The sequence below is a fragment of the Octopus sinensis genome, unplaced genomic scaffold (assembly GCF_006345805.1).
Source record: "Octopus sinensis unplaced genomic scaffold, ASM634580v1 Contig11052, whole genome shotgun sequence".
NCBI classification, from domain to species: Eukaryota; Metazoa; Mollusca; class Cephalopoda; order Octopoda; family Octopodidae; genus Octopus; species Octopus sinensis.
This window is the reverse complement of record NW_021832242.1, coordinates 1-61,622: the sequence shown is the minus strand read 5'-3', so window position 1 is coordinate 61,622 and position 61,622 is coordinate 1. Positions and strand designations below refer to the sequence as shown.

At 34.8% G+C, this 61,622-nt stretch overlaps 4 protein-coding genes and 2 pseudogenes across 4 annotated transcripts; 3 read left to right on the top strand and 3 right to left on the bottom strand.

The window, feature by feature from the left end:
• Positions 1-909: 909 nt before the first annotated feature.
• Positions 910-2,533, bottom strand: LOC115228834 (the record flags this gene model as incomplete). Its single annotated transcript, XM_029799306.1, has 2 exons — positions 1,909-2,533; positions 910-962 (listed from the first exon to the last, which is right to left on the bottom strand). Coding segments are annotated over exons 1-2 (678 nt in total), but the record flags the coding sequence as incomplete, so codon positions are not given.
• A 2,805-nt stretch (positions 2,534-5,338) lies between these two features.
• On the bottom strand, positions 5,339-7,593 carry LOC115228833 (general transcription factor II-I repeat domain-containing protein 2A-like). Its single transcript, XM_029799304.1, has 3 exons — positions 6,898-7,593; positions 5,994-6,189; positions 5,339-5,445 (listed from the first exon to the last, which is right to left on the bottom strand). The coding sequence occupies exons 1-3, from the start codon at positions 7,591-7,593 to the stop codon at positions 5,339-5,341; spliced, it is 999 nt and encodes a 332-aa protein (XP_029655164.1).
• A 22,378-nt stretch (positions 7,594-29,971) lies between these two features.
• LOC115228832 (squalene monooxygenase-like) lies at positions 29,972-33,305 on the bottom strand. The gene is made up of 4 exons (XM_029799303.1): positions 32,781-33,305; positions 31,205-31,509; positions 30,202-30,633; positions 29,972-30,167 (listed from the first exon to the last, which is right to left on the bottom strand). Exons 1-4 carry the CDS (start codon positions 33,303-33,305, stop codon positions 29,972-29,974), a joined length of 1,458 nt encoding a protein of 485 aa, XP_029655163.1.
• Positions 33,306-34,025: 720 nt separating this feature from the next.
• On the top strand, positions 34,026-34,130 carry LOC115228837 (annotated as a pseudogene).
• A 3,423-nt stretch (positions 34,131-37,553) lies between these two features.
• On the top strand, positions 37,554-37,659 carry LOC115228836 (annotated as a pseudogene).
• Positions 37,660-45,979: 8,320 nt separating this feature from the next.
• LOC115228835 lies at positions 45,980-60,289 on the top strand. The gene is made up of 2 exons (XM_029799307.1): positions 45,980-49,561; positions 60,029-60,289. The coding sequence occupies exons 1-2, from the start codon at positions 45,980-45,982 to the stop codon at positions 60,287-60,289; spliced, it is 3,843 nt and encodes a 1,280-aa protein (XP_029655167.1).
• Positions 60,290-61,622: the final 1,333 nt, after the last annotated feature.

The following is a 61,622-nucleotide window of genomic DNA, read 5'->3' as shown; positions in this document are numbered from 1 at the left end:
AAATAAAATATTTTGCTTATTCAAATTGTTCAACTTATTCAGTGGGATTTGTATTACTGATATGAAAGAATCATCAAGACAATTATCTTTTAGTGATTTAATTACTATAATAAACGACCAAGATGCCGACAGTATACCCCAATAATTGTACACCTAGTTGAAACCCAGAGAGTAAAAGCCGCCCACGAGTTCCACGATTGACAAGGTCAATTTATTATTGCAAAAATGGCCAAAACTAATATTGAAAATAATTGGAAGTCGGAACGCAGAAAACTATACCATACTAAATGAGATTAACACCAAACTAAGTGGAATCAATAAAAAACTAAGTGAGATTAGGTGGCAATTATGAAAAAAAGTTTAACAAAGAGCATGTCGAATTTACAATATCATGCGTCAAACAGGATAAAACAATTATTTTTCATGGAATAAAACGAAAAATTGAATTACATTTTCCACAATTATCAATATCAAATTCAAGTATTGCTTGAAATCTCGATTTACGCTTCTCGTGTTTTTCTTGCGTGTGAGTCACTTTTAGACAAATTCACTGATGACAGCGTCACTCGTCAAACCCGTTTAACATCGTAAAAGGAGCTTTTTAAAAATATCAGACTTTTCATTAGATGAAAAATTGTTTGAGGTAAGCACGGACCAAACATGGTATTCCAGTTAATATTATGTTGGAAAATGCACCAGCTCACAGTGGTATCAAAGTTCTTCGATTGGAAGAATTTAATGATTTTCCAATGCTTAACCCCATCGAAAATGTATGGTCAAAAGTAAAAGCTTATCTGAAAAGCGACATCTTTTCTTTAAAAACCAAATTGTATTCAAAAAAGGAAAAATTTGTCAATTATTGAAGACAATACTTGAAAAAATAATCGTAGATAGAATAAAAACAATTACATTTAAAAATGGTGTAAACTTTATTTCTGGAATACAGGGAAATATTGGTGACACTGTAAATATGGTTAACATTACATTTTAAAGAATTTTTTGGTGTTAATCCCATTTAGTTTGTTGTTAATCCCATATTGTTTGGTATTAATCCCACTTAGTTTTCAATTGATTCCAATTAATTTACTGCTAATCCCATTTTGTTTTCTATTGACTCCACTTAGTTTGGTGTTAATGCCATTTAGTATAAAAAATGGTATAAAATAAGCGAAATTCCAACTTCGAGAAAGCATACAAACTTCTTAGGAGAAATGACGCCAAAGAAGTTAAAATTTCACTCAAAAAGACCAGAAGGAAAATATACATGCTCTGATCATGTCTCAGATACATTCAGGAAGCAACTCAGTAAGGTTCAAGTGGTCTTTCATGTGCTTGCAAAGTCGGTTTAACGTGCTTATAAAAATTAAAGCCAAAGGTTCTAGAATTTTAAACAATCACAATACAAAGACCTTGAAACTTATTACAGCAAATATTTCACACAGCAACAAGACAGGTGTTAATGTTTAGCGTAAAGTGGATTTAAAGATTTTTTTAGTTTGGATATGACTGGTCAGGATATATGACAATTATCATTAACGATCATTACTTTTATTCTCAAACAATCTACTATCTAGTTAGTTAGTTAATGCACGTTCGCGTTGCCAGTAAACAAAGTTTATGGTTTCGCTTGTGCCATGTTTTTAACTATTCTTGTTGTTAGACCCTTCCATCTCTTCCGTCGTCTTGCCCTCTTTCTGATTTCTTCCTAATCGTCTGCATCCTTCAATCAGCCTCCGATCATAGCATATTCCTTCGTAAGTATTTAGACTTATAGGCCCACAGTTAGCTAACCTGTATAATTTATCATTTGATATTTTCTTCGGCCACGAATAGCCAAGGAGTTTTCTCAGTTGACCACTGTGGAAAGAGTCAAGTTGCTCCATGTTTTTCTTTGATGTCCCCAAGTACCTGCGTTGTACATGAGGACAGGTCGGACAAATGCTTTATATAATCGTATGCGCATCTTAGTCGAAATTTGGTTTTTTCTCATCCAGATAGATTGAAGTTTTTTAAGTGCAATTGTTGATAATATTTTTTGTCTGGTAATATCTTCGGAATCGCCAAGAAGAGATCCGAGTTTTCGGACGTTTCGCCACTTCTCATCTATGCGAGTTGGCATACGTTCGACGGTGGTTATTTCGGTTTTCTCTTTATTGACATTGAGTGACCATTTATCGAAAATTGTTCTTGCTTTCTCCATAATAATTTCTATTAATTTCCGATCCTTCGTAATAAAATCAAGATCATCCGCGTATATGAGTTCCACAACTTGGTTGTCCATACATCCAATTTCTACTCTTAGGTCTCTCAGAGCTGCCTCCAGATAGACGATAAATAATATAGGCGATAGTGTGTCCCCTTGTGGGGTTTCAACATTTGTAGGAAATAGTCTAGACTCCTTAGGGCCAATTCTGACAAGAAGTTGAGTTTCCAATAATAGCATATGTATCATGCGTAGACTGTCTTCATCTACAATGTTCTTTAACACGATAAGTAGTTTACTCCTGTTGATGCTATCAAAAGCTTTGCTCATGTCGATTCCCAGGACATGAAAGGATCGTTTATACTTCTGACATATTGCATTGATCCAGCGATGGGTCCAAACAATATTAGCCGTGGATCTTCCAGGTCTGAAGCCACTCTGACTGCAAGAGATAACGATCAACTGATCTTGATATTCGGTTTCGAACAATAGTCGATAGAGTTTTCCTTAGAAAGGTGACTAATACAACCGGTGTCAGGCTTCCACAGGGTCCCCATTGTTTGCCCGGTTTCTGGACGGGTATTATTATTCCTGTCCCGATTGGAAGTGGGCAGTGTTGGGCAAACGCCTTGTTCAGTATCTGTGCGAAAAAGCTCGCTAGACTGTTGGGAGCGTATATGAGTAGTTCCCCTGGGACTCCATCATATCCTGCAGCTCTGTTATTGTTCATACGGTGAAATGCTTCTAGGACCTCCGAGAGTGTTATTTCGTTCAATAAACCTCGCGGATGACCAATTAATGTGGTTGTATAAGTGTCATCTGTTTGGAGTCGTCTCTTGAAGTGGTCGGCGATAAAAACAAAATATAGAAATAACCACAGGTATAAGATGATATGCAAGTAGCTTTGTCCAACATAAAACCAGACATACAACATAGAACCAGAACCAGTAAGTATAATTATTCTGAACAAAAAGATCAGAAATCTCACCGAATTATTGCTAAATTGTCTGTTATGATATTTTTTATGTCTCATCAGTTGCTGAGCCCGGCTCGGCGGCAAAACTCGTAAAGCTCATAAAATCAAAAAAATACTCGTTCCTGACTAGAAATCAAATTTTTGCGCCAATAGCCGCCGAGAAATTAGGGGTAATCGGTCCGGAATCACTTTCTTTTTTTTCGTTGGCTGGGGACGAAGATCGCTAAGAAAAGCAAAAACCACAACGAGACTCTTCATCTTCTCCAAAGAGTCTCAGGAAATTCGAAATCGTGAAAATAAATTTTTTTAATAGTTAAAATTTCATCCAGAATGTTAGAAAAAAAGAAAGTTTGTTTAAGATTACGCAGTTTAGGACGCCCTCCCAACATCACGGATTGCGAAACAGTTGCCGCGGATTATGGCAATGGAGAAGCGTTGAAGAAGCCAAAAGGACTCTCTCAGGTCGTCCCTTCTTTTGGCAATTCTTCTCCCCAAACCACGTAGGAAACAAAGCAAATTGGGGCCAAAAACCCTACTAATTCAAATTAAAAATAAATTGTTTTACGTTTATTATTAAATTTTAACTATACCATTTAATTGCAAAAAAATGCCCCCGATGAGGCCAAAAATTGTGCGCTAGTAGAAAAAAAATTATTTTATTTAAGGTGGTCTTCAGTCTAAAAAAGGTTTGAGAACCGCTGGTCAATTTTTTTATTTTTAGGTAAATTTTTTGAAAATAAATTAGTTTATCCATTTTTTATTTTAATATACGCACCTGGTCCGCTCAAAAACCGGTCACATTTTTTTCAAATAAGAATAAATTAGTTTATCCATTTTTTATTTTAATATACGAACCATTTTCCGCGGAAACTGCCACTCGATACGCAGTGCGGCGACTTTGAGCTGACCTCCAGGCTCTTTATTAATTCGTGTATAACTTATTCCCCATTAATTAGAAAATTAAATAAAAATTTTAATCAAAAAAAAAATATATACGAACCTGGTCCGCTCAAACACCGGTCACATTTTTTAATCGGTCAATTTTTAAATAAAAAATTAAATAATAATATATCATAATTTTAAGCGTCAAAATAAATTTAAAATAATCGGCATCACATTTTTTTTATTTTAAAAGTCTTTTCTAAATTATAAAGATATCCATAAAAATGAGCTTTCTGATCTTATAAAAGCTAAAAATATTCGCGAAAAAGATCCCAAAAAAATTTTTTATTGCACCGAATGTAATGCTTTTTTGTAAACGAACTTATTCGAAAGTGCTGGACATCCATTTCTTTTAAAGTTTACTTGCCGCTATATAGTAGAAATTTTAGCTCAACAAAAGAAAGTTATTTTGAATTATTTAATTGTTAAGGTTTTTTGTTTGTGGACTGTCTAGTTGGAACGTTTGCAAATTTACAAAGATATTATCTAAAAAAATTTTATAACATTTGATTTCTTTCCAAATTCTTCTATTATAGGTCGAAATTGTTAATGACACTATAGGGAAAATTAATTAAAAAAAAGAATTTTTCTCTTCATATCACTGATGCTGCTTCATATATAGTTTTTGCAGGAAGTACTCTAAAATTATTTTATTGTGATCCATACTATATCACATGTTTTGCTCATTTGGTGCATAATTATGCACTTAAATAAAAGTAAATTATCAAGTCAACAAAATTGATTGCTTGTGTCGAAGCACTTTTTGTAAAAAAAATTATCGAAGACAATTGTTTAAAAAATTATCTGCTCCCACGCCGACCAGTCTCAGTTAGCAAGTATTCATCGCGCTTGTCAACTACATTCGGCAGATTGGCTCAATGCGTTACCGATCTCATCAGTCGGTATGTTCCTGAACAATGAATCAATCAGCATCTGTATACGACCTGTATTTTTAGGTCGATTTTTAAACAATTTTTAAAATTTCAAGGTCAATAAAATTGACTTTTTAGAGAAAAATTTTTATTTGTTGTAATTTAATAAAAAGTTTTCTCTGATTACCTCTTTTGTTAAAAAAACCAAATTAATGAGCTCATGAATTGTCCACTCTTATACAGGGAATCATTTTTCTTTATCTTTTGGTTTTCCAGTTATCTGAGTAAAACTTTTTGCAATTGATAATAATATGTGAAATGGCATTTTTGGACAGTTCTGTGTTGTTATTGGATCAGAGCTCTTTTATGCTGCACACCCAAGGCAAATGCCGCACACCCTCTCGGGTCAGAAGTGTCAGCAGGGTTATAAATAGCAGCAAGGTTGTTGACATCTGTTAGTGAGAAAACAAAAAATTAAAAATCTTTAACTAATAATATCACTATAAATTAATTTTTAGGGGACATAATTGAGTCTTTGTGTTGGCAAAAGTATTTAAAAAACTTCTCAGCTAGCGAACCAACCCTATATATGATGAAAGACCAATATTTAATTGTGGATTACAAGGTCGACGACGGTGGACCGCTTACCAACAAGGTGCGGAAAAATGCTAAATGGTCATTAAATACGGAGCCAAAACAAAGATGTCAGGTGTATTCATTTAGACCAGGCCTGGCCAACCCAAATCGCATCGCGGGCCACTTTGTCCAAATGAATCCTTTCCGCGGGCCGCATATACATGTACATACTAAGGATAGATATCAAAACAACACAGATAAGATTTTATTTAGTAAAATAGCATTCAGTCCAATTATACGTATCAATGAGAAATCTGTTTTTCTTTATCTTCATTTAATTTTTTCAAATCAACTTCACAATTACTAGTTGCACATCTTAATTGGTTTTCTAAGTTTTTATCTGTTAAAGAAGATCTATATCTACTTTTACTAAACTTTAATTTCGAAAAGAATGATTCACATACGTAAGTAGATCCAAAGGAGCTTACAACTCTTTGTGCAAAAATTCTTAAGTTGGGATATTTTTCTGCAGTCACATATTTGTTATAAAAGTCAATTTTGGATATAGTAGGATAAACAAGTCTTAGTTCACTGTTGCACTGTAGGTCAATTATTTCCGTCTGCAAAGTATTTGAAACAATAGAAACGTCAACATGAAATGGAGAAGAAAATGTTTCAAACATTTTCTCATATTTTTTTAGTTCCGAGAATCGACTGTCAAATGCTGCAGCAAGATTTTTTATTTCATCAGCGTACTTGAAGAAATTTTTACAATGGCTGATTTTAAATTGATTTAGCGTTGGAAAATGTTGATCATTTCCATTTCTTATTTGACATTCAAACAATGACAATTTCATTCGAAATGCTTTGACTTGATGGCATGCATTAGTAATCAAATTATCCTGTCCTTGTAACTCCTTGTTTAATTGATTAATTTTTTCGGTTATATCTACCAAAAAGCACAGATCTAGCATCCATTCTTCATCATTTAATTCAGTTAATGTCATTTTCTTATGCATCATAAAACTTTTGATTTCTTCTCTCAAGTCGAAAAAACGTTTTAAACATTTTCCGCGACTCAGCCATCTGACATTGGAAAAATACACAAGATCACCATAGTGAGAATATAACTCGTTCAATAATTCTTTAAACTGGCGATGTTGAAGTGCATGAGAACGAATGAAGTTTATAGTTCTTACAACCACACTCATAACATGGTTCATAGACAACACTTGCGCGCACAAATTGAGTTGATGTATCAAGCAGTGTATTACAAATAAATCATTTTTTATGCTTCTTGACTCCATCTCATCCATTATTAGCTTTACAACTCCTTTATTTCTTCCAATCATAGCCGGCGCCCCATCTGTTGTCAATCCAGCAAGGGTCTCTAAATTCGCTCCATTGTCGGATAAACATTTCATAACAGCTTGGAAAATATCTTCGCCCTTTGTAGTATCTTTCAAACTGACAAGGTTAAGCATTTCTTGTTTCACTTGAAAAGATTCGGTAACTCCACGAATATATACTACAAGTTGAGACGTGTCTGATATATCCGTGCATTCGTCAAAGGCCAAAGAATAACTTTTGAAATATTTTATTTGATCACGCAAAGTCACCACAATTTCATTTGAAATGTCATTAACCCTGCGACATATGGTTTGACGTGACAAGCTAATGTTTGAAAACTTTTTAGTTTTATCTGGCAAAATGTCTTTCACGACAGCATCCAAACACTCTTTTACGAATTCTCCATCCGAAAATGATTTCATTCTCTTTGAAATTATCATTGCAACAGAGTAGCTTGCTTTAACAGTATCAGAAGAAGAGTGTATCGATGAATTTAATAGTCTTTGCTGATTTCTCAATTCAGATTTAAGCGAATCCAGTTTCCTTGTTTTCAATTCCTTACTAAATTTCGCGTATTCGGAATGCTTTGTTTCATAATGTCTTCTTACATTGTACTCTTTCACCACCGATACTTTCTCCTTGCAAATTAAACATGTTGGCTTGGAATTATGCATTATAAAAAAGTAATCTTCTTCCCAATGATTGCTGAATTGCCTGTTTTCTTCAAAAATTTTCCTTTTCTTCATATTGATAACAGCTACAAAAATAGATAAACTTTAAAATTTATTAAACTTATAAAATTTATCTTTATTTATTAAACTTAAGAAAAATTATCTTGAATGTATTTATAGGTTAACTACATACAAAATTTCTCTCGCGGGCCGCACCAAACTCCATCGCGGGCCGCATGCGGCCCGCGGGCCTTGGGTTGGCCAGCCCTGATTTAGACCTTGTAAGATAAATGAAATAAAATGTCCAGGAATCTCAAGACTAATTCTGTTCAGTCAGTGGAGACAAACGATCTTGTTGAAATACGAGTAGACACCGTTCTCAGGACAGACTTTGATGTAAAAAACAGCCGACCGGACATATTTGTTATGGACAGGGCACAGGACGTGATATTTCTTATCCAGGTTGGAATAATATCACAGATCTCACTGAATCAAGTGAAAGTGGAGAAGTCCCACGAATACGACCTCCTGGCTTCTGAGTTGGATCTGATCCACGAGGCGACTGTAAAAATGTTCCGCTCGTTCTATCCCGGGACGGAATTGTTTCACGGTAGTACAGACATCACATGAATTCGTTCAAAGTTGAGGTCTCGGTGAGAGTATATATCCGGTCTGTTTCTCTGAAAAAGATCTTGATAGCATGAATTTAAGCACTATGATTGAATTCAACTAGCTGAACATTCACATTTTGGGATCAAAATTCAGGATCGAAAGAACATACAGCCCCACCTACAGGATGACCAGGCACCAAGTGAAGGAGAGCTAAGAGAAGAAATAAATAAGGAACTAATTACAATTAATTTTAATGAAACTTTGCTTTTATTGAAATTATATAAAAAGTACTTTCACAAAGGCAAACCTAAATAACTATACATGTATAATTGATATTTACAAAACTATTTGCCGCATCGTAGGTAATACTGTTTAAGATGATTAACAATAGTCTTTCCAGGTAATTTTAAAACAATTCCTCCTAATTTAGATCTACTCAATGTGGATCAAATGGACTTTAAGGATACGTTTGGGAGTATTTTTACATAATTTTAACTACAAGCAAATCTCTCATCGAATGATAGTGACAATTCTGTTTTTCGACGCCTCAATGAAACCATCAAAATGCTCTCGAAGAAGGATTCAAATATGCCGGTATGACTACGTCATCGCTGTCAGATGGTTTCTGACAAGTCGATTGCGATTTGAGCATTTCAGATAGTAAATATTCTTTTAAAATGCCTGCTGATTTAATAGACAGAACTTAGAATGATTGATACAACTTTGTCGATTTTTTAAGAATAGATTAATCCTCTTAACTACAATTTTTAGAAGTCTTTGGAAAGTGAAAACATGTCTTTTTTGAAAGAAGGTTTTTTTGAACTGCAAAACTGTTCTGACAGTGACGTAAGTGATGAAAATCAAGTACCAGAAAGTTTGCCATTGTAAGATTCATTTTAATTGGAATAAATATTGGAACACTTAGTGATATTTATTTTTAGATATAGCTACATGCATTTGGAATCGTCGATTTACTGCCACATAAACCCAAGAGAACGTAAAAAGTTAAAAAGAAAATTGAACGTATTTAAAATCTCGGAATTTTTATTTTCCGGAAAAGGGAAAATAAATTCGTTGAATAAATCGGTTTCTTGACTTAATCCTTATATACAAGAAATCCAATTTTTATAAAGTTAAAAAGGCAGTAATTTCACCTAAACAGCCAAGAAAAGCTCAAAAAATAGGAAAATGTCGCAAATTTTACGGAATTCATCAGAGGGATTCTTGGTGTAACCAGTGCAAGTGGAAAAAGGCTTGCATTCGATTTGATCCATAAATTATATTTTAAAGAATAAAATTGATATTATTACTTCATTTCATAAATATTGGGGATTTATTAAGCAATGAACATGGAATTAGATTTCCTCTACCTAAATCCGAATGATTCCACACTGACTGAGCCCTTAAAGCACTTGTGAAAGAAGTAGCCTTCGGTGTATGCTTGTTTTGTGCTTCTCTTGCATGTAGACAGCCAGAAAACCAGGAAAGGTGCTCGTCTGAACTAAAGTTTACACACTTCATTTTGGACTCCTTCTGCAAAGGACATGATTTAAGATCGTATCCTTCTCCAAAAATGACACCCCTCTTCTGATTCTTACAGAATCTACACTCCTCGCCAAAAAAAATGATTCAAAATTCATATTTAGTTTTTTTTTGAAAATCTTATAAATATTCTAATTTCAAAAAACTTAGTAGATTAGTTGTAATTATTATGATCTTATTTTAATAAAATATTTGCTAATTACATTAATTTGGAAAAATTAAAAGCACAACACACAATATGTTAGTATATGTCAGTGACAAAAAAAATGATTCAAAATTAAAAACTTTGTAATTAATATCTGGTATTTCCTCCTTTTGCCATAAAAATATCCCAACAACGTTTTTTCATAGATAAAACAAGTTTTTCAATATAATATTTAGGAATACAGTCCGACCCCAAAATGGGGCAGACCCCAGGGGTGGGGCACCCTCGGATTTTGGGGCACCCCCGCAATTTGGGGCACTTTATTCCAAAAGTACATTTTGGCAGAAAAAAAATAAAAATCGATAAAAAATTATGGAATTTTTGGGGCACCATAAAATCATTTATAAGGAATTAAAAATAAAATAAAATTATAATAAATTAATTATTTTTTGTTTTATTTTCAATTTATATTTTTATTGTTGTGGTTATGGATTACGAAACTAAATTGAAGATTGCTAAAGAAATTTTGAAGAAAAATTTATCTGAGAGGCAACTAATGAAAAAGTACAACACAAGTAAAGGAACAATATCAAGAATAAAACGAAATATTGTACCTTTCTTGCAACACGGCAATACTATTTCTGAGGAATATGACACATTTAAAGCCGATAAAGATAAATTTGATGATCAAGTCTTTGAAATATTTCAAAGACTACGCGTAGATAAAATTCCGATTTCAGGCCCTATTTTGAAAAAAATTGCCTTAGTTACAGCTTCAAAAATTGGATTTACTTCTTTTAAAGCTTCCAATGGGTGGCTTGATAGATTTAAATTGCGGCATGAACTTCAATTCAAGTCAATATGTGGTGAAAAAGCTTCATGTGATTTATCTTATGTGAAAAATTATTTTGAAAAATATGACCAGAAAGTATTAAAATATGGACCTGAGAATATATTTAATTGTGATGAAACTGCGCTTTTTATAAAAAGAACTCCTCAAAAATCATTTGTTGAACAAGGCGAACCGTGTTTTGGTTATAAACAAGGGAAAGAAAGACTCACTGTTCTTCTATGCTGCAGTTTAATCGGGGGAAAACTTAATCCATTGATTATTGGAAAATATAAAAAACCTCGGTGTCTAAAAAATTTTGATGTTCAAGATTTTGGGTTATTGTATTCATCTTCTCAAAATGCATGGATGACTGGAAAGACTTTTATGAGTTGGCTTACACTTATAAATGAATCGTTTTGCAAAAACAACAGAAAAATATTATTAATACTTGACAATGCGGGATGCCATAAAACTGCCGAATGTTCGAACATCGAATTTTTATTTTTGCCGAAAAATACAACGCCCTATTTACAACCTTTGGATATGGGAATAATCAAGATTTTTAAAGATTATTATTCCTCTTTCTTATGGAATTTTTATGTTTTCAAGATTTCGAAAACAATTTTACACATTCTATTGGTAAATTAAATTTGCGTCAGGTTATGATGCTAATTTCAAAAGGATGGGAGAAAATAGATGCTAAAAGTATTGTTAATTGTTGGAAGAAAATCGACAGGAACCGTGATTCTTATGCAACAAAAAACTGTCTAACACAGAGGTTTTCAAACACTGCGCCGCGGCACATTTTTGTGCCGCGGGATGATAAAAAATGTGCCGCGTGAAGATCTATATTTACTTATTTTTTGTTTAATTTTTAACTTAAAAATTATTTATAATGAAACAATTATAATAAATTATAATCACGTTGCTATTTGTTATGTCTGTGCATCGGAGTATTCGTCATTACAAATCATCTTTTTTATCTATGGGTTTTGACTGTTGTGGCACTGGAAATAGTTTACCACAGTGCCTGATTTGCATGGAGGTGTTGTCGAATGAATCAATGGTTCCATCTAAACTTCGTAGACATTTTTTATCTAAGCACCCGGAATATAAAGATTATTCAATTGATTATTTTAAAGAATTAAGCAAAAAACATAGGTAGTGTTAATAATTATATATATACATATTTAGAGTAAGTAAAAAATCATTTTCAAAATCATTTGGAAAATCAGAAGATGCAGTAAAGTGCTCTTATCTAGTATCGGAATTGATTGCCAAGAAAATGAAACCTCATACAATTGCCGAAAATCTTATCCTTCCAGCATGCAAATTAATAGTCCGAACAATGTTTGGCGTGGAATTTGAAAAAAAATTATTGAAAATTCCCTTTTCTGACAATACTATTTGTCGAAGAATTAGTACAATGTCGTTTGATATTGAAGAAAAAGTGGTATCTATAATGAAAAACAATTTATATTCATTGCAAATTGACGAATCAACTGACGTAGCAGGAATTGCACAGTTGCTTATTTATATTCGTACTGAAAAGTCAGAAAGTATTATTGAACAATTTCTTTTCTGCAAGGCACTAGTTACTACTACTCGTGCAATTGATATGTACAATTTGATTATTTTAATCAACATAATATTTCCTTTAAAAATTGTGTTGGTGTATGCACAGATGGGGCACCATCTATGTCTGGAAGACTTAATGGACTTGTATATTGTTTTATTATATGATTAAATTCAGGTTTCTTTACTAAAAGCACAGAATGATCAAATACTTTCAACACATTGTTTTTTACATCGTGAAGTATTGGTTTCGAAAACTCTTCCGTCTGCTTTAAAATCAGTTATGGATGATGTCATAAAAATGATCAATTATATAAAAACTCGATCTAAAAATTCTAGAATTTTTAATTCTTTATGCGATGAAATGGGAGCAAGTTATAAAAATTTATTGTTACATACCGAAATACGATGGTTATCACGGGGAAGGGTACTGGCCAGAGTGTATGAATTAAGGGACACGATAGCTGAATTTTTCACGAGAGAACAATGCTATCAATTTCATGAATTGATCAGCAATTCGAATTGGAAATTAAAATTAGCATATCTAACGGACATATTTTCGATATTGAATGATGTGAATCTAAGCATGCAAGGAAATAATGAGACAATTTTGAGTTGTACGGACAAGTTAAATGCTTTAAAAATGAATATTACATATTGGAGAAGACTAGTATTAAGTGGGGATTTTAGCATGTTTCCTAAGACTAATGGTTTCGCATTCTAATTTATAAAGCCAATTTAGATTCTGACGGTACCATAATACAAAGTCTTATATATGAGCATTTGACATCATTGGAACAAAAAGTCAATAATTATTTTCCAGACATAGACATTGAAAAATATGATTGGGTATTTATTTTAAATAATTAGTTTTAGATACGGAATCTATTTTTGGTTAGTCATAGTAATGAGTTATCATTGTTCGAAAATATGGAGCTTATTGAACTATTTAATGATCGTACCTTAAAATTATCACATACGGAATTAAATATTGGCGAATTTTGGATCAAAATTCGTTCTAGATTTCCAAAAATAACAGATAAAGCAATGCGGATCATTCTACAATTTGCAACAACTTATTTGTGTGAAAAGGGATTTTCTGCATTACAAAACATTAAAACAAATAAGCGAGAAAATCTACTGGATTTAGATTCAGAAATGCGGCTGGCCTTATCAAATATTGAGCCAGACATAGAAAAATTATGTAAAAATAATAAATTTTGAATTTGGAATTTTATAATTATGTTTTGATTTTTGATTATGTGCCGCGAGATTATTTTTTATTAGCATTTGCGCCGCGAGAAATTTCTCGTGAAAACCTATGGTCTAACAGATGAACATTTAGATCAAGTTGTTAACGAAACAATTGATGGAGAATGCGAAGACATGAACAATAATGTTTATGATACATATTCAGAAACCGAAAATAGTGAAAATGTCGTAGCAAAAACAAAAGATCTGCTTAACAATTTAGAAGAAAAAATTTCTAATGTTGCACCAAGTATGCTCCGAGATTTTTTGATTTTCGGCTGAAATTGACGAACAGTATCAGACAAAACTCTATAAATAAAAAGAAAATAACTGAATATTTTAGTAAAAATGTTTTTTGATGTTTATTAATGGTTTAATTTTTAAAAAATAACAAACCCCTGTTTTTGGGGCACCCCCGCATTTTGGGGCACTTGGTGCCCCATTTGGGGGTCGGACTGTACAGTGAATCCTCGCAAATTGGCCACCTCGCAAATTGGCCAATTTTTAAATTGGCCAATTTTTAAATTGGCCAATTTTTGCACAATTTACTAAGAAAAAAATTAATTTTCTTAGTAAATTGGCCAATTCTCAAATTGGCCACAATTTTTGAATTATTATTTTTCTAATTAGAAAATAAACTATTTTTTTAATCACATGTCTTATAAAATTTCTCGTGGACGTTATACTCGGCTCACTTTTCTTGAAAAAACACAAATTATAAACTACAAGGAAGAAAATGACAGTGTTTCGTGTCAGCTTCTGGCTGACAGATTCTCACATTTATTCCACAAGACGATCTCGAGAAAGACGATCATAATCTACTGCTTAATAAAGACTCTATTTTACGGGATTCGAAAATCTATCAAAATTCGTATAAAGCTGCTCACAAACCAAAATTTCCTACGCTTGAAGAAAAATTGATTGAATGGATGGATACAATAGAGTCTAAAGGTATTAATTGAAAACCAATTTTTAGGTGGTTTTTTGAATGATTCCTTAATATCGTGTAAGGCTGCGCATTTTGCCGAAGAGCTACAACTTAGTAACTTTAAAAATTCTAATGGATTTCTGGCAAAATTCAAAAGAGACACGGTTTTAGAATGCTAAAATTACATGGAGAGATGCGAACAGATAAAGTAGTTGACATTAATTCTTTTCGTGAAGAATTTAAGAAATTTCTAAATCGTATAAGCCTGATCTAATTTATAATTTGGATGAAACTGCATTATACTACAAGCTTATTCCATCGAAAAGCGTATGCAGAAACCGATTCCAAGGATACAAAAATTTTAAAGACCGTGTGTCTATTATGCTTTGTTCAAACATGACCGGAAGTCATAAATTGAAACCTGTGATGATTGGAAAACCAAAAATGCCTAGATGTTTTAAAAATTTTGACTATGGATGTCTTGTCTCATATTATAGCTCACAGAAAGCTTGGATGACTGGATCTATTTTTATTGATTGGATTATTAGCTTTGATCTCCAGCTTAAAATAAAAAGAAGAAAATTTTATTGCTAATAGACCACTGTCCTGCACATTCTATTCCTCAAAACTTGGATTGTATTAGATTTTATTTTTCCTAAAAATTCTACTGGATTACTACAACCAATGGATATTGGAATTATAAAAACCTTCAAGACTCATTTCATGAGAAGAAAGCTACAGTACTTAACTGATTTGCTGGAGACTGAAAATATTTCTGTATACAATTCATACAAAAAATTGACATTAAAAGATGCAATTTTGTTTGTTAATATGGCTTGGGATGACGTATCTACTGAAACTATTCAAAATTGTTTTAAGATTTTAAATGAATCTAATCACGAAAATACATTAATTGAACATTATGAGACTGAAATTGAAAGAACTGACATTTTCGATCCTCTAATGAGCGAAGATTTTCTAAATATCGAAAACACAGAAGATCAAGATATAAACGAAAATTGTTTACAAGAGGATCAAGAGTCTGAAATTAGCGACGAAGAGACAAAAATCATATATCCACTCGATAGAAAAGATATTGCAAAGACATTAACTAGAATAGAAAGGCAACTTTACTGTAATGCAGAAAATGAGAATGATGTTTCGCTGATTACTGCAATAAGAAAATACAAAGAAAATGTAAAAAGAGCAAATAAAAAGGAATTAGGGATTGAATTTTATTTTAATAAAATTTAAACGTGTTTATTTTATTTTTAAATATTGATTTTTTTCAAATTGGCCATTTTCTCAAATTGGCCATAAAATCTCTATGTACCAAAAATGGCCAATTTGCGAGGATTCACTGTATTTCCCCAAATATGAAGAAGTTCCTGCTTTAATTCTTCAGCATTTTTCAAATCGATTTTACTGAGTTCCGCTTTTATATGAGCCCATAAATGCTCAATTGGATTTAGATCAGGTAACTGGGATGGCCAGTCTAGTGTTTTTATATTTTCTTTATCAAAATAATTCATGATTAACTTCGCTGTATGACACGGTGCATTATCCTGTTGAAAAACAAAGTCATTAAGTCCCATTTTTGCAACTGATCTCGGTAGGCTGTTGACTAAAAGATTTAAATATTTTGCAGAATTCAATGTTCCGTCAACAAAAACTAATTCTCCGACGCCGTTAAAAGAAAAACATCCCCATATCATGATTTTCCCTATTTTTTGTTTTCAAGCCAAATCAACCTGTTCCAAATTTCACTGTTGTTGAAATATTTTTGGAATTAAGTTGTTCACCGCTCTTCCTATATACTATTTTTCGAGTTTTGTTTGGATTGGCGTAAAAAATGCATTCATCTGAGAAAATTGTGGTTTTCCATTTTTCATCAGAAATGGCAAGAAATCTTTTCGTTATTTCTAATCTTTTTTTAGTGTGTTTTATATTCAAAAATGGCTTATTTTTTGCAATACGTCCAAATATACCATTTTCATTAAGATTTCTTATAACTGTTCTTGAGGAAATTGCTTTATTGGTTAGTTTCGTCATTTCACTTGAGATCTCTTTAGATGTTTTTGTTGGATTTTCTTCCGAATACTTTATCAATTCTTTCAAATCATTTTTATCAAGTATTTTTGGCCTTCCAGATCCTGGTTTCCGATGGATTGTGCCATTCTTTTTGTATCGTTGGATAAAATTAGACACTGTGGCCTCATGTACCCCAACTTTCAAAGAAATTGCCCGAAGTGTCATTTTTGTTTCATATAAAGCAATAATTTTTCCTTTTGTAAAGTCATCCATATGCTTTTTCCTAAAATAGAGATATTAAATCATATAAAACAAGATATTTGTATAGATAATATTTTTGAATCATTTTTTTTGTCACTGACATATACTAACATATTGTGTGTCATGCTTTTAATTTTTCCAAATTAGAGAATAGAATAGTGTTTATTGAGCGAAAAGAAAAAGAAAAACAAGGAAGAAAAACATCGGCGGGGAGATAAAAACAAGGCACCGAAGTGTCTCTTTCCATGCGTATCCCCAATACTAGTCATGTTTGACGACAATTCTCCAAGACCATCCGGATCGTGGGCACAGAGGATTCTTGTGAGTCTTTTAGCCTTCCGTCAAGTTGTACTCCGTAAGCCAATTTCATAGCGAAACGTCTTGTCTTTTCCAACTGTTCGATCAGGTAGTCACTCTCCTCCGTACCGTACCAGCCCTCGTAGCCATATGTGAGGACTGGCTGCACACACGTTTTGTATACGTAGATGTACGTTTCCGGATCCAGATGGAACCTGGTTAAGCTTTTGAGGATCCTCACACTCCTCTTTCTCTGATTTGCTATATGCTCTACGTACGAGCCACGACAGTTAATGGTTGCTCCCAGGTAAGAAAGATTTTTTCTTTTCGAGAGATCCATCACATAGCTACTCATCGCATATGCACAAGACTCCGCATAGCGACTCCCTCTCCGCAACCATGAAATGGTGCTCTTCTCCGGTGCTAGGGTCAAACCCTTCTCTATAGTCCACATCTTTAGCGTTGCAATGTATGATTTCAGTCGTCTCCAAGACTGCGATATCCTTTTCGAGGTATCCATGACCAGGATATCGTCAGCATAGATAACGAGCTTGCCAGTACGTGTCGACGGCAGAGGAATGTCCGCCAAGAAGAGGTTGAACAGAAGTGGACTCAAGATAGATCCCTGCGGGACTCCCCTTCTAAGTTCCACACACCCCGATAGGCGGTTTCCACAGCGGACAAATTAATGCAATTAACAAATATTTTATTAAAATTAATAATAATAATTACAACTAATCTACTAAGTTTTTTGAAATTAGAATATTTATAAGATTTTCAAAGAAAAACTAAATATGAATTTTGAATCATTTTTTTTGGCGAGGAGTGTATATTCTCAATTTTTTGGACTTCAGTCAGGGAACGGACATTGTGTTTGTCAAAGAAAAGCGAACTTTTGAATCCGTAAGCAAGGTGAGCCAGTCATGATCTCAGGCGTACGCCGCGAGCATGATTCCAACATACAGTTACTCCTCAGATTGTTGGACCCCTTCCCTTTGAGAAATCCAGCATCACTGCAAAGGTATTTGGGGAGTGTCGTGTGACAAGTAAAAAAAAAGCTAGGTGAAAAAAGGATTTTAACAAATTCTGACACATTGTTGTGGTGTATTTAATGTTAACCAAATCTGTAACATTGGCTCTTGTTTTTATCATAAATAATTCATCCTTGGTAGCAATCAAACTGCAAATCCATCTCAGACAACCTTGCATTGAGGCTCGAACCGCATCGTTTCATTCCTATCGCGAGGGAAACCGCCCCTCTAACGACTTCTTTCATAAAGAAGTTCCAGTCTGGAACTTTTCTCGATGATTACTGTGTGAGGATTGACATATCAATGCACTTGGGAATTAATGTTTGTTCGGAGGGCCAATGCCGATGTGAGAGTAAAGTCGATACCAAAGGACTACACCCCTTTTCATGGAGAAGGAGTGCTGGGCGTGACCCAGATATTCCGTTATCAACGAGATTATTTTGACTACGTTACAAGCTGCAGGATTCCCTTCCGAACTAGAGCCTGTTAGGCTTTAGCGTGCAGACGGGAAACGCCCAGATGGAGTCATTTTTTTCCGTGGATTAATCTGAAATGCCTCGGATGCGATTCTACATGCACGGACACTTTCTCGAAAACGAATATAGTCGACTAGGCAATCAGTCCAGAGTCAGCCGCTAAAAAGGCTGATGAACATAAAATCTTGAAATACTCCAACCTGTAGGACAACGTGATCTTTCCCTAATCTCTGTAGAAACATCCAGAGCCATGAGCAACAAATCTCTTGAACTCGTTAGAAGAATCGGGAAACTGATCTCCAGGAGACAAGAACCTCGGGAGAAGCAATGGCTGTTCCAAAGAATCTCATTTCAAATTCTGAGGGGCAACGTCTTCTCGATCATTGATAGTTTTAGATCAAAATTCATTGAATAAAATATGTTAATCTATTTGTCGTGTCGGTAGTTTGCCATGCCAGAGGCTGACGCGATCGAAGATGAGTTAGAGCGTACTATCGCAAGGGATATCCGCTCAATAAGCATTTCGAATCGCAGGCATTGCCTGTGAATGTAGACATCCGAGATCCGATCTCCTGCACGAAGCTAATTGGCCTTTTTTCAAGGAACCGGAAGACTCAACAGCGAATGAAAGGAATTTGTATTTCTCTATAAGCAAAGAGTACTTCCTCATCTTTTTGCACTGTGACGATTGATCCAGGGGCGGATGGGGACATCAGCAGGTTCTGAGGCGAGAATGAGTCCACACGCGTCTTAGGTGAGTGGCTTTCTTTTGTTGAGGAAAAATACAGTGATCCCGTCCGGTCTCTTCACATCCCCTTGATCGATCTCAGTGGGTTCAAGTATGGAGGGAATCAACCGATTTTTTCCTAGGAACCAAAATTAGCGTTTCTGAGAGACATTACTTAAGTTTTTAATAAATGCGTTTTCTGTCAGTCAATTTTTCTTCTCTTCTAATTAAAGCTAATCTCCTCAATGGAAACATTCCTCCATCTTACAGCCCCGGCTTCTTCTTTGGACGTTCTCAAATTCAACTTAATTGTCGCACTCGGTAACGTTTCCTTCGTTGTTCCATTTGTAAACCAGACTTTTGGCATTATTCCGGTGGGATCATTCTAAACTCATGTTCTGTAGACACCTTCTTTAATGTTTTTCGGGTAATCACACACTAAATGTAAGATAATACGTCAGTCGTGCTGGAAATCGACAAGGACAGTGTAGCGTTTTTTTATTTGTAGCCAAACAAGTTAATACATTTTTTGATTGATCTGTCATCTAACAATCAATATTAGAATATTTTATTCTGGCGACACGTCAATATTTTGATATTTTATTCTGGCGTCACGTCAATTTTACGCCACTTAACTTAAAAATTATCAACATGAGAGCATGTATTGATTAAGACCGGGAAAAAGAATGTTTATTGAACTTTTAATTTGAAGATGTTCAATAAGCATGAAACAGATGTTGTGGGTTGTTACTTATGCTTCCGAATAGGTCTATTATTTGAAAAAAAGTTTTAAGCGATGAAAAAACAAAGGTATATTTTTGTTCTCACAATTTATTAACAAATTTGATTTTAAATGATGATTGTTATCATATTATTTAGAATTTATTCAAACTGCCATATGAATATTCTGAAAAAATTAATACTACAAATACTATTATGTTTACGATATATTTGGATTGAAAAATATTTTTTAACATGAGAATTAGACGCTGCGATAATTAGATATACTTGTGTTTCTGTATTTAATTTTAAGTAATGGAAACAGTCAATATTAATTAAAGAATTAGATATAGCTGAGATCCCTGACGTTACTAGATTTGCTGGAGTTTTAGATGATTCTAGTGTCTGTATTGCTTATAAAAGCAACTTAATTAGAAAATAGATAAAAAAAAAGAAAGCTGAAATCAAACAATTAGAAAATTAACTAAAACAAAGACTTTTTTCCATTATTTTTGCAGTCTCCATTGCCCTTGAGACTAAATCACTATTAACCAACCAAGGTCAGCCCCACACAGCTGTTCTGCATAAATTCAAATAATTTTGAGGCCATCCCCTCAAACTCTGGTTCCTTCCTGATTGCCTTATAGACTCCACTACACGTGAGTACTCTATCAAATGACTGGTGAGGCAATACGAATGTAATTTGACATTATTTGCCAGTAAATTGGCAGCCCCGCCCTGTTCTCTGTCCAAGATTGTAATTGCGTCTTCAACGATCAGTCCATTATTCCTCAGGTCCTTAAAAACTGTGATCAAAAATTACTTGGACGACTTGATTAATCGAATCCCCCCTGACAACAACATCTTCAACAACGAGACACCTCATTCCCTTTGTCCACGTCCCCTCGATTAATTTTTGTGTGCCATATTTCTTTAATTCCTTTCTTTTGAGTATCATTCCCTTATTAAGCCCGAGGGAGACACACTTTAATAAGATATATAACTGACTGTGGCAAAACTGATGGCTGCAAAGGGCACTCCGCAAATGATATCGAATTCAAGAGCACTCTCCAATATTTTTGAACAGAGTAAATCAATTGTTTGTTTCTTTGTAAATTGTATGAATTATGATAATACCATCACAATTGTGTGAGATGGGATAAGACGTAAGTCAAAGTACACTGAAGTTTGTTCTTGGTTCCCGAGAGTGAAATCTCCGAATTGAATCGATTCAATGTCTATTAGTTGCCGCACTAGTGCTTCCACTGAAGAAATTGAACTGTTCCTAAGTTTTTGTTCAGATAAGAGGAATGTTAAACATTTAGGAGGAAGTGTGCCATCTTGTAAAATATTATTTTATGAAAATCAAAACGGTTGTCCAACATAAAAAAATTAATTTAAATAATATTTAACTTAATAAAATATTATTAAATCCAGATTAGTAAATTGATTAAAATGAAGATATTTCTCATCATGATAATTTTGGTTTCGGCTTCCTCCTCTTTGCTTTTGATCCGCCTCCTTCAGCCAGATTCATGGGCCGGGATGCAGCATTTATGTCCTCGACAGGTTCCTCTAATGTCTCCTGGTGGTGCTTCCTCCACTCAGTCGTTCATTGATTGCATGATTTGTAGCCGTAGCTAAGAGTTTGTATTCAGGACGCATGCTCTCTACTGTCTTTTTAATTACGATCGTCTGGACATAAGCACGAGTCGAATTTTAGACTTGTAGGGAGTTTTGGTAGTGCTTGTAAAATTTGTATACTATTCCATTTCATGTGAGAACCAGTGATACGACGTTCACATTTGAATTGTAAATTAACTTCAATTCGCTTCCCAAGAGATTGTATTTGTGTAATTTCTTGACTTCCGCATGCTTAAAAGATTGTTAAAAATAATCCCAACTTCGATGAACGTAATGATGTTCAGAACTTTGTCGTAGATAAAAATGTCTGGTTTATTATTATTGACTAAAGTATCCGTCTTTATCGTCGTTTCAACCCGTATTTCGACCACTTCATTCGAGACAGTCGACTGAACGGAGTGGGTCTTCAACTTCCTAGACTGTTTTATCCCATATTTTCGGCAGATGTGCAGATTCATGCACCTTACAACCTCATTGTGGCGACGTAGGTAATCACTGTTCAACATTCTGCCACATTTTGTAGCAAGATGATCCACAGTCTTTTTGGCGGCGTTGCAATGGTTGCAACAACTACCACCGTTGTCAAAGAATAAGTTGCGGTCCTGAACCATGCACAACATTCCCTCCGACCTTGGAGAGTTGTTTCCATGAGATAACCACCAGGACGATTCCCTCAGATTCACAACTAAATCGTAGCAAATGAACAAATCGAGTAAAGCGATTTTTTCCGTATCTGTTCAATTAAGTGCTTTATTTGCAAATCCTTTAGAACGCACACTAGAAAGCATGCGTACAAACTCATAGCTACAGAGGCGAATCATGCAATTAATGAATTACTGAGTGGAGGAAACAGCACCACGAGACATCAGAGGAATCTATCGAGGACATAGACGCTTTCCGGAGTTGAAAATTGATACTTTCTGCATAGGAATTCTTTGATAGTGGCCATGTGTGTTTTCTTAGATCCGACGGCCTTCAGAATTCCATCTCTCCTCAAACAATAGGTCCTTGAGAACTCGAGAAGCATTCGCTCTTTTTGATGCATCACAGAGACCAAATAAATCTTATGTAACCAGGATTACCCTGCTTAATGCCCGTTCCTTTTGAAAGCGGACAGCAGAGCTAATAGCTCTTATCAGCACAGCTCAGATACAGTGGGGCAAATAAGTCATGGCACACCTATCATTTTTTTTAATTCAATATATTTTTACAATGATAACTTTTTCGATTTAGTTCATCATGCTACACAATAAAATCTTGCATTCTTTTGAACCCATTTCGTGCTAATTATATTCATGAATTTCAAATAAATATAATTGTTTTTGCTTCATATTTAGAAAAACGTCAAATTTGATGTGTAAAAAAGTGATGAAACTATCAAAAAATATGGATTTTTTTGACAATAAGATACAAATGATTATCTTTTGGTGCCTTGTTTTTTCTTTGAAATAATTGATTCTTAGTTCTATTAATATAATTGATTAGTAGATTCCGATTAGTATAATATACTTTTATTTTTCGCCTTTTAATAAAATTATCTCGTCGATGAGGAAAGAGCATTCTTTGGACCTAAAACAACGAGTTGTAACTGCCCACCAAAACGGTAAAAGTTATGGAGAGATTTCTAAATTGTTGATATTACCAAAAAGTACTGTTCGAAATATTATTACTCGATGGAAGCAACGCGGAACTGTTATTAATAAACCAAGATCGGGTGCTCCAAAAAGATATCTCTGCGTTCTTCTTCATTAATGAAAAGATTAGTTACTTCAAACCCAAAAATAACTCGAAAAGAATTGGCCGATGATTTAAAAATCACAGGAACGTCAGTGTCCCTTCGTACAATCACTTCTACACTACGCAAAGAAGGTATCAATAAGCGAAGGCCCCGTCGAGTTCCGTTATTAAAGAAAATACACCTTTCAGCGCGAATCCAATATGCAAAAAATCTTTTGAACAAAGAAAATGAATTCATAAACAATATTTTGTGGTCGGACGAATCAAAAATACAACTTTTCGGACTGAACTACACGCTTTCAATTTGGCGCAAATCAAATCAGGCGTATATCCCAAAATGCACCATACCTACCGTAAAGCACGGGGGAGATAGTATCATGTTGTGGGGTTGTTTTTCATCAACAGGTGTTGGTGAACTATTTGTAATTGATGGAATGATGAATTCTCTTAAATATTGCGAAATTTTGGAAAAATGTCCTTTTACCTTCGGTCGCGAAAAAAATAAAAGTTGGCTTATGAAAACCAAAAAATATCCAGGAATTAAAAACAATTTGCTACGAAGAATGGAAAAATATTTCTAAAGTAGAATGTCAAAAACTAATTTTTTCTTACAAAAAACGATTGGAAGCAGTTCTGCTAGCAAAAAGGAATGCAACTAATATTAATTGGATTTCGTGCCATTACTTTTTTCCCTCAAAAAATTGACTTAAAAATAAATCGCTAATTGACTTAAAAATAAATCGAACAGAATGTATCTAAATTAACATCTATTGATTTAAAGATTTCAACTGGATGGATAACCGTTGGAGGATATATACTGCAAAAGGTTAAAAAATATTTGTCGATTGTCAAAAGTTTTATAAAAAATGAAAATCCAATTCTTGTTGGAGACTTAAAGGCGAAGCATACTGGCTATGGGTGCGTGAAGTCAAATCAGAATGTAAATTTTGAGATCAAAAAATCATCAAATTTTAACGTCTGAAGAGTTGTTTATTGTTTCAAATGTCTCAAGTGGTTTGTGCGATTCGCCTTATGTTGAAAATGATGTGGTGAGTGACCATCTTCCCGATAAAATTACTAACGGAACAGTTTTCACTGAGTATATATTTCTTGGTTATTATATCAGCAACTTTGATTTGAATTATTTCAATTTTTATATGTCTATAAGTTTACGACAAAGTTCGGAACATCATTACGCTGATCGAAATTGGGATTACTTCTCAACAATCTTTGAAGCATGTTGAAGTTGAGAAATTACATAAATACGACCTTTTGGCAAGCGAATTGAGGTTAATCCATAATGCTAAGGTAAATGTCGTACCGTTGGTTCTCAAGTGGGATGAAATAACATCCAAATTCTATAAGCACTACGAGAACTCCTTACAAGTCCATAAATCTACGCGAGTTTATGTCCAGTCAATCGTGATCAAGAGAACATTGGAAAGCATGCGCCCGGAGTATAAACTCCTGCCTACAGCGGCGAAGCATGCGATTAAATCGGACTCGAGAACAACCACAAAAATAGCCTGCCCTATAAAATGGATAGTGTACCCGTCGAAGACATTTGCTCGGGCTCGAAGAGGAGGAGAATCAACTAAAAGCAGACGCAATAATTAAAAATCAATTTTATCTGGACTTTTCAAATAAATGAAGTTTGAAATAAATGGATTTTCATCTCTATTATATATAAAAAATAAGAACAGAAACTCTTTTAGCCCTGAAAACGATCTCAGAATTGTACTAGCAAACAAAAAATCGCGTTTCGAAGAATTAATTAAAACTAAAAGGAAAGAAAAATCCCAAGGAACCTAGATATTTTTTTAATGATTTTTTTAATGAAATTCTCTGTTAGATTTAAAAACGGTGGTGCGAACTCAAAACAAATCGGGAAGCACTGTTCTAGAGATTGTTCAAATACTTTTGTGAAACATTCTAGCGAATTTTCGAATTGAATGCTTTTTTTAAGAGAAGTTTAGCAATTTCAAATTTTTATCGTGATTTAAAATCATAAAAGGTAAAGGTAAAAGGAAAAAAATAAACAAAAATCCGAACATGATTAAAAATTAATTGTAATTTATTTTATTTAACCGCCAAGGCCACGGTAAAAATCAAACAAACGTCACGTGATCCCGATACACTCAACCAGGTACCTCATCCTCGCTCGGTGATCTTTCAAAGAGCTCACAAAAGATCGCCTTGGGCGGCAGGCCGTTTTTGACGGGGCATTTGCAGGCGGACAGAGGTTTAGCTTGATAAGGTTCTCCAGAGGAGCTGTACCGGGGCGTTCGTTATCTTGTGACCAACGATCGGTTAATCTGTGGGCCCTTTCTTGGGCCTCCTCGATTCGTCTCCTGTTAGACCACGATAACCGCGGATCCCATGATCCGCAGGCGTAGGCAATTGGCAGTTCGAAGTATTGACTGTAGATATTCGCCAGTACCGAGTGCGACACGTTTTTCCATATACCGGATAGAGTTCTGAGGATGTACAATTTTTTTTGCATTTTCGAATGAAATTGTCTGCGTGCGGGGAGAAGCAGAGATGCATGTCGAGGGTTACCCCTAGGACCGTCTGACTCCTGTAGAAGGGTACGGACACGTTCTTCAGCTTTAAGTCGACTAAAGTCCTTTCCAATCTTTTGTCGGAAGTGAAAAGGGACGTGGCGGACTTGCCGCGTCCGTCAGCCATAAGCCGATCCAAGTTAGCTTGGAGCCTTTCAGAGGCCTTCTAGATATCCCGGTCCCAACATGAACTGTTCTTTACTTAAAAATAAAGTGTGTGTCTCGTCTGTGACTATAAATGACTATGGCTCCTGTCGAAAAGGCTATAATAATAGATGATGATTATGACTCATTTGTGGTTTTTTATTTAATTGAAATATGAATGAAAATTGAATAAATCAAAGTAAAAATAGATAGAAAGTGTTTCTATTTATTGGCAAGAAAAAGTTGTGAGAAATAAAATAATAAAGTCATAAATATGTAAAGATATATCTTTAAATTTGAATTATAACAATTAACAATTTAATAAATCATTGCAAGAAAAACAGAAAAACTGTCGACCATTTGGCCACCCAGTGTGGTAAAATGTTAAACAGCGAGTACCTCCAAAGACACAACAAAGTTGTAATGTGCATCCATCTACATTTGTGCCTACGGTATTTAAAGTGGAAGAAGGATAGAGGCTCACTCGGCTCAGTTTATAATATCGACGGAAAATGTTGAAATCCGAGCTGATATACCAATTATGACAGAGACAAGATTCCAATACAACAAACCTAATATTTTTATCTAAGACAAAATAAAGCAGAAAATAATCAAAGTGGGCATCACATCGCAAGACCGCCTCAGAAAAGCAAATGAAAATTCGATATTCTATTAAACCCAGATAAAAACTATTCCGGTATGTTTTGACGTAGAACGAAGTTGTCTCGAAATGATTTAAATATTACATGAATAAAATAACCATTAAAAAAGCAACGAGAACATACATCCAATCCGTTTTATTAAAAAGAACCCTCAAAAATATGTTAATTGAACACACGCATTAGATGAGGGTATCTTGTAAGGAATACGCCTTCGCTGCCGACCAACTTCTAGAACTGGCATACTATCGGAACACGACTATGGGACATATAACAACTTTGTCTGACAAAGAGATAGAGAGCGAGGAGAGCGAGGGACAAGCAGCTATTCTCCCCCTAAAAAGAGAAGAATAATTTCCAACAATAAGGAGTGAAATTAAAACCTTATTTTTTGTTTGACTATAATTTTTTTAAACAATTTTAATAAAATAATGGTCAACCAACATTATTGAATAGATAATATCGAACGTAAGGTTTTTAGGCATCGTTTAGTTCGATTTTCATGTTGAATGATGTAGATTCACATGATTTTCCAAAATGAAATATTTAAAAAGTCAATATACATCTCGGATAACGGATGCAAACTTAGAGACATGTTTGCGCATAATGATATCTACCCTACCAGTGGATTTCAATAAGCTCGCAAAAAATACCAAAGATCCTGGCCGTCATTAGAATAACTTGTATTTTTTTTTTAATTGACACACTTTATTAACAAAAACCCGAGATAAAATAGTTAACTAACTAATCCGACGAACCGTTCGCATCTGAAGTCTGGAGACCAGCCTCTTCTGCTTCTGGTCGAAGGAATAGCTCTGTGAGAGCATTTTCCAGCCGACAATTCTGCCCATGTGGCATTAGGGGGCTGGGTCTGCGTGCATCAACAGATGCACTCTCTAGAGTTCTCCTCAGGACAGTGGACTGCATATAGGCCTGAATGTACTATCGACTCCCAACTGCCTGAGATAACCCTTGTGGTACTTAGATACAATTCCTTCCCATGTCATCACGCAAGGAATGACAAGGACCTTGCATCTGTGCATCAACCCAAGCTCGTTTGCAAGAAGGTCGTACTTACACTTCTTTTCCACTTCCACTGTGGTCAAACGATCTAGACATGTGATGCCAACTTCTATGATAAGTATCTCGCCAGAGACCTTATCTTGTACCACAATGTCCGGCTTATTGTGCTGGACAAGTATCGAGGTGTGATACTAGTATCCACTTTAATACATACTCTGGCATTCTCGACCACAGACTGCACCTTATGAGTTCGCAACTTTCTGGAACGTCTAATCCCATACTTATTGCACAGAATAACTTGTATAATACATTTCTTTTAATTAATTTTCCTTCTTTCTTATCTTTTGTCCATGAAATAATTATTTATTTTAATAATATGATGTCCCTGATGAACGAGAGCATTTCCTGTCCAAGAACTCATTCGGTCTCGATGACAATGGGCAACTTATGCGGTCACTTTTAATAATTAAAAAAAAACTATATTAATATCGAAAAAATAATGCAGAAAATGTGCGGCCGTGGAAGAGAAGGAAAAAAATGCTATGCGGCCGCAAATCCAAAAAGCTTGAGCACCCCTGACTTAAAGCTAATACTGGAATGTTCTTCCAATAGCTATCAAATTGCATTCGAAGGTTATTTCGTTGTAAAATGAGCTGATTCAGACGATTTGGTAGACCGATTAGTCGAACACGTTCAATGAAAAATTGCAAACAAAATCCAAATAGGTGTTTTGAACTCCCTATTTATTTTTAGTTGATAATATTATGCAACAACCTCGTTGCTTTAATGCAGCGTTTCCCAACTTTTTTGTGCTCGCGGTACCTAAAACTAGGTTTTTTTTCTCCCGGCACTCAAAAAATCAATATTCATTAGAAATCAGAGAAGTCATCTAAAGCTCTTTGAGAAACGTGAAGTGTTTTTAACGAATGTGGCACTTTGAGTCTCCTGGGATTTTAACATGTTCTCGAAATATGATGATTTCTTATCTCTTAAAGAAAAGTGCATAGTGGCTAAATGGCTTTTCATCTTAGACGGGACCATCCCATCATTTGAAAGAATTTTACTGCATACAATACACCTTGGTAGTGGCAATGCACAATCTCTATTCTATGTAAATCCATAGTTCAAATATTTTTCAGAATAAATTCATATTTTTTTGTTTTTTATTCGCCGAAGATTGAGGATGTGAACCACCAAAAAAATTGCTCATAACTAACTATTTTAATTTTAAAATTTTCAAGTTTCTTTAATTGAATTAAAATAACTTATACAACTATAAATAAATTTTAATTTTAAATATTAAAGCTCTAATTCCTCGGCCACTTTTCTTTTGGAGCAGCACCCCAGTTGGGAATTGCTGCTTTAATGCAAGTTCTGCAAAATTTTACATAAAATGCCGATTACGTTCAAAATAGGTTATGTGAATTGAATTTCGTTTATTCCGTCATTAATATGTGGGACTATGCGTCACTCTGCGAACCCCTCTTTCATCAAATTCTCGGTTTTTTTACTAATCTACAGTCATCGTAATCCCCGCTGTAAAATATTATGAATCACTCGGCTTAGATGCAAAAAGTTTGACTGCTATTGGTGGTCTAAACAACGACATTTCTTGTGTAAATTTGTGCCAATAAAAATGATATGTTGACAGGTAATATGTAGCCAGCATGGGACACGACATAATAATAGAAATTGTTCTATTTTAGTTATAAAAATTGATTTTTGCAACGCGCACCGCTAGTAATATATTTCCAATCAAATATAATTTCAATATTTGTTCACGAATTTGAAATCGATTGTCCCCTGCTAAATAAAAAGTATTCTTTAAAATCTGTCATGAAATTCTTTGCAACATACATTCCAGCTTTCTTTTTATCTAGTATGGGTTTGAAATCATGCTTCCCAGTTTGTTCAAAAGTCTCTCTTTCTCACCATTAAACCACTCGTTTCAAACAAAAATTGTACGAAATTATACTTTTCGGTAAAACATCAGTATTTCGTTTTTTTAAAGCTTTTGTCAAAGAATGGCATCTCCGGTAGTCATCAACTAACTTTTGCAAATAAACTTTTTCCCGGGTATCCGATAAAATGACTTCTCCAGATCACCTGCAAAAACTATTTAATAAATCCAGTTTATTATTAAAAAAATAAGTATAAATCAAAAGTATTAATAGCCTCAAAATGATTAAATGGATAGAATAGCTCGAATGTCATTCCAAATGAGAGGACCAACAATGCAACAAGCCTTAATCAAATGAATAAATACGTCACGAGCAATCAAATGAGGACACCTCACCGAATGGGACTTTCCAATAAGATAACAAGAATGCAAAGCCACCGACCCGAAATGATAAAAAAATATAAAAGGAGAAGACACCGAACTAAAATATTCAGACACAAACAAACATTGCCAACAGATTAGTCGGCCCAGCCAAACACTCCCCCTTCCTTTGCAGATAGGCAACACAAGCAGAACGGATATTCCGACCTACTTCTAAAAATATACACAAAAACCGACCGTCAACAGGGGCAAACACCTGGTAGAGAGCAAAGGACATGACATTGACCACAAACGAGTGGTTGAGGGCTCTTTCGATAGAAAATGTCCCAAGTCTCCTAAGAACAGCCCGGTAGTTACTCAAGTCCACCCCCTCAAGTCTATTTCGAAGGAGAATGGCATCATAAAGAGCAACAGTCAACCCTGCTCCAGTCAAAGGATGTCTTGTATTAAACGAGTCTCCTCCTTGGATCAGTCCGGGGACTGTCGGAAACGAATTAGCAGTACTCCTGCAGGGCATTACCATCATATCTGCATTATTCACAGCATCCTCAACAGAAGGTCGCATACTTTCTTAAAGATATGACCACAATAACTCAACCAGGCAATCGGGGAATAATCTCCTCATATATAAAGGCAGGAATATTAGTCGGGACTTTCACAACATCCACAAAAAGCCGAGACTGTGATTTGGATATTCGATAAACAAGAATAGGAGAAGAGTCAGTGAGGATAATGTCTGCGTAGTCCTCTCTTGTTTGAGGACAGTCCTCGAGCACACAACCAATGAAATACGAAAATCGAGTTTCCCGCGTTTTTTGGTGGATTTGGGACCGCAATTTGGATAGACCACCATCCGCTATCACATTCAGTCTGGCCTTCAAAACCTATCTACTTAAAGGGACAATTCCACTTTTTGTTTCCCGCCATTTTCATACTCAAAACCAACCACAATTCCAGCCGTTTTGACAATTCGGGTGACATTTCCTGGAATTATGGTAAGTCTATTAAGCTGCCTTTAAATCATATTTACAATTTATTTGATGTGGCTTTTCTTCGAAGGGCGTCAATAAATTGATAGTAGTGAAATGTGACCCCATTTATAGGAGTTTTCCCGCCATATGAATACGAAATATCTACTTGGCTGTCCGAGTCGTGGTGGTGGAGGACATATCCCTTCGTTTCCAGAGTTCCTTCGATACAATCTGTGAGGATAAATTAGAAGTGAAAGAACCCTTCATTCCGAGTTTTTCCAAGGCTAGTATTCCTCCAGGCTGGAGATATTCCCCCAGTAATTTGGCTGTGTTATTGTGGATGTCTTTTTCTATTATTGTGACTTTGTGGCCGAGTTGAGCCATGGCATACCCAAAGGCACAACCGAACACGCCTGCCCCAGCGATGAGGATGTCCGAGTCCTCCTCAAAGTGGAGTTCGGGGATTTGTTTCTTTAATTAATATTGAGTTATATTACAAAATATAGTTTAATTGAAGGGATTAATGCACAAATAATCACCAATATTGCACAAATTACAACAAGAGTGAGCAACATGAACATAGTGATAAATTTATTGTAAGAAAATTATTTTAATTTAATCTTATTAATTAAAATATTCATTTAAATAAATCAAGAGCTGGATTGCGGATTAAGTCGTTTCAGACATAGTTTCCAAAACTTTTAATAATTTATATAATTATGAATTAAAATAAATAATTTCTTTTTCTGGCGTAAAACATACAATTCAGAGTTTGTTGATATATCGAGCATTCCTCGGTTGTTTTATTAAAACGAATATATTCTGATTCTTCTTTGTGGCGCATCTACTTTTAGTTGGTTTAGAACAGTGATTCTCAAGCTTCTTTAATCAGGGGCCGCAAATTAAAAAAAATTACAGGGGCCGCAAATAATTTTTGACAATTATTTATTAACTAAATAATCAAAATTAGGTTTAATTCTACTAGTTAAAGTACGTAACAAATCACATAAATGAGTATCAGTCAATCTGCTGCGAAACTTTGTTTTAATTCGGACAAGTTTACTAAATGTCGATTTGCAGAAATATGTTGATTCAAACATCGCTAAATTTTTCTTTGCATTATTGACTAGATTCGGTAATCGGTTCTCTGGAATTCTCGAATAAAAGTCAATTATTGAAATGTTGCTGAACAAACTTTTCTGTTCAACATCATTTTGCAAATCAATCAATTCCAGTTGGTAAATTCCGGAAACCTCCTCACTTTTCATAATTAATGGAGATGCAAATAATCTCATTGAATTTGCACCTTCTTTAAAGCTCTGTCAGGTTAAATTAAATACTAAAAACCTGAAATCTTGCATCAAATTGCGAACTTAAATCTTAATTATTTTTAAATATTTATCAGTTGAGCCACTTTCGGAATTTTCTGACAGATAAGGAAAATGTGTGTAATCATTATTTGATATCTGCGCTTTCCATAAAATTAATTTCATAGCGAAGGCATTGATATATCCATGAATTTCATAATTTAGTTTATTTTCTCTTGTAATTCGACATTTAGGGCAGACAGATAGATCCACATAAAATGCTAAATCTGCTACCCATCCATTTTCTTTCAATAATGCATTGTCCACTTTATTTTCAGTAAATAAAATAATTTCAGGAAGAAGTTGATAAAATCTACATATAAAAATAAAAGAAATTAATTTTTTGAGAAAAGAGCTACGGCTTAACCATCTTACTACTGAAAAAAGAAGGACATCGTCATAATCCGAATCGGTTTCAGTTAAAAATGTTTTAAATTTTCGGTGATTGAAGGCGTTCGCCCGAATCCAATTGACAATTTTTATCACTACTTCAGAAACATTTTCCATTTTAATATTTTTGGAAATTAGGTTTTCCTTATGAATAATGCAATAATGCCATAACACTGGAGTCCAGTTATTATCACACCTCCATTTATTCATAAGTCCTGTTATTCCCCTTACAAACACTACTAATTGTTCGATATCTAAAATATCTTTGGAACAATCAAGCGCAAAGGAATAATATTGAAAATCTTTACAAATTCTAAAAATTACGAAAAAATTTGCATACTGTGAAAGTTCGTTAATTAGATTATCTGATATATCACTGACTCTTCTAGTAGCAGTATCGTTACTTAGAGGTAACTTGTGTGCAATATCGAAAACAGCGGGCGAACAACATTCTAATGCAAATATTTCGATTGCCGTTTTATATAATTCACCATCAGGATAAGGCTTCATATTTTTAGCCAATAGGTAACTAATTTTGTATGATGCCAAGTTAATATTAGAGAAATATGTGCCACTTTTAAGAGTGGATGATCGCTTTAAATAATCTTCTTTGATTTGTTTTAGTTTTTTCGTCCGAGAAACACCAGTGAATTTGTCAGAAAGAATAGAGTGGGAACGGTAGTGCCGTTCGATTGTATACGTTTTTAAAGCTACATTAATAGAATTGCATATTAGGCAAAGAGCCTTTCCATTGACCTCAAAATGAAATTTTTTTCTTCCCAGATGTGTTGAAAAATCCCATTTTCCTCGGAAATTTTTTGAAAACGTTTAAAATTCGACATCAAAACAACAAATAAAATAACGTGAGAATTTTTTATTCATGAATATTCATAGGGGCCGCACTTGAAAATCACTGGTATAAACTTATGTATTTCAAATATGATAAATGTGGTATCAGTAATGTGTTTATATATACCCAAATGCTAAAAAACTTGGGTTGCCACTTGTTGATTTTGTTTTACATGTTTTCAATCTTCTATCATTTTAATAATCGTCCTTTAATGTGCTGAATACATTAAATTAATTTAAAAAATTATTTATTCATATGATTAAAGCTCGGTTAATAAGAGAATAATTTATAGTGTCAATTTTGACAATTTAAAGCAAAATTATACATATTATAAATCTACTTTTGAATGATTATTACACAATAACGGGTAATAAAATTGTTTAATCTGATTCCTATGCAAAGCGTATAAATCTTTCGCCTTTTACTAAAGATTTCCGTGTGTAGGGATTATCTGGTTATCTTATTTTTGTGCCTCATTTGAGGTTTTTTTTTACTTTTATCAAGCTTTAGTACCCTACCCTTAATACTTCAAAGTGCTTGTGTTAAAAAAATAATCACAATTCGTACAAATTGACCTGCGGTGGCGAGCATGGTCGCAAGGCATGCCCCTCGCCACCTACGAAGAGGTACTGTGTCAACTGCGGTAAGTTGGGACACATTGCCAACTTCAAAGGTTGCCCCAAGTTCAAGGAGGCAACCCGAAAGGTAGGTGCGGCTGTAATCTCGAAGGTAAGTCGCGCGGCTAGCGTCGCAGTTACTGGGCCACAACCTGGCAAGCGGGCAAAGCAGTCCAAACCACCCAAGACTGCTTCGGTGGCGAGGCCTGTGAAGCCTGCAAGCCACATTGCGAGCGAGTCGGTACCACCTTCGCCGACAAAGTCGGCTGAGCCGCTAATAACATCCGAGTCAGTTCGGATGCCGAAGCGTGCTAAGCCTTCCGAGTGGGCTACAGGTGATACCGCCCAGCAAAACCTAGGGGGGAAAAGGCGTCCTCCATACGTGGAAATGCCACCGCACTCCCCCCCTGGCGAGCGTGCTCCCCAGGACAGTGTTAGTCCTGCGGTGGAGTTGTGTGTACGCCTACTAAAATTATGTAGGGCGACGAAGTGCAGTGTAGCAGATATGCTACATTGCAACATGGCTGAGGCCAAGAAGATCCTTGGTGAGGAACCGATATGATGCTCAACATTATATCGGTGAACGCGCGCTCCTTGTTCGGTAAAGGAGACGCCGTTCAGAGGATGTTGGCCACCACGAGTGCGGACATTCTGGTGGTCAACGAAACGAAGGTAAAGGGGGGTCCGTACGTAGTTGATGGCTACAACTGTTGTCACATACCCTGAAAACAGGGGTCAATATGTGGCACGGGAACTAGCCTCTTCTACAAGCCGTACCTTGCTCTCCGGAGCTCAGGTTTATGTTCTTGTAGCCTATGTGAATTCCTCCAAGTGAGGATTCGCATAGGTAATTTAACATTTTACCTAGGGGCGATGTATTCGAAGAACTTTACGGCGTGTTCTTGGCACGTACGGGAGTTCTTTGGAAAGCATCCGAAGGCGATGGTCGTTGGGGACCTAAATGCCAAGCACCAAGAGCTCGGTTTCAGAGTAACCAACGCGCATGGTTTGGCTCTAAAGACGCTGGTTGAAGACCTCGGGTTGGAAATCAGATCTTCAAGCGAGCCAAACCACATCGATTCGCGGGGAGGACAAGACTGGCTAGGCCTTGCTCTGGTCAGCCCCGGAATGCTAAATTGGGTTAGTAACACAATCTTATTGCCTGATATTGGGAGCGACCATCTGCCTCTATTGCACGAACTCCGTGAGCCAGTTCCTCAAAGGGCCCCAGGATACTTTGACCTCCGGTCCGGTTCCTGGGCCAACCTGGAGAGGTTCATGGCCAGCAGGTTGCCCTCACTCCTGGTGGGGAATACCTGCGCCAACATACGAGAGTTGGAGGCGTTAGATAATGGAATCAATGCTGCCCTGTCTGATTATATGCGAGATAATTTCAAACAGAACCCAGTACAGGGCCAGGCACATTCCACGCTCCCGTACCGGGTGCTAAATAAAATTAGATTCAAGCGCCGGCTGTCCAGACTGCGGGACAAATGCGTCTACCAGGAGAACCGTGTCTGGTTTCGCGGCTGGATCAGCCGGCTTCAGAGGGAGATCCGGAGGGAAATTCGTGAACACGAAAGTTCACGGTGGGAGCGGGCCTGCCAAAGAGTGGACCCGCGCTTTCCGGACTTCTGGAAACAACTGAAGAGCCTGTCGGGGAGAGGGGAGGCAAAGTCAGTGCGCCTTAAGCGCTCTGATGGAACCCTCGCCTCGGACCCGGTTGAGGTGGCTGATATATTTTCAACCCACCTCAACAACATCTCGGGAACTGACGGAAGTCAGTTCGTAGAGACGTCGTCTTTTGTTACTATCCAGGAGGTATTGTCTTGGGACAAGCGCTGCCAGCTGGACATATCAAGGGTCGATGCAGGCGAAGTTTCCGAAAGGGAGATCCTGGCAGCGATCTCCCGAAGTAAGAACACCGCGGCGGGGCTAGATCGGATCCCTATGTCCATCTTCAAAAAGGCCCCGCCGTTGTTGATCACGGCCTTACAGGTTTTGTTTAGCGGGAGCTTGCGACTTGGGATGATTCCTTCCAGGTGGAAAGTGGCTGAGGTAATCCTCATTGGAAAACCTGGGAAGCCTCATGATGTCCCCGGGGATACAGGCCCATTTCCTTGCTTCCCGCTATATCTAAAATCCTAGAAAGGATCATGCACCGAAGGCTCCTGGAGGAGCTGACGGTGGTTGACGCCCTCCGGAGTTCCAATGGGGATTCAGGAGGGTCGTTCATGTGGAGACTGCTTGTGGAAGGTGTCTTCCGAAATGAAGAACGCCCTCCAGAAAAGGGAGTGTGGTATGTTAGTTAGTCTTGACATAGAAAAGGCCTTCGACTCGGTGTGGCACGACGGCCTGCGGAGTTCCCTCGCCACGTGTGGGGTTTCTCCGTGTCTAAGGCGCTGGCTGTCGGGGTTCCTCGAATCTCGCGGTCAGGTCGTGCGACACCAGGGGGTCTTTTCTAAAGTCGCAACAGTCCTTCGCGGGGTCCCTCAGGGTTCTGTGCTGAGTCCCACACTGTTTAATATCTTTATGGCCTCTGCACCTATGCCAGTCAATGCTCGTACTGGAATGGTGATCTATGCAGACGACATTATCCTCTGGGATCAGTCGATGAAACCAGAGTGTGCGTGTCGTAGGCTACAGGTTGCTGTGGATGAACTTGTAAACTGGTGTGGGAGTAGGGGTCTAAAATGTGTGCGGACAAGTGCAGTGTCCTTAAAGTCTGTAAAAGGACGAGGGGTTACACTAATTTTATCCCTAGGTTATCGCTGGACGGGTCAGCGATCGCTGTAGTTGATCGGACAACTTACTTGGGCGTGGTCTTCAAGCAGTCAGGTAAGTTCGATGATCACATTGCACGTACTAAAATGCGTGCAATGCAGCGATTAGGCGCGTTGCGTGCTTTCCACTTGAGGAGAGGTGCCTGGTTCCGTGTGTTCAACGCCATGGTGTTAACCTATGGCGTGCACGCTTGGCACTTCTGCGAGGACAGGGAGAAGTACGTTGACGCGCTTAAGAAAGTAAGAAGACGAGCCATCCGGCTAGCCTATGGCTTAGGATGGCGTGATGAGCTCTCCAACGCCCAGGAATTGTCCCTCAAAGGCCTCCCTGAGGTCCTAGAGAAGATAATGACTGGGTGGCAGGTAAGACGGTAAGTCCTAACCTGTGGTTGTGTAGAGAGGCGAGCGTGTGTGCTGGACCGAAAAGGCAGGAATGCCGAAGGTCTCCTTATGTTACCTCACTAACAGCCTCTCTAACTAATTATTTAAAATAAAAATTTTCCATTGTTTAATCTGATTCCTATGCAAAGCGTATAAATCTTTCGCCTTTTACTAAAGATTTCCGTGTGTAGGGATTATCTGGTTATCATATTTTTGTGCCTCTTTTGAGGTTTTTTTTTACTTTTATCAAGCTTTAGTACCCTACCCTTAATACTTCAAAGTGCTTGTGTTAAAAAAATAATCACAATTCGTACAAAGGAAATAATACCACTAAACGTAAATGCAGACAAGAAAGTTAGAAATATTATATTTAAGTTAGAAATTACCTAATGGCTTCACGAGACGCACAATTCTATTTCAAAATCGATTTTGACAAAATAAATATTATAAAATGACAGTTTGAAAGAATGAAAAATTTTTATTGTAAGCCAAAAAGAGGTAGGAAACAGCTCTTAGTAACTGAAAGATTAAACAAGACGATTGTTTGGGACAATCGAGCTTTTTCAAAGTTCGTTTCATTTTTCAGCCTGGAAGCAAAATCGAATGCTATTAATTCCGATCAATGAATATGTCGGTCACTCGAGATCGTTTCGGAAATTTCGATAGTTTCATCGAAGTGCAGAGCTCTTTAAAGACCGAAAGCCGCGATGCCTTTCCCTCTCTTTTTCTTAAAATGCGAGCAGTAACCTGAGTTAGGATCGAATTATTACGTTCCGCGCCCTCACAGAAATTGTGCCGGGACAAGGGAGGAGCACCGGGCAAAGTTGAGGACCCTCCTCAGAGAAGCCGGGATCACCTGATTAATTAGTTTTATGTTTTGGACGGTGATCTTGGTTCTAATAATAATAATAACACGTTCTTTACCAGTTCATTCATTATTCGCGAAGGATTCGAAAATATTTTAAACTCATCAGATTTTCTGAATCAAGTCAGGACCCCCATCTTGTTAAATGGACACGAAGTGGAACGGCGATGTTTCTGATTTTCTTTTATTGTTCTTGTTAATTGCAGCTTGTACAGTAGCTATTCTTAAATCAATTTCAGGATAAGAGTCTCTTATTTTCCAAAACAATGGTGTGAACGGCACATGTGAAATGAAGTAAAAATTTTTAAGTATTTTTGGCAGCTAAACATTAAATTTTACCTGATTTCATACAATTTGCAAAAATCCGATATTAACAAAGGGAATTTTCCCTTTGAACCAAATTATTTGAATTGCATCGTCGACTATCTGTGAAATGATGTTCTTGTTAGGAGCAGATTCTGTTGCCTTAAACGATGTCAACCAAAAAATTTATAATCAAATTTGAGATGATTTAACCAATAATCTCACGAGGCGCTCGGCCCGCCTAGCGGAGCCATTCCCGCGGATCGCGTCGATCGACAGACGTTCCAAGAGCCAGGATTTCTCAGGATGACTCTCTAGAATTATTTATTATTAAATTTTAACTTAGTTCGCCATAATAATAAAATTCCACGAAGTGACCTTTCAATTCCTAGAGAGATATTGACCATTATGCTACTTTCCGTATTTTTTAAGATTTTATAACTTGTGATTAACTATACTTTTTAATACTATGAATATAAGAATCATTTTTTTTATAATTGAGGAACCAAACATTTGGACAGTGGTTCTCAAACTGAGGTACGCGAAAAATTTATTTAATTTTTGGCACAATTAATTGAATTTTGGTGTAAATGATATCAAAATGTCACAACATTGAATTTTATATAATTGAATTTTTGATTTTGTTTCCGACTACATATATCTGCAAACAAGGATTTTCATCGTTGTTTAGTTTAAAATCATTTCATCGTGTGAGGCTGAATGTTGTTCATGATATTCGTATGTCATTCCTCAAAGAATCTAGAAATTGATAGATTAGTGGTTGATAAACAACACCATCCATCTCATTAATTAAATAATTTTTTTCTTTAATTTTTTAAAAATCGATAAAGGGTACGCGAAAAATTATTTAGATGGCAAGGGGTATGCAAGGCAAAAAAGTTTGAGAACCACTGATTTAGGAGATTCACATAGGTCATGAACCTGTTTTGAAAAGACTTATCTTAATAATAAAATGGTATGGTGTGTGTCTGTCTGTCTGTCTGTCTGTGTGTCTGTCTGTCTGTCTGTGCACACCCACTTTCAAATTGTTACAAACCAGATCAAATTGTCAAAACCTTCCCTTTTGTAGTTATTCGATAATGAGGCACAATAAAAGGTTGATATCCTCTAAGAACCTTCCTGTCAAAAAATTTTAATAAGAAAGAATATCCTCGACGATGAGGTCCCCCAAAACCTTCAAGTCAAAAAATTAAAAACAAATTATTTTCTGCGTTTTTGTTAAAATGAACAATAAGAAAGTCCTCGACTCACATGGTGTGGTCCCCCAAAACCTTCGAGCTCTTAATAATAAAATGGTATGGTGTGTGTCTGTCTGTCTGTCTGTGCACACCCACATTCAAATTGTTACAAACCAGATCAAATTGTCAAAACCTTCCCTTTTGTAGTTATTCGATAATGAGGCACAATAAAAGGTTGATATCCTCTAAGAACCGTCCTGTCAAAAAATTTTAATAAGAAAGAATATCCTCGATGATGAGGTCCCCCAAAACCTTCAAGTCAAAAAATTAAAAACAAATTATTTTCTGCGTTTTTGTTAAAATGAACAATAAGAAAGTCCTCGACTCACATGGTGTGGTCCCCCAAAACCTTCGAGCCAAAAAATTAAACAAAATTATTTTCTGCGTTTTTGTTAAAATGAACAACAAGAAAGTCCTCGACTTAAAAAATACACAAAAAATTATATATACCAAAATACATTAAAAAATGCAAAACTTAAAATCAAATGAAAACAATGCAAACAGATAAAAAAAATGAACAACAATAAAGAAAACCAATTTTGTACTTTAAAAATTTAATAACGTATTTTTTCTAAAATATTTTTTTAATGATATTCGTTCATATTAGACATCTAAATTACAAATTGCCATTTATAAATTACCTTGAATTGACTATCTGTACTCTTCTCCTTATAATACACAAAAGATGAAGCTAATTACTGTTTTCGATCGCCAAAATTTACATGTTCAATTTAAAAAAAGCTTTAAGGCTGTTTATGTTAGAGGCAATTTGAATAGAATTGCATAGCAAATTTAATATATAATCCCTTCCAGCCAAAAGAGGCAATCTGAATAGAATTGCATAGCAAATTTAATATATAATCCCTTCCAGTCAAATAATTTAGAAATTTAATAATGAATTTATGCAATTTAACAAGGTCTATAATGCTAATGTTTAAATGCCTTAAAAGATAGAGCCAATTAAAATTCAAATTAGTCATCTAAATTACATTTACCTTTATTCAAATCTTTCCTTATAATATCTCAAAAAAGTGGCTTATTATCTTTTTAATCGCCGAAACTGACAACCTCAAGTATGCTAATCTTTAAATTAAAAAGTAAAAAGCAAATTTTAATAAAGATTTACATAATTGATTATCTATTGACAAGACATTTATGCGAAAACGCGTAGAAATATTAACTATTTTTTTTTTTTTTTTTTTTTTATTTTGGAATTTATATGTAATTGACAAATAGTTATTAACTAACTAAATTTCCGGCCTCGTAAATGGAAACACAGTTTCCACGTACTATGGCCAAGGAAATCCTTTCGAAAAGCCACTTGGACTCGCGACTATTTTAGAAATTTAATAATGAATTAACTATTTATTTCTGTTTTTGCGTTAACTTTAAATTTATTTGGGTATGCCTGTTTTAATTATCTATCTTATCGTTCTTAAATCTGTTAAATAACTACTCGGTGTGTTATGTGACTGTTGATTCTAATTTAATTTGTTTTTTAAGCTCAAAAATCAAAAATACTCCCCCCCATCCTCCCTACAAAAATAGAAGAAAATACAAATCAAAAAAATGATGAAAATTAAAAAAAAATAAAAAAAATTATGAAAAAAAATTAAAGAAATACAAAAAAAATTAAAGAAAATTTAAAGAAAAATAAAGAAATACAAATCAAAAAAATGATGAAAATTAAAAAAATAAAAAAAATAAAGAAAAAAAATAAAAAAATAAAGAAAAAAAATTAAAGAAATACAAAAAAAATAAAGAAAATTTAAAGAAAAATAAAGAAATACAAATCAAAAAAATGATGAAAATTAAAAAAATAAAAAAAATAAAGAAAAAAAATAAAAAAATAAAGAAAAAAAATTAAAGAAATACAAAAAAAATTAAAGAAAATTTAAAGAAAAATAAAGAATAATAAAAAAAATATAAAGAAAAATTAAAAAAATTTAAAAAAATACAAAATTATAAAGAAAAATTAAACAAAATTAAACAAAAATAAAAAATAATAAAGAAAAATAAACAAAATAAAAGAAAAATTAAAAAAATTAAACAAAAATAAAAAATAATAAAGAAAAATAAAAAAAATTAAAGAAAAATTAAAAAAAAATTAAAAAAATGATATAAAATCGAAAAATCCAAAGAGAAAAATAAAACACTATAAAAAGAAAAAAACACAATAGAAATACAAAATAAAAAATCACAATAAAAAAACAAATTTATAAAACAAAATATGAAAACAAAAAACAAAGTCTATACGCCTGTGTGTTTCTGTGTGTGTGTTTCTGAGTCTGTGAGTGTGTGTTTGTGAGTGTGTTTTTGTGAGTGTGTGTTTGTGCGTGTGTGTGTTTCCTAAAGTCTCAGAAACAATAATTACAGAAAAATACAGATAATGCAAACAAACGAAAATTAATCCAAAATATATTGCAATGAAACTAAAAGGAAAAAGAATTAAAAAATGCACAAAAATTATATATACCAAAAACATTAAAAAATGCAAAACTTAAAATCAAATGAAAACAATGCAAACAGATAAAAAAATGAACAACAATAAAGAAAACCAATTTTGTACTTTAAAAATTTAATAACGTATTTTTTCTAAAATATTTTTTTAATGATATTCGTTCATATTAGACATCTAAATTACAAATTGCCATTGACCGGAGGGAGACGAGCTGGCTTTTCCAGCGCATCTCGGTTGCAATTCTTCGCGGGAACTGCCTCTCTATCCGCAGTGCTTCGTCGTCGGACTAACCCTCAAGTTCACGACATTAATTCTCTATTAATTAATTTGACTGTATTTTGAAAGGTAACTTATAAAAGTAAAAAAAAAAAAAAAAAAAAAAAATTGCCATTTATAAATTACCTTGAATTGACTATCTGTACTCTTCTTCCTTATAATACACAAAAGATGAAGCTAATTACTGTTTTCGATCGCCAAAATTTACATGTTCAATTTAAAAAAGCTTTAAGGCCTGTTTATGTTAGAGGCAATTTGAATAGAATTGCATAGCAAATTTAATATATAATCCCTTCCAGCCAAAAGAGGCAATCTGAATAGAATTGCATACCAATCTTAATAATAAAATGGTATGGTGTGTGTCTGTCTGTCTGTCTGTCTGTGTGTCTGTCTGTGTGTCTGTCTGTCTGTCTGTCTGTGTGTGCACACCAACTTCAAATTGGCAATACGATGTCCTCGACTTACATGATGAGGTCCTTAAAACCTTCCCCCAAAAAAATAAAAAAAAATTTTCTGCATTTTGGTTAAAATGAACAACTACAATGTCCTCGACTTACATGATGAAGTCCTTAAAACCTTCCCCCCCAAAAAAAATTAAAAAAAAATTTTCTGCATTTTGGTTAAAATGAACAACTACAATGTCCTCGACTTACATGATGAAGTCCTTAAAACCTTCCCCCCCAAAAAAATTAAAAAAAAATTTTCTGCATTTTGGTTAAAATGAACAACTACAATGTCCTCGACTTACATGATGAAGTCCTTAAAACCTTCCCCCCCAAAAAAATAAAAAAAAATTTTCTGCATTTTGGTTAAAATGAACAACTACAATGTCCTCGACTTACATGATGAAGTCCTTAAAACCTTCCCCCCCAAAAAAAATTAAAAAAAAATTTTCTGCATTTTGGTTAAAATGAACAACTACAATGTCCTCGACTTACATGATGAAGTCCTTAAAACCTTCCCCCCCAAAAAAAATTAAAAAAAAATTTTCTGCATTTTGGTTAAAATGAACAACTACAATGTCCTCGACTTACATGATGAAGTCCTTAAAACCTTCCTCCCAAAAAAAATTAAAAAAAAATTTTCTGCATTTTGGTTAAAATGAACAACTACAATGTCCTCGACTTACATGATGAAGTCCTTAAAACCTTCCCCCCCAAAAAATCAAAAATTATTTTCTGCATTTTGATTAAAATGAACAACGCGAATGTCCTCGACATTCATGATGAGGTCCATTAAAACCTTCAAGGCAAAAATCTCACGTATTAAGAATATCCTTGATGAAAACGACAGCGAGAATATTAACAATGATGAACTCCCAATTATTCGCGATAAAGAAATTCAATTCATCCTATGTTTTTCTCTTTAAAATTAAATGCATATATCATTATCGACCATGAATCAAAATTAAAGCTATTATCATATTTGACTTTGACAGAATGTGCAATCACAGATTGCACGACTTTGAATAGAGTGTGCAATTAACAGATTTTGAAAAACCACTTTGATAGTTGAAACCACATTAGCACAATCATTAACACAATTTACCACCAATTGACGCACGACCTTGAATAGAGTGTGCAATTAACAGATTTTGAAAAACACTTTGATAGTTGAAACCACATTAGCACAACCATTAACACAATTTACCACCAATTGACAGCGCAATCAGAAGAATTTGCGTAAAAATATTAACTATTTACTTGAGTTTTTCGTAAAGATAGAATTATTTTCGGTATGCCTCTTTTCCTAAACTTTTTATTATTCAAAAATAATTTTTAAATAGATAACCGAAGGAGGAAAACGAAGCTGAAGAAAAAACGGTCAGCTTAATAAGGTAATTAATTAAATCTTTTTTGTGTGTCGCTTTCTTGCCTGCCGCTCTCCCCCTGCCCCATTTCCGCCAGTAAAAAACAAAAAAATAAAAAAATAAAAAAAAGGAAATTACAAAGGAAAAAATGAAAAATTAAATATAAAAAAAATAGACCACAAAAAATGAAAAAAAAGTTTGCAATGACAATAAACAAGGCCCAGGGACAGTCATTAAAGGTAGTTGGGTTATTTTTAGAGAGTGAGTGCTTTTCACATGGACAGCTGTATGTGGGATGCTCGAGGGTAGGCAGAAGAGAAAATTTATTCATATATGCCAAGGAAGGACGGACGACAAACATCGTTTATCAACAGGCGATAGAATAGGGTTACATTAAACCAGGTAGTTTTATACATCTACATAAACTTATAGTTGTTTGATGAAACAGGCCCTCCGCAGGAGCTAGGTCGCGGTGAGCGAAGCGAGCTGCCGAGCTAGTTAAATATATAATCCCTTCCAGTCAAATAATTTAGAAATTTAATAATGAATTTATGCAATTTAACAAAGTCGATAATGCTAATGTTTAAATGCCTTAAAAGATAGAGCCAATTAAAATTCAAATTAGTCATCTAAATTACATTTACCTTTATTCAATAAATTAGTCATCTAAATTACATTTGCCTTTATTCAGATTACTTCGACGGGCTTAGATGTTTTTCCACAAAGATGAGGCTCATTATCTTTTTAACTGCCGAAACTGACAAATTCGATTATGCTACTGTTTAGATTCCTTAAAAGATAGAGGCAAATAAAATTCAAATTAGCCATGTAAATTTCAATTTGCCTATATTTAAATCTCCTTGATTTAACAGGCTTTAATTTTTTTCTGTATAATACCACAAAGATGAGGCTGATTATCATTTTCTTCACCGAAACAGACAAGTTCGATTATGCTAAAGTTTCAATTCCTTTAAACATAGAGGCAATTAAGTATAATGGCTTTGATTGGATAATACACTTTACATAAATTTCACTAAATAAATTTACGTAGAAATTTAATATAAATTACTGATTCGCGTTTACAAAATCATAAGAATGTCCTATCAAGAGAGATCTGAGAATGTTAACAAACAAGAGAAAATGGACCATATAACAAAAAAAGAGAAACGAGGGGAGATTGGGGGGAGTAATAAAGATGAAATGTGCTTAAATGGTGAGGCGGTAAATGTAGTTTGTGTAGGTGTAGATGATGTAGGTTGTAGTTAATATAGGCGTAGGCAGTGTAGGTAAGGTAGGTCTAGGTGGAGGTAATGCCAGTGTATCAAGCATTACAGAAGTTAATCTTCCAAATCGTCTAAATGAAAACCCGAATGTTAGAAAGGTATTAATACATGAACTGTAAATTATTTTATAGTACGTCGAAACAGATTCCAGATTAACGAACATAGAATATTCTGGAAATACACAGGTTTTAGATGATCTATATAGCGCAAAACGTAAATTAATAAATGTAGATTTGGCTAATTCAAGACACTATAGTCACGATGATATATGCGTTAGTTTAAGTAAGCGAATTAGAATGCCAGTTAAGAGGTCAAATGAGAGTTCTGAAATGGCAAAATTTAGACGAGAAAAAAATAGGTTGAGAATGGCTAGGAAAAGGTCTGAAGAGACACAGAATCAAAAGGAAGTTCGACAACAGCTGGACAGGGTCAGGACTGCTGTTAGACGGGACCAGGAGCCCGAAGACCAGAGGGAACTTAGACAACAGCTGGACAAGGTCAGGACTGCTGCTAGACGGGACCAGCAGCCCGAAGACCAGAGGGAACTTAGACAACAGCTGGACAAGGTCAGGACTGCTGTTAGACGGGAACAGGAGCCCGAAGACCAGAGGGAACTTAGACAACAGCTGGATAGGGTCAGGACTGCTGTTAGACGGGACCAGGAGCCTGAAGACCAGAGGGAACTTAGACAACAGCTGGACAAGGTCAGGACTGCTGTTAGACGGGACCAGGAGCCCGAAGACCAGAGGGAACATCGACTGAATCAAAACACAAGAAGAAATACAGAAAGAAGGAACCAACAAACCCAGAATGAGCATAATGCTGAAAATCGTCATCGCGTTTCACGACGGAATAGTAGGTTATATAATTATATATCTTTGGTAAACGTAGGATTTAGTTATAATATACACACTGACTATAGTGATTTAGGTAATATAGGTGCTTTAACGGAGATATGTACTTTTTGTTTAGCTATGAAATTTAAGGGGGAAACTATCGGAATGTGCTGCAGTCGCGGAAAGGTACGTTTACCAGTTTTAGACCCGCCTCCTAAGCCTCTTTTAACACTGTTGAGGAATGATACACCATCATCTAGGCACTTCGTTGATAATATTCGCAGGTACAATAATGTTTTTCAGATGACATCTTTTGGTACAAGTGGAAATTTCAATCCGACGGGCTATATGCCCACATTTAAGGTACTTGGGCAAGTGTATCACAGGATGGGTTCACTCCTTCCAAGTGAAGGCGAGGATTTTAAATTTTTACAAATTTACTTTATAGATAATCACGAAGAACAATCTAACCGAAGATGTCTAGCAGATTCAAGACTACGAGGCAACATTATTAGTTCGTTACAAAATATGTTGCAAATGTGCAACACGTATATTTCATCTTTTAGATCTGTTCTGAGATCCACAGCAGATGAAGATTGTAAGGTAATTATACATGCAGATAGGACACCTGCAAATGAACATAACCGTCGATACAACGCACCAACGTCAAACCAGGTTGGAATTCTAATAGTAGGTCAACACTATGACTCGAGAGACATAATAATAAACAAGAGATCCACTGGATTAATGAGAATTTCAGAGACACATCGGTCATATGATGCACTTCAGTACCCATTATTATTTCCGAGAGGAGAGGATGGGTACAATTTTAAGGTAATGCATTTTAATCCGTCGACTGGTTTAACTACTACTAAAAAAACCAGTTGTATGGAATTTTATTCTTATAGGTTGATGATAAGAGAGCAGGAATTCAACATTCTACATCGTACAGGCCAGTTATTTAATCAGTTTATTGTAGATATGTATGCGAAAATAGAGGCAGAGAGACTTCTCTACATTCGGTTGAATCAGCGGAAACTGAGAGCAGAAGAGTATATACATCTAAGAGATGCCATAATGAATGACGGTAATGTGTCTAATGTAGGTCAAATGGTTATTTTGCCTTCGTCATTCACGGGAGGACCAAGATATATGCATGAGCGAACTCAAGATGCTATGACATACGTTAGAAATTACGGAACTCCGGATCTGTTTATCACTTTTACGTGTAATCCGAAATGGCCAGAAATTAGTGATAACATATTTGTAGGACAAAAGGTCGAGTATAGACAAGACATCATAGCACGTGTTTTTAAACAAAAAGTCGATAAGATGATTGATCTTCTATGCAAGGGACAGATTTTTGGGAAGACAAGATGCCACATGTATACAGTAGAGTGGCAAAAAAGAGGTTTACCACATGTACATATATTAGTATGGTTAGTAACTAAAATTAGGCCTACAGAGATAGACGATTGCATACGGGCAGAATTGCCAAATCCAAATGAAGATAGAGAATTATACGAGATCATCAAAAGAAATATGATACATGGTCCGTGTGGCATATATAACAGATCATCACCGTGTATGCAAGATGGTAAGTGTTCTAAAGGGTACCCAAAAAACTTAATAATTAACACGCAAACAGGTGAAAATGGATTTCCATTTTACCAGAGAAGGGGAGCAGCTGAAGGAGGATATACTGCAACCCTCCACGAAGGAAAAGAAAATGAAATAACAGTTGATAACAGATGGATAGTGCCTTATAATCCACTATTAAGTAAGATTTTTGATGCACATATCAATGTGGAATTTTGTAATTCAATTAGATCAATTAAATATGTATGTAAGTACATTAATAAAGGGTCAGATCAGGCAATCTTTTCAATAGAGCAACGTGATGAGCCAACTTTTTATCAACATGGACGCTATATCTGCAGTAATGAAGGAGCATGGAGAATTTTTGGATATCCGATTCATGAAAGATATCCATTGGTTATGCATTTAGGGGTTCACCTGGAAAATGGGCAAAGAATTTATTTCACAGAGCAGAATGCACGCAATCAAGTTACAAATGCAAGAAATTCAACTCTGATGGCATTCTTCGAATTATGTCGTACAGATCAATTTGCAAAGACTATATATTATGTTGATGTTCCTAGATATTATACATGGGATGTCGCGGGGAAGAGATTTAAGAGAAGGATAAGAGGAAATCCAGTAAATGGACATTCAGGAATTGTAAGTGCAGATGCATTGGGTAGAGTATATACAGTGCATCCAAATAATTTTGAATGTTATTGTGTTAGGTTACTTTTGCACACCGTACGAGGGCCAGAATCTTTCACTGATCTACGGACTGTAGATGGAGTACTCTGCGAAACATACAGAGAAGCCTGTTTTAAATTAGGTCTTTTAGAGGATGATAATCACTGGAATCAGACTTTAACAGAAGCTGAACTTGCAGATTCCTCATCGCGACTAAGGTATTTATTTACTTTGATGCTAGCCCATTGTGGGTTAGCAAATCCACAACAACTGTGGGAAGGTCACCGAGAAAGCATGTGTGAAGATATATTAAGAGAGAAGAATAGATTGAGTTTCGATGCAGAGATTTTCAACATTGGATTAATCATGATAGATAGATTGCTAATATCTATCGTTGGTAAGAGTGTAGGTGAATTTGGTTTTATAATCAGCGATATTCATAATATTAATTCATTTGATGAGCATTATAATTTAGAAGAACTTCGAACAATAGTGGAAGAAAGAGAACAAAGCTTAACCACTGGCCAGTTGGAGGTATACAGAGAAATTAATCGAGTCATCCAAGAAGAAAACGGTTCTATCATTTTTATTGATGCACCGGGTGGAACAGGTAAGACCTATCTTCTAAATCTATTATTAGCTAAGGTCAGAAGCGAAAATAAACTAGCTTTAGCAGTTGCATCTTCTGGAATTGCTGCAACTCTTTTAGATGGCGGTCGAACCGCACATTCGACATTCAACATTCCGTTGAATCTCTCATATACTACTGAACCGGTTTGTAATGTAAAAAAAATTCAACTACGGGTAATAGAATTATGCATTCTAGGTTAATTGTTTGGGATGAATGTACGATGGCTCATAAAGGCGCATTCGAAGCAGTTGATCGAACATATAGAGATATCAAGAATTGTAGCGACCATTTATTTGGGGGAGCAATAGTTGTATTGGCAGGTGATTTTAGACAGACGCTGCCAATTATTCAAAGAGGGACGCCTGCGGATGAATTGAATGCCTGCCTCAAATCGTCATATTTGTGGACACACGTGAAAAAGGTAAGCTTAGATGTAAATGTACGTGCACATTTACAAGGCGTTAATAGCATATTCCCACAAATCTCTAGATATTGGAAATGGGGCAATCACTTCAGAAATGCAAGACCAGAAAATTAGGCTACCGGAAGAATTATGTATTTTCGTAGAAACAGCAGAAGAATTATTGAATGCCGTCTATTCCGAACTATCTGAACACTACGTGAATTTCGACTGGCTGCGTGAACGAGCTATATTAGCTCCACTTAATGATGAGGTACATAATATAAATTTAGATTTATTAATGAAAATCCCTGGCAGAGAAAGAATATATAAATCGGTCGACGTTATTATGGACCATGAAAGGGCCTGCGAATATCCTGTAGAATTTATAAATTCCTTAGATCCATCTGGAATGCCGAATCATCTATTGAAATTAAAAATAGGTGTACCGGTTGTGTTACTCCGCAATCTTGCGCCACCTAAATTATGCAATGGTACAAGGTTGGTTATCAAGAATTTGATGGCTAACGTAATAGAAGCGACAATATTAACAGGTAATTACAGAGGTGAGGATGTTTATATCCCACGAATACCTCTGATTTCGGAAGAATTACCTTTTAGATTTAAGAGACTACAATTTCCGCTGAAGATAAGTTTTGCTATGACAATAAACAAGGCCCAGGGACAGTCTTTAAAGGTAGTAGGCTTATTTTTAGAGAACGAGTGCTTTTCACATGGCCAGCTGTATGTGGGGTGCTCAAGGGTAGGTAGAAGAGAAAATTTATTTATATTGCCAAGGATGGACGGACTGCAAACATCGTTTATCCACAGGCCTTAGAATAAGGTTATATCAAAGCAGGTCGCATTTATATATCTACATAAATTTATACTTATTTAAGGAAACTGCGAGCGTAGCGAGCAGGGCCTCCGCAGGAGCTAGCTCGCAGTGAGCGAAGCGAACTGCTGAGCTAGTTGTTTATAAATTACAAAGGTCAAAAAGTAAGGATAATTCATCTCTATTTTCTACATTGACAAAATGTTAGACAATTTTGCAATAATAGTAAATGGATCCCCGTATGGTTATTCAAACCTTATTAATCTAAGGCCTAGATCAGCGGTTCTCAAATGCGGCCCCCGGGGCCGCATGTGGCCCCCAGGATTTTTTTTGCGGCCCCTCTAGAGTAACTAACTTTTTTAATTTTTTAATAATGTTTAAATTTAATTATTTATTCTTAAGGTTAAACAAAAAAAAACATATCCATAATTGGTGATTTAATTAATCAATTTGAAACACGTTTTGGGGTACATTTATATAAATTTAATTTTTAGAATTTTAAAGAATTCCTTCCTTTAATGAAAATATTCGCAACTCCATTCAGCGTGGAAATTAAGGATGCGCCTGCAAAGTTTCAACTAGAACTCATTAATTTACAACATGATATAGAACTGGCGGCATTGTTCAAAAATGCGTCCATTATTAATTTTTACAAATTAATTCCTCAAGACAAATTCAAAAATATAACACATAATGCATATATGAATCTACATATTTATGCGAATCAATATTTAGTAAAATGGAAAATATATAAAATATTTTTTGTGCGGCCCGCGAAGCTAATCTTAATTATCGATTTGGCCCTTGAGCTAAAAAAGTTGAGAACCCCTGGCCTAGATGGTTTAGGTGTGGTAATGTATTAATTAAATTTTATAAACTCCAAATTGAGATTGATATTTTTCTAACCAGTAAAAATAACTATTATTCGGAATTATCAGATCTTGCTTGGCTATCAAAATTATCATTTTTGGTTGATGTTACAACTAGCAGTAATGAGCTAAATCTGAAATTACAAGAAAAGGAAAACTTGATTTGTGATTTCTACAGGATAATTAAAGCATTTCGAAAAAAATGATGTTATTCGAGTCACAACTTGGAGTACGTCAATTTTCACACTTTTCATGTTTTAAAAGTTTTTGTGAGGCAAACAGTAATAAGCTCGACTTTACTTTCCAAATTGGAATTATCAAAGAATTTAAACAGAATTTTTTACATAAATTTTCTAAACGAATTAATAAAAATATTGTAGCAGACTAAAACTGTAATTGATTAGCTTTTTACTTGTAATTTAATAGTAAATAATAAATGGCCGCATGGCCATATGGATAGTAATCCATAATCTGATACTTCATATGATAGTAAAAAGTATATAAATGCAATCTCAATAAAAATGCGACTTTCAGTGGTTGCGGGGCATAAAAGGGAAAAGCTCCATTTTTGACACCAAAAAATTAAATTGGCATGGAAAGTGTGCTATAACAATTTAATCATCAATTCATTTTTCAAATTTCAAATCAATAATATTTTGTTTTTAAAATTTTTGACCGTTTCTAGATGTCAGGTTAGTGAGAACGTAAACAATCTGACAAATCTCTCATCTTTCGTTTTAAAAAAAAGGCTTGTCAACCAGTACTTCTCTGACAAAAACAGGACTGTCACTGTGAACAAAGCGATGGTTCTTACAAAAAATCTAGTAAGAGCTCTTTGATTGACTTGGTTAAGAAGAATGCTATCTTCGGCACACAAGCTGATACATCTTAGGATTTCTTCTCGGGTGATTAAGGATGCCTGAGATGCCCAGTTAAGGGAGTTAAGTGGGTCTTTTTAAGGCTTCTAACACTTCAGAAGACACACCGAAGACTGCTTGGCATGCCACATAACTGTTCTACAAATATGGTAGGATGGAATCCAACGGAAGGGGAAAAACTGGAAAAATCTATTTAAATGTAATGAGACTAGCTTAACATACAGAAGGGAAAAACTGATTCTTACTCTTAAGATCCTCTTTCCTTAACGTTAACAAACAGGCCAGTTACATCCCTTCTTTATATTCGCTGATATAATGACTGTGTTTCCTTGGGATGATAAAAAGATTTGAATCTGGATCTTAGAATAATCAGCAAAACTCTTATTCTAATATCAGAGCAAGAATATAATTAAATCAAATAATTATCTTTAATTAATGTTTCTTCTTTTAGGACAGTTATCCGCTGACATGTTACGTATCGACACCTCTCTCTTTCGTATTGTAGTAAAAGAGTCAACTCCTTACTGACATTCTCAGTTCCTCTCTTATAGCGATAAGACTATTCGTCTTTTCCAAAACTTGATGGTTGTCAACCCTCTTACCATGTCCTCCCAATCTTTTTCTTGATTGTCACTGATTGGATTGACGCCATGGTTGAAAAATCTATATTCAATTAAAAAGTACGTTCTTTGGTCAATTTTATGAGTTTCCGGGAAAGTAGATGACGGAACAATTGGGAAGAAGATCAAAGGTCATAAAAGTTGAGGCTAAACGATCACACTCACCACGTTTTTGTCATAGCTATAAATATTTTATGTCGTTTCCCGTAAATACGGTAGTTCAAAATAATTCATTTCGAGGTTTTAAGTTAACTGTACTGATCATTGACTGAGAATGGAAACGAATGCACGTATTATGTATATAATCAGTTTATTTTGAGGACATAATACTTTTTAACAATAAAAATTTTTTCGTGCGCATAGAACACAAAAAATAAATATTATTAGAAGGCCTTAAAAAATGTAGATAAAATTATTTGATACGATACATTAAACAAAAAAAATTTGTTTTTTATTCTGAAATAATTTTAAAAAGTGAATTCTATGTTTAAATCAAAATTCCATTTTTTTCTAATAATAAAAACTCACAAATCCACCAATATAATCTAAAGAACACATTCACTCATAAAGTAGATTTATACCGTCATTAAGTGGATCTTCAACTAATTTATTAAGAGAGGAAAATTTTAATCAATTTAAAGAAAGAGAATTATTTATTTATACCACGAAACCTTTCTTTCACGTGTATCAGACTTATTATATATTTAAGAAATATGAAAACCTAACAATTAGACTCTAATAAACTTTAGTTTTCACATCTATGATTTTAAAGACATCTGAAATGATTTTAAAATAATATTTTCTCGTGGCTCAAATCCCTTGTTCGCTTACGAAGTAAAAATTAATTCTAATGAAAATTCTCAAAACTTTTAAGAATATTCAGCATCCAATATCTCACTATGATGATGTGGTACACATAGAAGGCGGTAACCGGCAAATTCATCGCCGATAATTACATTGCGATAATTACATTGAATTTCGCAATTGTCAAAGTCATTTACAATATATTGAATTCTTAATGCATTATCTCTGTATTTTTTCTTTTATGTAGTTTTTTCTACATCAGCAGTTCAATTTTAGATTTGTTCCTTGCTTGTTCCTTCTTCAAAACATCAAAGAATTTTAAAATAGTAGGATGGTAGGCTTCAATTAAAGATTTAAAAGAATGATGTCATACTTCACAAAAGTTATTTTTTAGGACCAGCAATTTTTGATTCCTCAAAACAATTCCACAATTAATAAAAAAAACGCAAGCAAAGACGTACATGTTGGCAGTCGAGAAACCCTATCTAATTATCTTCTACATAGTCTAATACGGGTTAAGCCTTTTCTAGAAAATCATTGTAATCACAAATATTTAAAATAATGAGCAACATTTAATGTTGTAACAAAAGCAAGAGCAGCCATCATACGCATTTTTTCGAAAATTCACAATTTCTTTGACATAATTGTTGTAGACTATTTGATTGAATAGATCGGAAAATGTATTGAGTAAAATGGAAATTTATCCCGATGAATTTTTAGAACAAATAACAAATATAACATCATCACGATCTAGATTGTCCTAACATGTATAAAGCCCTATTTCTCGACTGTCCGAGAATAAATGAGAACGTTTTATGAAATTGTAAATTAAAAAATAAAATTTAGAAAATTGCTTCTTCAATAGGGAATGATCCTTTCTTTGTTAAAATAAACTTCCTAAATCTTCCTTAAAAATAATATCACACCTGTCTATTTTACCTTCAGAATGTTCACATGGTGCTTTGTGGGTGGGTAGATAAACTAAATGGCCTTCCACCCGGTCAAAAAACACTGCTTACGCTGGAAGGACGGATTTTACTATGGCTGGAACATTCGTAGTGAAGAAAAGATTTGTACTTCACGTGATTATTCCAATCCATTGACGGGTGGTTTCTTTAGTGGGGACGGAAATGTAATGGCAGTGGCCGTGGGGTATGACTGGCCAAAGTTAGTCATAATTACTTTATTTGATTAGGGATATAAAAATAATCTGTCTTCTATCAAAAAGAAAATACACGTTAAGACTAATGACTAGGGCAACCAAAAAATTGCACTTTTTAATAAAAAAAATTGCAAAAATGAATTTTAAAAATTGTAAAAATTGCACAAATATTTTTTTTAATTGTAAACATTACATTATGCAAAAAATTAACGAAATTATTTATTGTAATAGGAAATCAAATATTCCTGAACATTTTCAGGTTTAAAGTTCCTCTCTTTACTAAGAATTTTCGTCAAAAGAGATATTGCCCTTTCGATAGATGCTGAACTTGCGCTACATTTTCTGAGATGTGAATAAACTTCTGGCGATAGATTCTTATTTGAGAATTCAAGAATACTTAGTATTCCTGATTTCTCAAGCTTTTTTGATATATAGGATTTTATGTCGCATGGATCTGATGTAAAGTCTAGGGTGTTAGATCACCATAAGCTGTTGCAATGGAGTAATCAAGCAATTCAGTATTTGAAATCATTTCAATAATCCCAAATAATTTGAACTGATTTGGGTTAAGCTTGGAAACAACGTAGGATTATTCACTGATTTTTTTGCCTAAAATAATTAAAAACTAAAACATTTTGTATTAAAACTCCATCTCCTTCAAATTCAGATACGATTTTAATAATTTCTGGAAGATTCTGGGAGTAATATTTTGCTGCTTTTAGCCAGCTTCCCCATCTTGTAACCACAACTTCGGGTGGATTTCCGATTCGTGAAAACATCTCCAAACGTCTCTTGTTTTTGACTGTGGCAGCCTTTATAGACGAAATCAATTCATCAACATCTGCGAAGTATGCCTTAATCTTTAGAGCACAGTTGTGCAATAAATGTGACACGCAAGTCACGTGGAAAAGATTTTGGTATATCAATTTCATTGATGCCCCAGCTAAAATTAAATTTATTTATATATACCACTGGTCATATATCTCGCCCCATCTGTAACGAATAATATAAAATTTTCACGTTCAATAGAAAATTTCTTTATTACTTTGTCCACCTCAACACAAATTGTTGAAGTAGTAGGCGGATAATATAGATTGGTACACGATACTAAATGAAGATTTTTTGGAGTGGAGATTTTCCCAATCAAAGTAATTAAAAAACGAGTTCCATTGATTTGGGCTTCATCACAAACAAAAAAAACCATTCCCCACTATTGAATAACTTAAAAAAAACAACAGTAAATGAGTCTGAATGGTATTAATTTTATATTTTGATATTTCTTTAACATTTAACCTGCAAGATGATTCAGATGGCAAAGGATATGTTTCCTGCTCAAAAAGCCGTATGAGGGAAGGATGTCTGATTTTATAAATTGGTATGTTTGCCTCCAAAAACGCTTGTGTTACTTTGATCCCCCAATCCTTTCGAGTATCCGTTATCGCCGAAAGAAATGTTTGTGAACTCTGAGATGAATTTGTCCATTCTATAAATTTAAATTCAAAGAAATACTGTGTGCTTTTAAATGTTTTTTTGAAGAACGGTGCGCATCAACAAAAATTTTGTGTCACACCGTACAACAGTTGAGCAATTGGAGCAAAATAAATTCCCTTCACTGTCAATAACAAACTCGGGGAATTTCTTTGCATAAAATGAATTTTCTGTGACACTGTCCTTTTTACCCATTACAACAAACAAAAAAACACGTTTTAATAATCTTTTACTTATAATTATATTATTTTTTGTGACAGTCCGAATAAAATACACGCCGAATAATCTACACTTGTCACAAATGGCTGAAAAAATTAGAAATCTAAAATTAGTATGAAAAAATCAATAATTGATTATTTATTTTAGTAGAATCACATTATTATTTTTTATTTAAAAAAGCGTGAAACATGCGTGTAGTGAGATTATTTAAGGAAACACTGGACAAAATCAAAGAAATGAAAGACTCCAACTTTGATACATCGTCAATCGAGCGGCATGAGCGATACAGGCTCACAAAATTGGGAAAGAATTTCCATTTTGAAAATGGAAAAACATATTTTCGAAAAAGGGCTTAAATTGCGTTTTTTCTGTGAAGATGAAATCGAATTAAAGCTTAAGTGCGTTGAGGTCCAACTTAATAAATAAAATTTAGGCGGAACATAACTATAACCACTTTGGGAGAGACCGGCTTTTTTCGAAATTAAGAAATCTCTATTATGGATTGAATAGAGAAGAAATCTCTAAGGTGATTTCGAATTGTGCTTTCTGTCAGGTAATAACTCCTTTTAGTAAATATTCTTAGTCGAAAAATTATTGTCTACGAAGCCTCCGATTACGCCAATCATTGCAAGGAGATGTAGGGACAGATACATTGCGGATTTAATTGACATCAGAAGATATTCGGCGTTGAATGATGGCTTTAGCTGGGTATGAATTTAATGTTAATAAATAGATTTTGGTAATTGTGGATTCTTTTTCCAAATATGTAATGCTTGAACTGTCGGTGACCAAATCTTCTGAAGAAATCGCAGATTTATTCCAAAGAATTTTTTATTATGTCGGGCCTCCGCTTATTCTACACACTGATAATGGAAGGGAATTTTGCAATTCGCAAATGGATGCTCTATGTACGAAATATGGTATAAAACATGTACGTGGGAGGCCTCGTGCTCCTTGGGTACAAGGGCAAGTCGAAAGGTTAATGATTTAAAATCGATTTGTAGATTTAATCAAAGCATAAAACGCTGGATATCGTCGGCAAGTTCTTCTCAAAATTGTTTTGGACGATATCGCGAATGCATAAAGGACATCGTGTATGATTACAATAACAGCATTCATTCTTCGACAAAAAATCCATTTTTATATATTCATGGGTGTTGAAAATCCTGGAAGGATTGATGAAGGGGGAATGGAGCAACTTTTAGCCTATGATTCAACTGGATTATCAGAGGCACGAGAAAGTGCATTAGAAAACTTAATTATTGCTGGCGAAAAAATGATTGAAAAAAGAAAATGGAGATACGACGAAGAAAATATCAATGTCGGAACGACTGTGCTTTTAAGGTCTCAAGCGTCAAATTAATTTTTAGACAGGACAACGATGCCAATGTTCGGCAGTATCCGCTGTACGATGGACTTGATGTTAATAAGTATATTGTTGTCGAGCGAAGAAATGATCTCTATGTTATCGAAAAGGAGGACGGTGAGCGGTTACACGGAATTCATATTTCTCGATTAGCTAAAATTGATTAATTTTCATAAATCCATAATAAAAATAATTTTTTATTTAAATTAACGATAATTTTATATGAAAATTTTATTAGGATAACCTAAAATGGAATAACAATATTCAAACGTATAAGTTAACTGCGTAAATTGAGTGTGGTTGGTTTTGTTTATATAAATTAGTAAAAAAGGTTAATGAATTTTACATTAAAAATCATATTTTTAATAATAATTAAACATTTGTTGTGTAAATTTTTAATTTCAGTAAAATTAAAGAATGTAATTATTCGGCGTGTATTTTATTCGGACTGTGACATTTTTTAATAAAAAAATTTTTTTTTAATTTAAAAAAATTGCAAAAAATTGTAAAATGACTACAAAAAATTGCAAAAAATTGCAAATTTAAATCGAATAAAAATATAATTAAAATAATGTCTATTCATTACTTTATTATTTATCGAATTTTAATTAAATTATATTTAATTGCAAAAAATTGCAATTGGTTGCCCTACTAATGACATGACCGGTCGTCTAGACTGTAATTTTAGTTATTCATGGAGATAAATTAATTTGTTTAATTTGTTATTATTTTAATAATATTTTCGTCATGAATATTAATCAGATTAAATATTTATAAAGCTTGTGTCTTTAAAAATAATGGCAAATGCTGCTAGTGAGTGGATTGTTGCGGTGAGAATGCCTGTTCTTACTATTGTAGCTGAACTACTAATTTCAGGACTACCATAACTTGTATATCAAATAATCAATACAGCCGTTCCGCGAGATCGCAACTTAATGTGAAATCTCGCACTGGCCAGCCACATAAGATCAAGATAGAAAGAGAGAACATGTTATTAGGAACTAACTAATCCAAACGAACGAATCCAAACGAGCTGTCCCCCCGCATCTATTTTTCTCTCGTGCTGTGGCTGATGTAGACATCCGGTTCCGCAGTGAAATCACTGATGACGGCGTCACTCGTCAATCCAGGGTGCATGTAATATGCATGGAACCTTCGGCCGGAATGATAGCAGTGAGATTCGAACCCAGAGCTTCGCGAAACTGCCAAATTCTTCAAGCACTGCACCATAACTTGTATATGGTCATGAAATACGTTCCTGGTGGCAACCTTCTCAAAATCATTGAGGATTATCACCTGAGTGAAAAATGGCCCAAGTTCTATATCACGGAAGTTATTAATACTGTTCCCGTCATTCACGGAATGAGATATGTCCATAGAGACATTAAGTCTGAAAATATTCTTATTAACATTAAAGGCCATGTGAAATTGGCTGACTTTGGCACGTGTGTAGAATTAGACGAGTTTATAGTTAACATTTATATTTTTAGGATGGGTTTGTAACTTCTTCGACTGCTGTAGGCACTCCGGATTACATTTCCCTGAGGTTCTCCAATCCGAATCTTCTGCAACGAAATATGGAGTGGAGTGTGATTATTGGTCGATTGGGGTGTTAGCGGATTCGCTTGTTGGTACTTATGCAAAGATTATGGACTATAAACGGAGCCTAGAGTTTCCCGACGACGTGCACACCTCTAACCAGGCAAAGTCAGTTATTAGAGGCCTTTTGACTGGAGCTATCCCTCCTGTTGTGCCTGAGGTTAAAGGAGAGATTGATATTCAGTATTTTGACGACGTTGTAGAGGAATTGCCAATCTCTCGTATGTTTGTTCCAAAGTCCTTCGAAGGAAATAATGCTAAGAAAAGCGTGGATGGTAGCTAGAATATCGAAGAATTAAAAAGAGAGATTAAAAATTGAAAAAAAGGATCTCACGTGTCTAGTACAAGGTTGAATAATTTGTCTACCCAGGAATTGACTATTCGGCTAAAAGAAACCGAAAAGAAGCTTAATTTGTTGACAATTGAAGTGAATGATACATTTATTTATATTTTATATAGCACTGATAAACTTGAAAGCTTCACTGTTGAAAATATCAAGCTGAAGCAGCAAATTGCGACTAATAAGGAAAATTTAGTAGAAGATGAGGACCAAGTGGCCTATTTTACTAAAGAAATTGGAACTTACAAGGACATTCTATCTAAATTACAACTCAAAATGAATCTACGATAGCAATGTTAATAATGACGCTGTGGTTTATTCAAATGTCCATAAATGTCTTGTTGAGACACAAACTGTAGACATCGATTTGGTCATTTTCTAGAAATTGACAGATAAGGAGATTCTTATCTCAACTACTAATTCTCGGTTGAAAAGTATAAAGCAAGAGAAAGAACGACTCTCTTTAGAAAATAATAATTTGAACGGACATTTGACTCGCCTGAATGGCGAAGTAATCGTTTATAAGGCCCGAACTACTGAAATTAAATGTAAGTTTAACAGTTAGCAATAATCGATGATTTTTCCTTGTCAAAATACGCCAATGATGAATTAAAAGATAAAAACATTTCACTTGCCAAAGAAATAAACGAATTACAGAAAGGGAATATCCTACCTTTTCTGGTCACATTACTAATTAAAACTCTTCATCGGCGATGAGAATCATCTCCCACCTCCACCTCTTTGCATACAGAAAAAACTGTAATGAGATTTGTGCTTAAAAACATTTGATATATTACTTTAAACGGAGTAGTTTTTAATCTGTCAGACTTTTTTATTTAAATGTCGAAATGCATATAAATATCACACTAATACAAAGAAACTAATTAATTGTTTAACTAAGTCCCAAGCTTTTGAAGTGAACAGGGAGTGGTACTTTTTCCTCCTCCTCTTCTCTGGCTCTGTAGACCTCCGAGGATATGCAGTCCAGCGTTCATCGCTGAATAAATGTCAGGAAAAGACTGGAACCCCGAAGACTGAGGGAACAGTTTAATATCGACTATGAATATGAGATGATTAGTGCTATAACACTTTTCATTATGCTCGATCGACATTTGTTCGAATTAGACAGTGAGGACTCTGCTTAGTAGTTCTAGGCACACGACAAACAGCAATATGCTGTCGCTATGTAATGTGCTCCTCTCTAGCATTTGTTGTATTGTAGATGCACTTTGGAAAGATATTTGGTCTAAAAGAACCAATACCTGTCAAAATGAGAAAATGAACTTGCCAGTCAGACAAACTGGGCAGAATCTGATATATTCTCTGTTAGTCAAGAACTTTTCGAAGATGTTATAAAATATCTTCCAAATTGGAGATCCTGTGGCTGCGACAGGGTGTATAATTTTTTCATTTAACATTTCGAATCTTTACATCCGTATATCTATACTGAAGTCTTAAAAATTTGTAAAGAAGAGTACATACCGAACAATTGGTTTTACACTGGGATTACTTACCTCATCCCAAAGAAGCCTAACTCGAATCTGCCAAAAGACCTCAGACCCATAACATGCTGCCAAACCTGTATAAAGTTCTCACTAAACGCGTAAATATGAAATTAACAAAT

Coding starts and splice junctions, on each gene's coding strand:
- LOC115228833 (XM_029799304.1), bottom strand. CDS start 7,593: ATGCATAATTCCAAGCCAACATGTTTAATTTGCAAGGAGAAAGTATCG. Junction 6,190..6,897: donor TTGGAAGAAATAAAGGAGTT/GTAAAGCTAATA, acceptor AATACTTTGCAG/ACGGAAATAATTGACCTACA. Junction 5,446..5,993: donor GAAATTAAAGTTTAGTAAAA/GTAGATATAGAT, acceptor TCTCACTAACAG/ATGTCAACAACCTTGCTGCT.
- LOC115228832 (XM_029799303.1), bottom strand. CDS start 33,305: ATGAAGCCTTATCCTGATGGTGAATTATATAAAACGGCAATCGAAATA. Junction 31,510..32,780: donor ATGTCCTTCTTTTTTCAGTA/GTAAGATGGTTA, acceptor TATTAATTAAAG/AAACAAATCCCCGAACTCCA. Junction 30,634..31,204: donor ACCACGACTCGGACAGCCAA/GTAGATATTTCG, acceptor TCTTTAAGAAAG/TATGCGACCTTCTGTTGAGG.
- LOC115228835 (XM_029799307.1), top strand. CDS start 45,980: ATGCCAGTTAAGAGGTCAAATGAGAGTTCTGAAATGGCAAAATTTAGA. Junction 49,562..60,028: donor TCTCATATACTACTGAACCG/GTTTGTAATGTA, acceptor TTGTCTACCCAG/GAATTGACTATTCGGCTAAA.